This window comes from Salmo trutta, chromosome 16, assembly GCF_901001165.1.
Source record: "Salmo trutta chromosome 16, fSalTru1.1, whole genome shotgun sequence".
Classification (NCBI taxonomy): Eukaryota; Metazoa; Chordata; class Actinopteri; order Salmoniformes; family Salmonidae; genus Salmo; species Salmo trutta.
In genome coordinates, this window is record NC_042972.1 from 30,120,328 (window position 1) to 30,176,491 (window position 56,164).

A 56,164-nucleotide genomic window follows, 5' to 3' on the forward strand; every position below is an offset into this window, starting at 1 on the left:
TTTTGTTTATCACAACAATACTACACTGATGTCTAGATGTTAAACAGGTATCATAATGTCTGTGATGTTCGTCAGACATCTGAAGACCAGAGGTCGGAGACAAAGGTGTTGGGAATCATCTATATGCAAAAAGTAGAGTGTATATATAGAAGCAGAGCATAACCTATGGCAGAATGGAATGTTTTGGCCATTCATTTATTGAAAGTTTGGTGCCAACTTAGTTTCCTCTCATGCATTTTCCAGCAAGTGATCAATACATTTTAGACCATGCAAGTAAAACATTTTTTTTTTAAAGTATGCTTTCCCTCTCTAGTTTCCATTGCCATTAGCCAACACTGATGATAGACAACCTTGTATTTTCTTTGAAGAAAAATTGTAATTTATGCAATTGTGGATGTTGTATACACAACTGGCAACAGCTAGCAACAATTAGAAAGTGACTTTTGGGGATACACTGTCAAAATTAAAGAACAAACCCCTCTTGAGTTTCTCTGTCCCTGTCTTGAGCCCAGGGGATGTGCGTCTCTGAGTAGGAGTGCTGATATAGTGTCAGGTTCCCCTGTCCATGTCATTTTAATCATTGTGGTCTAAAATCATTAAAATAGTCCAAATAAAAGCTTTTAGATTGTGTTCTAAAAGAATTCGAATAAATCAGATTTGAATCAATCAGATATTTTATTTTGAAGTTTAGAACGGAAGTGATCGGATGCGTCCTCACTGCTGCTACGTTCACACACATTTTATTTTTCTAAATGATCAGCTTTCTCGAATGGTTTGCATTCTCTTCTACAGATTATAATTAGTAAGAGACTCAAGGTAAGATCTTACAGGTTTAAACGATGAGTATTCACCCAACCGTGTGGTTAAATATTTAGTTACTTATTCACATCTTTCTCTGTGTCAGGGAGATGATGGGTAAGCGTTAGCTAGCTGACGTTAGCTTGCTGTAATTGATGCTGAGGCTAGCCAGGTAGCTAATATTCAACCAGCAAGATGTACGTGCCATTGTTGTCTGTAAAGAAACTGCTGCAACAACGTCTCTGTCGTCTCGCAACAAAAGAGAAACAAGAATGTTATCATCTGCCAGTAGTATTAATGGGGACACAGGCCATTTTGAATAAAATGCCCAAATTAGGCTACAGCTGCTCTATCCCAGACAGCTGTCAAATCAGCACCCAACTGCTCTCCTCATCTCAGAGTGAGGAGTAATTACAATTGATCACTGAACAGGGCCTTCATGCTATTCTAGGTAATGGCATCGAAGCATGGTTAGAGCCCTTTTGATGAGAATGTTAATACAATATCTCACAATATTTGTAACTTTGTAGCTAAATTGACTTCATATTCTGTTGTTATTTTGCCTTTTTCTTCTTTCCAGGTATTGGACTCATCACGGGCTCAAAAAGGAGAAGGGCTACGTCCCCCTCTAGTAGTGTCAGTGGGAGGGACTTTGAGGATGGACAGCCGTCATCCTCAGCATCTTCAGTAGGTCGGAAAAGGAGAAGAACCACTAACATTCCCAATGTTGATCCAGTAAGTTAAGTTAAAAGCCTTTTTTTGTGTAGAAACTGTGGTAATGCCTTCGGATAATGTTCATAAACATTGTTGATGCCTGTATTGTTTTGTGTTTATCTACTATGTTTTGCCTCCAGATTGCAGTATGCCATGAACTGTACAACACTATCAGAGATAATAAGGATGACCAGGGAAGGATGTTATGTGAGCTGTTCATAAGAGCACCCAAGAGATGGTACAGAGGATGGTTAACATAGAATGGGTACCAATGAAATCTCCATTACTAAGAACATAAGCCTCATTAAATTCACTTATCTATTGTGTTTTCCTTGAAGGAATCAACCGGATTACTGCCACATTGTGACACATCCCATTGACATGATGAAGATCCAGCTGAAGATGGAGGAGTACGATGATGTGGACCAGATAACGTCCGACTTTCAGCTCTTATTCAACAATGCAAAGGCATACTACAAGGTTATATATAATGTAATAACAAACACATTCACTTACTGGACTCTTTAGGGGAGAGAAGTAATGTTTACAAGGCAATGTTTTGTATGAAGGAGTTTTCCTAATAAATGCCCTGTCTAGGGCTTAAAACCTGGAATTAACCAAATGAAAGGGAATGTGTTGCATGTCTGTAGCCAGACTCTCCAGAGTGCAGAGCAGCCTATAAGCTGTGGGACCTCTACCTGTGCACCAAGAATTAGTTTTTCCAGTGGGGGGGATTATGATGACGATGATGAGGACGGGGACGATGCACAAGATAATCCTGGAGGGTCCAATGAGGATGAGGTAACACCAGCACTTCCGATGTAGCATAAAAAGTATTTATTACATGTTGACTGCCCTGTCACACATGCATTACATGTAAACCGCCTCAAAACATAGCACAACAGGGCTAATAAATGGAAGGTATCTGTTCACTGTTGAATTGTACTGTGTTTGTCTTTGAATGACAGAATGCACCCAGTTGCCTGAAGGAGGTCCTTGAGCAGCTGTTGGATGCGGTGGTGAAATTCACAGAGCCCTCAGGGCATTTAGTCAGTGATCTGTTCCAGAAACTACCATCTAAAGTGGTAAGAGAACCATTCTCTCCAATCCTATGGTATGGCATTGGTTGAAGCACAATGTTAAATCTCCCTACCATCTTATCTAAGCCAATATTTATTATTCCTCTGAAGAGTTTGAATTCGGCTGTTTGAGAAGATTTGAATCCTAAGCAACCTGCATACACACTGTTTGAAGTACAATAGACTAGTCACGATACCAACATTTTACTAACGATACGATACCAGGCCAAGTATCACGATACTGAGTAGCATTGCGATACCACGGGAGAAAAATTCAGTGGCCTAGCGTCCTGTTCGCCCCGTCCCACTGACGCTTGTTCCCGTTTTCTAAATGTTATGCTCATGTACGTCACAAAAAACTTGTCACTGATATTCATACTTCTACTCAATACAACACATTCAATTTAACTTCACACCATTCACTGTATAATAGAATACTGAATAGAATGTCTACTTTGCTCATATTTGCAAAGGCCTACCTGTGATTTGGCTGGAGCAATGGGGGGGAAGGAATATACATGCATAATGATCTGCATGTCATTGTGGCAGTCAGGGGGAATCTGCGTGAAACATTGTTTACTCTTCAGTTAACACACAGACACACACTCCGCCTCCCTTCTTCCCTCACACACACTCTCTGTCTCATAAACACACACACCACTCTCTCTCTCACAAACACATACACACTGCTCCAAACTTTAAAAATGTTAGGCACCAAATGGAATGTAAGGAGCACCAGAAAGAGATAGATTTTTAATAGTTCAGGCTTACATTAGGCCTATATGAATCCAACCTTTTAAAGCACATCTCATGACTAGCAGAACCTTTTCCTTTCTTCCTGTGCCAATCAAATTAGCCAATACTTACTGTCAAGTTACCAGGATGTTGGCTAGTTAGGTAACGTGACTGAACAACGTTGTTTGTTATCAAATTAGTTTAAAACGGCCCTCGACATGGTTTGTGAAATGATGTCATAGGTGTGCGAAATCGCGCAGGAAGAAAAAAAGGCAGCTTGGGTAATATAAGTCCTATTTTTTTAACCGTTTGAGCTAGAGACAAGATGTTTTCTTTGCTGTAAAGCTGCAAGCATACCTGTTGCGAAGCTGTTTCTCCTCTCTGGCATTGATGCGTGACAGGGAAATTGCAAAGCCTACTCATGCTGCCCTGTGCTCTTATACCAAGGAGGAAATGAAACAATGTATCAAATGTACAAAATGTAACCGAAGACTGCTCAGGTTTGGCATCCCTGCTCATCCCTTATGGAGGAATAGATGAGGAAGGAGAGAAGCAGGTGAGTGATGGCTGGAAGGGGATGCGATTGGCGGATTACAGCTGCCACCCGTGAAGTGTGCATGAAAGTGAAGTGGACATTATTAGACCAGCACATACAAGAGATTAGTTGCAGTTGCTTACATTTTTTTACTGACTTCATAAACATTTTCATAAGAGGCGCCAGCTAGTTCTTGGAAATCAGTAGGGCCAAAACATTTGGTAGTAGCATATGAAATGGTACTACAGTATTCTCAGATTTGGGTATCATATGAAATGGTATTACAGTATTCTCAAATTTGGGTATCATAAGTATCATGGCGTTTTGGTACTGTGATATCACCGTGGTACCGGTATACCGTATAACACTACAATAGACCAGCAAAGCTACTGTTGTAGGTCAAAGCTATGTGTTGGAAAACCTTGGTTGAGCATGGGTGGACTAGGCATTGCGGAGCTCATGTGAATTTACTTAATTTTTAGACCAATGCCTACTTCTCACTTTAAACAGTTTCTTGTTTTAAAAATATAGCAGATTTTTTTTGGTGACCAACTTTTGATTTAGTTTTCTCTTTTCTTTCAGAGGGTTACAGTTACAAAAACAAAGAAATCCATAAAAAATAACCCAAACCCATTCCCCCTCTCAGTCCCCATCCACATCCAACGTCCCCATTTGGAAACCATGTTTCCCACCCCGCCTCCCCGAAGAAAGTGTCCCTCTCACCCAGCAACCGAGGTTGCTTTTCAGTCCCCATCCCACATCCCCCTCGCCCTCCCCCACAACAACCAGAGACACCATATTCTGTTCCAGTTAAACGGTTGTTCAGATTCAATTAGATCTGTGGACCATACTTTTTTAATGGCTAGCTCAGAATACAAGCTTTCCAAAAGTTGTTTATATATTAGAGCGATCAGTCCTTTCAGGAGCCCAGATAATTTATTTATAAATCCCATCATTGGATGGTTCGGTAGTTGGGTTTCCCAAGAGACTCCATGTTGTAAATATAGAAAAAAGGAGTTGTCTGGTAACGTGTATGTATCTTTCAAATCTTGGAATGTTCTCGAACCATTACTGTCCGTGGTATCGGTAAGGATACGAATTCCACATTTGGGGGCGGGGATTCAAAAGTCTGCCCTCCAGATTACAAGGCATTATTATGAAATATTAGAGTATGGGCATGCCATTTTGATTCCCAGTTACATTGTTTTTCGATTTTGTGCCAAATAGAAATTATGTGTAGAAACAGCTTTGATTGTTGATTTTTTTATTTTTTTTTTCTCCCTCAGCAATACCCAGACTATTATGCCATAGTAAAGGGCCCAATCGATCTGAAAATCATTGCCCAGAAGATACAGGTATGCTACCCAACCATCTGACTGAATGTACTGTAAGTGGTGTGCATACAATAAATCGCTGGTCAATTTTTTTCTTAGATGAGCCTCTACAGAAGTGTCAGCGCCATGGCAAAAGACATAGATCTCCTGGCCAAGAATGCCAAAACGTACAATGAGCCTGGGTCACAGGTTTTTAAGGTATGCTGTACTACAACTCAGATTTAAGTCAGAATTCTGATGGCAGTTTTGTTTGTTATAACGCTTTCTTTCTTATTTATTTAAGGATTCCAACACCATCAGAATTTTTTTTTCATAGAGAAAGACAGAAATTGAACATGCTGAGCCCATCAAATCCAGCATTCGCATCAAGTAAGCAATACCATAGACAGAACAGAAAGTAGAATTTATGAGCAAACAACATGCAATATTTACAAGGATTTTCCTGTGTGTGTGTGTGTGTGTGTGTGTGTGTGTGTGTGTGTGTGTGTGTGGAACAGAAAGTCAACCCAGGGAGACCAGCTCTCAGCTATTACCATGGCTCTTCAGTATGAGAGTGATGACGATGGCATTCTGGCTGGTACATCTCATTGCCCCGCACGGCCTCGTTAGCTGTTTTGGCTCTGCATTATCAACCTGGTAAAAAATAAGGAACATATAAGAACAGAAGGGACATTGCAGTGCTAAGTATACTAATATATGAGGGTTTGTCAGAAGACTTCAGACTTCATCTGTCTGATTCGATTGTCTCTCATTGCCCGGGGTCTGTCCACTATGACGAGGGGGAGTCAGAGGCAGAGAGCATCCACCACAGCATGGACATGAGTACCCCCATCTTCCAGCTGTACGAGGCCGTGCGGGGCGGAAGGAACAGCCAGGGACAGCTTATCTCCGAGCCTTTCCTCCAGCTGCCCTCCAGGAAGGACTACCCAGACTACTTCCAACAGATCAGCCAGCCCATCTCCCTCCAACAGATCAGGTAGGCCAAACAGTGGAAGGACAGTATCGATGCTCAATAAATGGCAGCTTTGAGAAGTTGTTCCACAAAAACGGGTTATTTGAAACAAATTCATGCAAGTGTGGTTTATGTCATCTGCGCTCTCTTCGATGGTCCATTTAATAGTCTATGTCAAGTTTTATTCAGGCCTAATCATTTTCCTAAATCAGCTGCTGTATCTTTTGTTGTCGCATAACATGGCATGAGCTGTACAGTGTATTTCTATCCCATCCCTTCCCAAATTCGAGAACCCTTAATTCCCCACACACAGGTACAAAATGAAGAACAACGAGTATGAGAGTGTTGAGCAGCTAGACGCAGACCTCACTCTGATGTTTGAGAATGCCAAGCGCTACAATGTGCCTCACTCCTCCATCTATAAGCGTGTGCTGAAACTCCAGCACATTCAGCAGGTCAGTGGGTGCATGAGCTGCCAATGCTGAAACTCAAGTTCAAACCCAAGCTCTGCTGTAGTTGTGTATCCATATCTGTATGACTGTAAAGTATCCTATGCTAATTATTTCATTTACAATGAGATGATACTGCTGCTTAGGTAATCTGGTCTCTGTGGTATTAAACATTGATTAGGTCTGCCTCACTGTCCTCTGTACCAGTAGGGTCTTGGGCAGTCTTCTCTATGTTCTGTACTCAGTTGCAATCAATTGTTTTGTGGATAGTTGTGTGTTCTACTTAGAAATAGAAAGAAGATGAAATGTTGGAGCTGCCAAACCATGATGACTTGTAGGTTTGGGAGGGCACTACTTTTGTGCAAGTGGAGAAATGTTGAAGAGAGAGATAATGAGATGGGGAGAGTAAGAGGTGCTAGTTTGTATTCATGAACGTGTGGGAGGAAGAGACGCTAGTTGATATTGATGTGTGTCTTTTCCTAGCTGAGGAGGGAGGACGACAGCATGGACAGGGACAGCATGCTCTCTTCTACAATGTCTGACACTGGCAGCACTAAGAGAAAGAGGTACGCAATTCTCATTTCACCTACTCCGCACACTACAGAAACAGCCGGCACACAATACCAGGATACTTCTGCAAAAAAGTTCCTGTACTTTTGGTTTATAAAATGCTTGTTTTGTGCATGATGAAATTATAAATGGCCAACATATTATGGCATTGTTTTATATTGATCCTTGAAGATAATGTTTCCTTCTTTTAACTAACCCACACCCCTGTGACCTCTAGCCATAAGAAGAACACAAAGAAGAACCAGATGAAGGCCCTGTACGCCACAGTGACGGAGGCCCGGGAGATGAGCACTGGCCGGAACTCTGTGAGCTCTTCATGGTCAAGCCTTCCAGGACTACCCGGACTACTACAAGATCATCCTAGAGCCCATGGACCTGAAGACCATCGATCACAACATCCGCTCTGAGAAGTACATGACGGAGGGCGCTCTGTTGGAGGACATGAAGCTCATGTTCCGCAATGCACGCCAGTACAACGAGGAGGGCTCACAGGTGATGGGCCAATCAGAGATAAGACTCAGGGCAGTGTGAAGTGTGCATACTAGATTATTTGGCAGTAATTTAGCAGAAATGTACTAATGTCTTTTGATCATGATTTATAAGATAGACACTACATTTCCATAATGTCAGCAGTATGTAGTGCAGCAATTACACTATGTATGTGGACACCCCTACAAATGAGTGGATTCGGCTATTTCAGCCACACCCGTTGCTGACAGTGTTATAAAATCCAGCACACAGCCATGCAATCTCCATGGAAACATTGTCAGTAGAATGGCCTTACTGAAGAGCTCAGTAACTTTCAACGTGGCACCGTCATAGGAGGCCACCTTTCCAACAAGTCAGTTCGTCAAATTTCTGCCCTGCTAAAGCTGCCCTGGCAACTTTAAGTGATGTTATTGTGAAGTGGAAACGTCTAGGAGCAACAACTACTCAGCCGTGAAGTGGTAGGCCACACAAGCTCACAGAACACAAAGTTGGACGCACAGAATTGCGCTTTACCATCTGGCAGTCCCAAATGCATAGTGCCAAGTGTAATGTTTGGAGGAGGAATAATGGTCTGGGGCTGTTTTTCATGGTTCGGGCTAGGCCCCTTAGTTCCAGTGAAGGGAAATCTTAACACTACAGCATACAATTAAATTCTAGATGATTCTGTGCGTCCAACTTTTGTTAACTGTTTCAGCTTGACAGTGGCTCCTTGCACAAAGCGAGGTCAATACAGAAATGGTTTGTCAAGATTGGTGTGGAAGAACTTGACTGGCCTGCACAGAGGCCTGACCTCAACCCCATTGAACACCTCTGCAAGCCAGGCCTAATCGCCCAACATCAGTGCCCGACCTCACTAATGCTCTTCTGGCTGAATGGAAGCAAGTCTCCGCAGCAATGTTCCAACATCTAGTGGAAACCCTACCCAGAAGAGTGGAGGCAGTTATAGCAGCAAAGGGGGGACCAACTCCATATTAATGTCCATGATTTTAGAATGAGATATATGACAAACAGGTGTCCACATACTTTTGGCCATGCTGTGTATGTATTTTGCTCTAAACGCCCCTCAGTTTCACCACTGACTACTTGATGTTGATCCAGGTCTATAACGATGCCAACATCCTGGAGAAAATCATGAAGGGCAAACAGAGGGATCTTGTCCCAACGACGATGACATGACGTCACCAAAGTTGAAAATTAGTATGTTGCTGACGATCCAATTTGTCTTAAATAATTCAGATCCAGTATATGGATGTCATTCTAGTCTAGTCGTTTCACATGATCACTTTATCCCCAAAATGCTGATACACACACACCCTCTGTAAATCCAGGGAAGAGTGGCATTACCCCTAAGTCCAAGTACCTGACCCCCCTGCAGCAGAAGCTGAACGAGCTGTACGAGGCGGTGAAGAACTTCGCAGACAAGTGTGGCCGCCTCCTCAGCACCATCTTCCTGTGGCTGCCATCGCGCGCCGAGCTGCCCAACTACTACATCGCCATCAAGAAGCCTGTGGACATGGAAAAGGTCAAGAGCCACATGCTGACCAACAAATACCAGGATGTAGACTCGCTGGTGGAGAACCTGGTGCTGATGTTCAACAACGCCTGCACCTATAAAAAGCCCGAGTCTCTGATCTACCGTGACGCCCTGGTGCTGCACCGTGTGCTGCTGGAGACCCGCCGGGACCTGGAGGGGGGTGAGGACGCCCATGTGCCCGACGTGGCCCGCCTCATCCAGGAGCTCGTCCACAGCCTCTTTGTCTCCGTGCTGGGCTATCAGGACGATGAGGGCCGTTGCTACAGCGACTCGCTGGCGGAGATACCTGCTACTGACCCCAGCAGCCCCAACAGACCGCCGCTCAACTTTGAGATCATCAGGACTAATGTAGACCGGGGACGCTACAAGAGACTGGACTTGTTCTAGGATCACATGTTTGAGTTGCTAGAGAAGGCCAGGTGCATGCACAGGTGGGGCACAATTAGGGAATAGTGTTTGCCATTTTCTCTTATTTTCTCTCTCTCTGCGATCTTTGGGTAATATCAACCATAGGTCTGATTTCTGTGCATTTAAGTTAGAAAGTCCTATGAAATTACCCTGGAATATGATCAACGTATATGTGATGTCACTCCAGGACGGACTCTGAGATCTTTGAGGATGCGGTAGAGCTGCAGCAGTTTTTTATCCGAATCCGAGATGAGCTGCGTAAGAATGGCGAAATCCTACTCACCCCCGCCCTCAGCTACATCTCCAAACACCTGTCCAACGATGTGGAGAAGCAGAAGAAGGAGAAACTGCCCAAGGAGATAAAGGAGGACAAGCTCAAGAGGGAGGAGGAGAAAAAAGGTTTGCACTCACTGACACGCTGAACCTAGCAACTTGTAGCAGGGCAGATAGATATACCTATTCCACCAATCAAAGCAGTGTCAACAATAGTTACCCAGTGGCACCAGTTATAGGGCTTTTAGTAATCATGTCACTTCATTGACTGATTAACCAAGTTGAGTTGTGAACCCACAGAAGCTGAGAAGAGTGAGGACCCAGCCGGAGGGGCGTGGCAGTCTGGTCTCCAGGGTACCTACAGCCAGGACTGCAGCTTCAAGGACAGCATGTACCATGTGGGAGACTATGTGTATGTGGAGCCTGCTGAGCCCAACCTGCAGCCGCACATCGTCTGCATTGAGCGCCTGTGGCAGGATGATGCAGGTTAGTGCCTTTGCACATCCACTACTGAAAAACCTTAGTTGCACGGTTCAAACAAGGTGCTTGAGGTGCTTAAAGTTCACAGGAGGTTGGTGGAACTTTAATTGGGGAGGACGGGCTCGTGATAATGGCTGGAACGTAATCAGTGGAATGGTATCAAATACATCAAACACAAGTGTTTGATGCCATTCCATTAACTCCGTTCCAGACATTATCATCAGTCGCCCTCCCCTCAGCAGCCTCCACTGTTAGTTCTTGAATTTGGCACTCTGAAATTCAAGTACTGGAATACCTTGAGTATCTGACATTTTCTCAAGTTGAAAAGTACTTGAATTAAAATGAGAGGAGAACAGAAAATGATCAAATATGTTAATATGAAAAATATTAGAGAAATGTATTGATTTTGCAACTTCATTTTCACGCAGATTGCCGAGTTTCATTTTCTCACGTGTTTCGTGCTCTGGTTGCCAGGCGAGCTCATTCATTCCAGCCACACTGCCACTAGGCCAGGCAGGTTCATTACTGACTGATTAGGCGCCACCAAACGCCACATCAATAGTTAAAATGCCAGGCAAATGTAGATTCAATCTTGCCTGGCAGGAAATTGATGTTTATGAATGGGTTTTGCCAGACCCAACCAGGGATGTAGTGGAGGGTAAACGCTGTTTACGCACCTTTTTATTTGTGAAATAGCGTTTACTCACCTTTTTATTTTTTATATTATCATTCATCCACTTATTATTGCGTTCCCAGCATTGATCAACTCTTAGGAGGCATCTTGATCTGACTTCTAATCGTGCCTACCTCTGTGAACGTGGAATCATGAATGATTCTTGTATGCTCTTTATGTTCGACTGCTCCCCCGGTAGCTCAAGGGCTCTGGCTATTAGCCAGGTACACTTCCGGTCAAAAGTTTTAGAACACCTACTCATTCCAAGGGTTTTTCTTTATTTTTACTATTTTCTACATTGTAGAATAATAGTGAAGATATTAAAATAATGAAATAACACATATGGAATCATTTAGTAACCAAAAAAGTATTAAACAAATCAAAATATATGCAAAGCTGTCATCAAGGCAAAGGGTGACTATTTGAAGAATCTCAAATATATTATGATTTGTTTAACACGTTTTTGGTTACTTCATGATTCCATATGTGTTATTTCATCGTTTTGATGTCTTCACTATTATTCTACAAAGTAGAAAATAGTAAAAATAAAGAAACCCTTAAATGAGTAGGTGTTCTAAAACTTTTGACCGGTAGTGTAGCTAGCAAAAACTAGCTGGCGAGAAGGATGACGTTAGAAGCTAACATTGAACAGAGCCTGACCTCAGCAGGAGCAGTTGACTGAAATTAAGCTCCCGAGGGGTGCAGTGGTCTACGGGACTGCATCTCAGTGCTAGAGGCGTCACTACAGACCCTGGTTCGATTCCAGGCTGTATCACATCCGGACGTGATTGGGAGTCCCATAGGGCGGCGCACAATTGGCCCGGCGTCGTCCGGGTTTGGCCGGGGTAGGCCGTCATTCTAAATGAGAATTTGTTCTTAACTGACTTGCCTAGTTAAATAAATAAAAAACCTAGCTATAATCAAAAGATGGGCTACTATAAGTTCTCATAATAAAATACCTCTTCTTTACAGAGAGTTGTGAGACAGACAGTGGTGAGTCAGGCTGCAATGAAGGAAGCAAAGGAGATAGACAGAGAGAGGAAGCATTGAAGCAAGCAGGGAGAGAGGTTACTAGTACAGTGGTTCCCAAACTTGGGGTTCGGGACCCACGTTGGGTCGCCTAAAATGTAAATAGGGTCCCCTGAGAGAGTGTTTAATCTTATCAAACACATTAATAACCTGTTTCTCTTCAAATGGGTATAGAATACAACATTTTTGAGTCAACTAAGGGCCTTTTACACTGTCATAATTCACTTTCATGTCATTATGTGTTGGGACAGCCTGTGTGATCAAACATTTTGCAAAATATAAGACAATTTAAATATAAAGACAATTTAATATTATTATGTACACTGAACAAAAGTATAAATGCAACAATTTCAAAGATTTTACTGCGTTACAGTTCATATAAGGAAATAAGTCAACATCATCAGTACTGACTTACCACTCTTATGTAGTAAATAAGTAGTGAAACACGTATTATTGAGTAGAACTGTTAAGGTAGTGATGAATAGTACGTTTATTTTTATGAGGTTGTGGCAATAAACTGCCATCTGTTGGTGACTAGAAACAATTGCATAATAGGAAATAGTACAAATTGATGGTCCTTGAAAATATATATTAGTGCTTGAGAAAGTACTAGAAAGTCCTTAAATTTCACTTACCACTGTTTGTACAAACCCTGAAGTAGTGATGCTGCATTATTTTAGCATTTTGTTGTGGAAATGGTCTGACATTCAATCATTTATTTTGCTGTATATGTGTTCACTTTGACTGCTTCAAAATCACGCACACATGAAGAATCAATTGGTCTGTCCTTTTTTAATAGTATTGCTCTGTGTTCTTCCCTTCGCATTCCAGGTGAGAAGTGACTGTATGGCTGCTGGTTCTACAGGCCAAATGAAACATTCCATCTTGCTACACGCAAGTTCCTGGAGAAGGAGGTCTTCAAGAATGACTACTTAAACAAGATTCCTGTCAGCATGATACTGGGAAAAGGTACTAAGCTATTTTCTATTTCCATGTTTCAGCTCTTTGTAATATGGTTGAAGCATGACACGTTTCGAGTGAATCATTGCACGATGTTATTGACCTTGGCTTTTGTTTTGTGACTGATTCCAGGACTACTTTAAGCTTCACCCAGAGGGCTTCAGGGCAGATGATGTGTATATCTGTGAGTCTCGCTACTCAGCTAAGACCAAGTCCTTCAAGAAGATCAAGATGTGGATCATGCCCCTGAGCTCCGTTAGGTTTGTCCCTCGGGACATACTGTTGCCTGTAATCCGTGTTGCATCCATGTTTGCTCCTAAGCAAGATGAAGAGAAGCCTGCCGAGATACAAGAAGAGGGCAAAGCCGTGTGCACTATTGTGGATAAGGTGAGTGGTTGGAAATCATGGCCAATAGGAATTTGATTAAATGTGATCCAACAGAGTGCAAGCAAAGACAACCTGACTGCGTGTGTATGTGTAGGAGAGGGAGGATGTAACCCTGGACATGACCAATGGGGAGCCAGGCTGCCAGTACTATGAGCAGCTCTACTACAACAACACCTGGCTAAAAGTGGGAGACTGCGTCTATATTCGCTCACATGGACTAGTCCGCCACCGAGTGGGCAGGTAGGGTAAATACAACTCTACAGACACATTTCCGAGAATGGGATATTTCTTGAAATATAATTATTATTTACTTAGTGCATTTAAAATAAAGTAGGTTTTATTTTTGTTTAACAGGATTGAGAAGATGTGGATGCGGGACAGAGCGGCCTACTTCTTTGGGCCCATCTTCATCCACGCAGATGAGATGGAACATGAGCCCACCAGGATGTTCTACAAGAAGGAAGTGTTCCTTAGCAACCTGGAGGAGACTTGCCCCATGACCTGTATCAGGTATTTTCTCTGCTCTTACATTGTGTCCCCTTTTGACAGACACTATTATAATGTTGATGCTATGCTGTGTTATTTTCAAATGTTGATAAGAGAAACATCGAAGTTTAAGTGCATGGGTTGATTGTATTTCACCGAACATGTGCCATGCTTATATCCCTCTCTGTTCACTTGTTCCATAGGGAAGTGTGCAGTGTCCTCCTTTAAGGAGTACCTTTTGTGCCGACCCACTGAGGTGCCTGAGGAGGACGTTCTGCTGTGTGAGAGTTGCTACATCGAGAGAGACAAACAGATGAAGAAGTTCAAGGTGGAGGCCGAAATCTATTACTTCAGGTGAGTGGTTTGACCTTCACATGCCTCAAGATACTGTGCATAATCAGCAAAAGTAAGAAAAACATTCCACAACACAATAAAGCAGTATTGAGTGGCCCTGGATGGGTGAATTATGAGTCAATCACAAACACTCCTTTTAGTTAAGGTACAACAGAACACAACACCCAGGTGTAACTGCACCCAGTCTATTCCACGTGTCTCGTACAGGAAGCTGATCGTGCCCCAGAAGGAGCCATCCCCTATGCTGGATGGGAAGATTGCGGTGCTGGAGGCCAAGTTTGCTGACATGACTGACGAAGAGTTGGAGGACCTGGGGGAGGATGATGGGGAGCTGGGGGACACCTCCATACCCCAGCTCCAGAGCCCTGTGGCAGGCAGCGACATGGACATGCCTTACACCCCTCCACAGGTCAGAGCACCAACATACACTGGGCAAATGTGTGGTTATGTAGTGAAGGTAACACTCTTTTACACTTCAAAAGTTCTTGGTAAGATCGTCGACCCCAATGGCCTCCCGTGTGGCGCAGTGGTCTAAGGCACCGCATCGCAGTGTTAGCTGTGCCACTAGAGATTCTGGGTTCGAGTCCAGGCTCTGTTGCAGCCGGCTGCGACCGGGAGACCCATGGGGTGGCGCACAATTGGCCCAGCTTCATCCGGGTTAGAAGAGGGTTTGGCCGGCAGGGATGTCCTTGTCCCATCGCGCACTAGCGACTCCTGTGGCCGTGGTCATTGACACGGTCACCAGGTGTACGGTGTTTCCACACAATGGTGTGGCTAGCTTCCGGGTTAAGTGGGCATTGTGTCAAGAAGCAGTGCAGCTTGGTTGGGTTGTGTTTCGGAGGACGCACAGCTCTCAACCTTCACCTCTCCCGAGTCCGTACGGGAGTTGCAGCGATGAGACAAGACTGTAACTACCAATTGGATACCACAAAATTGGGGAGAAAACGGGGTAAATAATTTTTTTGATGTATAAATAAAAAGATCGTCGACCCTGATTTAGACATGTCAACTGAATCGCATGCATCCTGATTGAAACAAAACGAGTCTCAAATGATTTGCATGTTCAGGGTGAGATTCAAGAAAAAGCACTCTTAGCCATCCAGTTGGAGGTGTGTATAGCAATGACAGTTGTCTAGAGATGACATGACACAGTCTCCCTTACTTGACTGCAGTCCACTCCCAAGTCCATAAAGGGGATGTCCAAGAAGGAGGGCTCCAAGAGGAAGATCAACATGAGTGGCTACATCCTGTTCACCAGTGAGATGCGAGCGGTCATCAAGGCCCAGCACCCAGACTTCTCCTTCGGGGAACTCAGCCGTCTGGTGGAAGCCGAGTGGAGGAACCTGGAGTCTCCCAAGAAAGCTGAGTATGAGGGTAAGAGATCTTACAAGTGCACTTAGAAGGGACTTAGAAGGAGCTGCAATGAGAAGCTGAACTGCTAGAATGATGAGCCCTTTTTAATTTCCTCATCACTCCACCCTTGGCTACTCTTTTATTGCAGTACTGTGCTATCCCCTCTTTTCAATTATACACTACTTCAACATTTATTAAGAAGCTTACAATTTCACTGGATCTTTCTGCAATCAGTCTGATTCAAGTAGTGCTTGTAATTTGTGAGTTAATTGCATGTGTATGAATGTCTGATTATGGAATATCAGCTATCCTAACTCTAGATTGATGTTTAGTCAGCTAGAGCATGACCTCTGCCAGATAGTTGTAGTTGCATGTACCACTGATTAGGGTTGAACATTTTGGGAAATATTCAGAGGTGGAAACTTTCTGTGGGAATTAACGGAAATATATGGGAATTAACAGAAATGTATGCAAATGAATATTAATACCATTTAAATGTAGATGTTTGTTGCATTGGATATATTTACCTTATCCTATGGAGACAGAAACATAAATCTTTTACCTTATCATAAGTGGACATAATTGCAAATTATTAAATCCATCCAATAGAAATAAATAAACAATTTAATTATGAATTGAACTTTAATTAAATGAGTTGACTCTTCACATGGGAGGATTTCACTGAACAACAAAAGAAAGGGAATATTGAATGATCCCCAGTGATCCATCGCATCTCCGAAAAACCTTTTCAACATACATCGGTAAAATGATAGTCTAGAAACTAAAGATTTGGTGGTCTTCCTCTCAGGCTTCCATGTCTTCTTCCTGGACCTCTTCAATGTCCACCTCTTGAACATCAGACTCTGAGGCCTCATCTTCACTGTCACTTTCCAACCTTGTTGAGGATAGCTTGTTGTCAGGCTCAAAAATACTCAAATTTGCCCGGATGGCAACCAATCTTTCAACCCTTGTATTGGTCAGCCTGTTGCGTGCTTTGGTGTGTGTGTGTTCCCAAACAAGGACCAGTTGCGCTCTGAGGCGGCTGATGTTGATGGGAGTTGGAGGATGATGGAGGCAACAGGGGAAAGAGCCTCAGATCCACAAAGTCCCTTCCACCAAGTGGCTGATGAGATATCTTGGCACAACTGCCATATTGCATCTCCATCCCAAAACCCTTACTTGGAAGTGTACTTCACCAGACTGCCAAGAACCTTTCCCTCATCCAGGCCAAGATGGCGAGACATGGTAGTGATGACACCATAGGCCTTGTTGATCTCTGCACCAGACAGGATGCTCTTGCCAGCATACTTGGGGTCCAACATGTACGCTTCAGCGTGTATGGGCTTCAGGCAGAAGTCTTCACGCTTTCTGATGTATTTCAGAACTGCAGTTTCCTCTGCTTGGAGTAACAGTGAAGTGGGCAGGGCAGTACGGATTCCTTCTCTTGCATCTGCAAGCAGAGTCTGAACATCAGACAGGATGGCATTGTCTCCCTCAATCCGTGCAATGGCTACTGCTATAGGTTTCAGGAGTTTCAGGCTGCTTACCACTCTCTCCCAAAATACTTCATCCAGGAGGATCGTCTTGATGGGGCTGTCCATATCGGCAGACTGTGATATGGCCATTTCTTGGGGAGACTCCTTTCCCTCCAGGAGACTGTCAAACATGATGACAACACAACTCCATCGGTGGTTGCTGGGCAGCTTCAATGTGGTGCTCTTATTCTTCTCACTTTGCTTTGTGAGGTAGATTGCTGCTATAACTTGATGACCCTTCACATACCTAACTATTTCCTTGGCTCGCTTGTAGAGTGTATCCATTGTTTTCAGTGCCATGATGTCCTTGAGGAGCAGATTCAATGAACGAGCAGCACAGCCAATGGGTGTGATGTGAGGGTAGGACTCCTCCACTTGAGACCAAGCAACCTTCAGGTTCGCAGCATTGTCTGTCACCAGTGCAAATATCTTCTGTGGTCCAAGGTAGTGACTGCCTTCAGCTCATCTGCGATGTAGAGACTGGTATGTCTGTTGTCCTTTGTGTCTGGGCTCTTGTAGAATACTGGTTGAGTGGTGGAGATGATGTAGTTAATTATTCCTTGCCCAAGGAACATTCGACCACCCATCAGAGATGATTGCAATACAGTCTGCTTTCTCTATGATTTGCTTGACCTTCACTTGAACTCTGTTGAACTCTGCATCCAGCAAATGAGTAGATAAAGCATGTCTGGTGGGAGGGGTGTATGCTGGGCGAAGAACATTCAGAAATCTCTTCCAATACACATTGGCTGTGAGCATCAGAGGTGAACCAGTTGCATATACAGCTCAAGCAAGACATTCATCAGCATCTCTCTGACTACGTGCCTCCATTGAGTCAAACAAACTTCTGATTCCAAGAGGACCATAAGCTGTTGCTATCGATAAGGTGTTTGATTCATAATTTTTTACCTCGAGTAGAAGTAGAGGGACTTTTGTCAGAGGTTGCTTGTTGTGAGCGCTGAGGGAACTTTATGCACTTGGCCAGATGATTCTGCATCTTTGTTGCATTCTTCACATATGATTTGGCACGGTATTTGCAAATGTACACAGCTTTTCCTTCTACATTAGCTGCAGTGAAATGTCTCCACACATCAGATAGTGCCCGTGGCATTTTCCTGTAAAGATTAGGAAAATAATTGTAAAAAAAAAAACCATGTACAAATAATTAGTTAAGCAGTTTGATTAAACAACTCCTTTGTAAGATAATTGTTTTAAAATGAAATATGTATGGAAACAGGTGAATTAACACTCAGTTAGCAGGCTCAAGCAAGCTAAAACCCACATGGTAGCAAAAACTAACTTGTAGAAATTATTTAAACACACTATGCTGTAGGTTACTATTTACTAGTTAACAAAAAATCATGTATGTCATATAAAATATATTCACCCCACCTAGTATTGTAATCAAAACTTACCAGAAAGCATGTAGTTCTTGGTTCAGACAGTGTAGTGGTGTGGGCTCAATATAATCTCATTAGTGTGCAATATCTTGAGAATCAGCTGTACATGTGATGGAAGAGTGCACTGTGCATGCAGAGAGTTCCAATTCCGTTGACTTGGGGATAGTTTAACCAAAATATGCCACAAGACCGAGAATTGCCATATGTGTATCCCACAAAAAAGGTTCACTGTTATAAGCTAAAAAAAGATGACTTTAAGCAAAATTCCCCAAATTCCAGGGCTTAACTTTACCGGAAAGTTTCTGACCCGTTGCAACCCTACCACTGATGCACGTATCTGTTGTGTTGCTATACCCTCCTCCTCCTCCCCAAAGGCATGATGGGTACATGATGCTGCAAGGCCCAGTTTACTGCATGTTTAGAATGACTGGCATGCCACCACATTACATGAGGTTGCCTTTCTTGCCCCATCATCGCCTGATGCCAGGTATCTCCAGGTTCCTTGGCATGCCATACCAGGGTAAGAGCACTTTCACAGCCAGCCACCCTCCCTGCCATGCCCCTGCAGTTGCTTTCTGCCTGCCATTCTAACTCACTGGAGGGGCTACCTGTAACATAAGCTGAGGTCCTGTAGTGACTAACCAGTCAACAGTCGATACTCAGTCGCTGAGGGATTCATCACCACCTCTCCAAAAACAAGTCTCTCACTGTTGCCGCCTGCTATAGACCCCCCTCGGCCCCTAGCTGTGCTCTGGACACCATATGTGAACTGATTGCCCCCCATCTATCTTCAGAGCTCGTGCTACTAGGCGACCTAAACTGGGAAATGCTTAACACCCCAGCCATTCTACAATCCAAGCTTGATGCCCTCAATCTCACACAAATTATTAATGAACCCACCAGGTACAACCCCAAAGCCGCAAACACTGGCACCCTCATAGATATCATCCTAACCAATGTGCCCTCTAATTACACCTCTGCTGTTTTCAACCAAGATCTCAGCGATCACTGCCTCATTGCCTGCACCCGTAATGGGTCAGCGGTCAAACGACCTCCACTCATCACTGTCAAACGCTCCCTGAAACATTTCAACGAGCAAGCCTTTCTAATCGACCTGGCCCTGGTATCCTGGAAGGATATTGACCTCATCCCGTCAGTAGAGGATGCCTGGTTATTTTTTTTAAATGCCTTCCTCTCCATCTTAAATAAGCATGCCCCTTTCAAGAAATTTAGAACCAGGAATAGATATAGCCCTTGGTTCTCCCCAGACCTGACTGCCCTTAACCAACACAAAAATATCCTGTGGCGTTCTGCATTAGCATCGAACTGCCCCCGCGATATGCAACTTTTTAGGGAAGTTAGAAACCAATACACACAGGCAGTTAGAAACGCCAAGGCTAGCTTTTTCAAACAGAAATTTGCTTCGTGCAACTCCAACTCTAAAAAGTTCTGGGACATTGTAAAGTCCATGGAGAATAAGAACACCTCCTCCCAACTGCCCACTGCACTGAGGATAGGAAACTCTGTCACCACCGATAAGCCCACTATAATTGAGAATTTCAATAAGCATTTTTCTACGGCTGGCCATGCTTTCCACCTAACTACCCCTACTGCATTCAACAGCACTGCACCCCCCACAGCTTCTCGCCCAAGCCTCCCCCATTTCTCCTTCTCCCAAATCCATTCAGCTGATGTTCTGAAAGAGCTGCAAAATCTGGACCCCTACAAATCAGCTGGGCTTGACAATCTGGACCCTTTCTTTCTAAAATTATCTGCCGAAATTATTGCAACCCCTATTACTAGCCTGTTCAACCTCTCTTTCGTGTCGTCTGAGATTTTTCATAGATTGGAAAGCAGCTGCTGTCATCCCCCTCTTCAAAGGAGGTGACACTCTTGACCCAAATTGCTACAGACCTATATCCATCCTACCCTGCCTTTCTAAGGTCTTCGAAAGCCAAGTCAACAAACAAATTACCGACTATTTCGAATCCCACCGCACCCTCTCCGCTATGCAATCTGGTTTCAGAGCTGGTCATGGGTGCACCTCAGCCACGCTCAAGGTCCTAAACGACATCGTAACCGCCATCGATAAGAAACAATACTGTGCTGCCGTATTCATTGACCTGGCCAAAGCTTTTGACTCTGTTAATCACCACATCCTCATCGGCAGACTTAGTAGCCTTGGTTTCTCAAACGATTGCGTCGCCTGGTTCACCAACTACTTCTCTGACAGAGTTCAGTGTGTCAAATCGGAGGGCCTACTGTCTGGACCTCTGGCAGTCTCTATGGGGGTACCACAGGGTTCAATTCTTGGGCCAACTCTTTTCTCTGTATACATAAATGATGTCGCTCTTGCTGCTGGTGAATCTCTGATCCACCTCTACGCAGACGACACCATTCTGTATACTTCTGGCCCTTCTTTGGACACTGTGTTAACAACCCTCCAGACGAGCTTCAATGCCATTCAACTCTCCTTCCGTGGTCTCCAACTGCTCCTAAACACAAGTAAAACTAAATGCATGCTCTTCAACCGATCGCTGCCTGCACCTGCCCGCCCATCCAGCATAACTTCTCTGGACGGTTCTAACTTAGAATTTGTGGACAACTACAAATACCTAGGTGTCTGGTTAGACTGTAAACTCTCCTTCCAGACTCACATCAATCATCTCCAATCCAAAGTGAAATCTAGAATTGGCTTCCTATTTCGCAACAAAGCATCCTTCACTCATGCTGCCAAACATACCCTCGTAAAACTGACCATCCTACCAATCCTCGACTTCGGCGATGTCATTTACAAAATAGCCTCCAATACCCTACTCAACAAGCTGGATGCAGTCTATCACAGTGCCATCCGTTTTGTCACCAAAGCCCCATATACAACCCACCACTGCGACCTGTATGCTCTCGTTGGCTGGCCTTCACTTCATAATCGTCGCCAAACACATTGGCTCCAGGTCATCTACAAGACCCTGCTAGGTAAAGTGCCCCCTTATCTCCGCTCACTGGTCACCATAGCAGCACCCACCTGTAGCACGCGCTCCAGCAGGTATATCTCTCTGGTCACCCCTAAAGCCAACTCCTCCTTTGGTCGTCTCTCCTTCCAGTTCTCAGCTGCCAATGACTGGAACGAACTACAAAAATCTCTAAAACTGGAAACACTTATCTCCCTCACTAGCTTTAAGCACCAGCTGTCAGAGCAGCTCACAGATCTCTGCACCTGTACATAGCCCATCTTTAATTTAGCCCAAACTACTACCTCTTCCCCTACTGTATTTATTTATTTATTTTATTTATTTTGCTCCTTTGCACCATATTATTTATATTTTAACCTTTAACTTTCTTCAAACTACAAATCTACCATTCCTGTGTTTTTCTTGCCATACTTTATTTACTTTGCCACCATGGCATTTTTTTTGCCTTTACCTCCCTTATCTCACATCATTTGCTCACATTGTATATAGTCTTATTTTTTTCTACTGCATCATTGATTGTATGTTGTTTTACTCCATGTGTAACTCTGTGTTTTTGTATGTTGTCGAACTGCTTTGCTTTATCTTGGCCAGGTCGCAATTGTAAATGAGAACTTGTTCTCAACTTGCCTACCTGGTTAAATAAAGGTGAAATAAAAATAAAAAAAATCAACAGGGTCATGCATTGCTAAATTATATTGTAACACTGGAAATACAATGTTTATGGAAACACAGTTCTCTGAAGTACCTGAACATTCGATGTAGATTGTTGCTGAGAGGCTGTAATGGCCCAAATTGGTCATTCTCTAAATTAAATGGGAAGTAGTAAAGTCCGTATTTGACAATACAATGGCCAGCTGGAGAAGCATCCAGCTGCAGATTGTGCGTGCTGACGCTGCGTGGTCTGTGAACCTCAAAGCTCATGCGTCTCAGATGGTATTTTTGCTTCTCAAATGGTATGTGCGCGCACAACATGTAGACGTTTTTTGGTCTTGTGTATAGCGTGAGCCAGTAGCTTTGTTCCAGGGCGTCATTGTGCTACACACATACTTTTGTATATACAGTTGTGGCCAAAGGTTTTGTGAGTGACACAAATATTAATTTTCACAAAGTATGCTGCCTCAGTTTGTATGATGGCAATTTGCATAAACTTCAGAATGTTATGAAGAGTGATCAGATGAATTGCAAAGTCCCTCTTTGCCATGCAAATGGACTGAATCCCCAAAAAACATTTCCACTGCATTTCAGCCCTGCCACAAAAGGACCAGTTGACATCATGTCAGTGATTCTCTCGTTAACACAGCTGTGAGTGTTGACGAGGACAAGGCTGGAGATCATTTTGTTATGCTGATTGAGTTCGAATAACAGACTGAAAGCTTCAAAAGGAGGGTGGTGCTTGGAATCATTGTTCTTCAACCATTTATAGGATCATCAAGAACTTCAAGGAGAGCGGTTCAATTGTTGTGAAGAAGGCTTCAGGGCGCCCAAGAAAGTCCAGCAAGCGCCAGGACCGTCTCCTAAAGTTGATTCAGCTGCGGGATCGGGGCACCACCAGTACAGAGCTTGCTCAGGAATGGCAGCAGGCAGGTGTGAGTGCATCTGCACGCACAGTGAGGCGAAGACTTTTGGATGATGGTCTGGTGTCAAGAAGGGCAGCAAAGAAGCCACTTCTCTCCAGGAAAAACATCAGGGACAGACTGATATTCTGCAAAGGGTACAAGGATTGGACTGCTGAGGACTGGGGAAAAGTCCATTTCTCGGATGAATCCCCTTTCCGATTGTTTGGGGCATCCAGAAAAAAGCTTGTCCTTGAGAATACAAGGTGAGCGCTACCATCAGTCAAACTCCAAGCATTGATTATGCAAGAATGGGCTGCCATCAGTCAGGATGTGGCCCAGAAGTTAATTGACAGCATGCCAGGGCGGATTGCAGAGGTCTTGAAAAAGAATGGTCAACACTGCAAATATTGACTCTTTGCATCAACTTCATGTAATTGTCAATAAAAGCCTTTGACACTTATGAAATGCTTGTAATTATACTTCAGTATTCCATATATACTTATACTTCAGTATTCCATGACAAAAATATCTAAAGACACTGAGGCAGCAGACTTTGTGAAAATTAATATTTGTGTCATTCTCAAAACTTTTGGCCACGACTGTATAGTGTATGTGGACACCCCTTCAAATTAGTGGATTCAGCTATTTCGGCCACACCTGTTGCTGACAGGTGTATAAATCGAGCACACAGTCATGCAAATGTCATAGACAAACATTGGCAGTGGATTGGCCTTACTGAAGAGCTCAGTGACTTTCAATGTGGCACCGTCATAGGATGCCACCTTTCCAAAAAGTCAGTTTGTCTCATTTCTGCCCTGCTAGAGCTGCCCCGGTCAACTGTAAGTGCTGTGATTGTGAAGTGGAAACATGTAGGAGCAACATTGGCTCAGCCGCGAAGTGGTAGGCCACATAAGCTCACAGAACAGGACTGCAGCCTCAGATCACCATGCTCAATGCCAAGCGTTGGCAGGAGTGGTGTAAAGCTCGCCGCCATTGGACTCTGGAGCAGCGGAAACGCATTCTCTGGAGTGATGAATCATGCCTCACCATCTGGCAGACGGATGCCAGGAGAACGCTAACTGCCTGAATGTACTGTGTCAACTGTAATGTTTGGTGGAGGTGGAATAATGTTTTTTTCATGGTTCTAACTAGGCCCCTTAGTTCCAGTGAAGGGAAATCTTAACACGACAGCATACAATGACATTCTAGACGATTCTGTGTTTTCAACTTTATGGGAACAGTTTGGGGAAGGCTCTTTCCTGTATCAGCATGACCGTGCCCACGTGTACAAAGTGAGGTCCATACAGAAATGGTTTGTCGAGATCTGTGTGGAAGAACTTGACTGGCCTGCACAGTGCCCTGACCTCAACCCCATCCAACACCTTTGGGATGACTTGGAACGCCGACTGCGAGCCAGACCTAATTGTCCAACATCAGTGCCCGACCTCACTAATGCTCTTGTGGCTGAATGGAAGCAAGTCCCTGCAGCAATGTTCCAACATTTAGTGGATAGCCTTCCCAGAAGAGTGGGGGCTGTTATAGCAGCAAAGGGGAAACCAACTCCATATTAATGCCCATGATTTTGGAATGAGGTGTCCAATTACTTTTGGTCATGTAGTGTACCATTCGGCGCACTAGCTCTGGTCCACAGTGTTATGTTAACCACCTGCTCGTGCAGCTAGCTAGTACACACTAGCTAGGATAGCTAGCTAGTGCACACTAGCTAACTAGTATCTATTTTATAATTCTTAATGTAATTTCACCACCCGTGCTGTTGGTTGCAGTTACCCACAATCCTCTCTGGCACCATTCAACATCCTGTCTTAGCTCGTATGTCTCACAGCGTCTGTGGCTTAAGGTGTCTGTTGCAGCCAGACCCTATTGGACAGCTGTGTCCTGGTACACTCTAACTGTTTATGTTAATACCTTCACTGCAGGTGTCAACACAGGTGCTCCTGGAGCCTACGGAATCCAGGTAATATACACTTCTATACAATTGTATATTAGAAAAGCACAGACTGTAAATGCTTGTTATTTTATTACTCACATCTGTATTTGAGAATGAGCAAAGAGGCCCTTGATGCTCTTTTTTATTTTTATGATTGGTCCCGGACAGCAGGCCCCACCACCCTACCCAAGACAGGGCCAGCCTGCCTTCCAGCAGCCCTCAACACCCTTATTTGTAGACCCTCCACCGAAGCCTAGGCGCCTGCTCCACTCAGAGGCATACCTGAAGTACATTGAGGGACTTAATGCAGAGTCCTCCATCATCAGCAAGTGGGACCAAACTCTCTCAGGTGAACTCCTATCACTGAAAGAGTGATTTACACCCCAACAAATCTACAAATCACTTTTAAAATATTTCAGTGATTGATGTATCAGTAAATTACCTTCTTGAATAACAGAAAAAATATATACAGACAGTAGTATAATTTGTCTTCACCTGCATAGTGTATCATGAATGTACAGTATGTGCTTTCTCTACCCTTAACCTTGTTCTGAACACCTCCAAAACAAAGGTCATGTGGTTTGGTAAGAAGAATGCCCCTCTTCCCACAGGTGTTATTACTACCTCTGATGGTTTAGAGCTTGAGGTAGTCACCGCATACAGGTACTTGGGAGTATGGCTAGACTGTGCACTGTCCTCTCAGCACATATCAAAGCTGCAGGCTAAAGTTAAATCTAGACTTGGTTTCCTCTATCGTAATCGCTCCTCTTTCACCCCAGCTGCCAAACTAACCCTGATTCAGATGACCATCCTACCCATGCTAGATTATGGAGACGTAATTTATAGGTCGGCAGGTAAGGGTGCTCTCGAGCGGCTAGATGTGCTTTACCATTCGGCCATCAGATTTGCCACCAATGCTCCTTATAGGACACATCACTGCACTCTATACTCCTCTGTAAACTGGTCATCTATGTATACCCGTCGCAAGGCCCACTGGTTGATGCTTATTTATAAAACCCTCTGCAACGAACACTCAAACTGGACAGTTTTATCTCAATCTCTTCATTCAAAGACTCAATCATGGACACTCTTACTGACAGTTGTGGCTGCTTTGTATGATGTACTGTTGTCTCTACCTTCTTGACCTTTGTGCTGTTGACTTTGCCCAATAATGTTTATAACATGTTGTGTTGCTACTATGTTGTTGTCATGTTGTGTTGACACCATGCTGTTTTGTCATGTGATGCTGCCGTATGTTGTTGTCTTAGGTCTCTCTTTATGTAGTGTTGTGTCTCTCTTGTTGTGATTTGTGTTTTGTCCTATATTGTATTTATTTTTTTAACCCAGGCCCTCGTCCCCGCAGGAGGCCTTTTGGTAGGCCGTCATTGTAAATAAGAATTTGTTCTTAACTGACTTGCCTAGTTAAAATAAAATATACTATTTCCTAATAACCTTGTGTATGTATGTGGGCATGTTTCAGCAGCTCGAAAGAAAGATGTGTGACTGACCAAGGAGCAGGAGAGCCGGCTGCCGTCCCATTGGCTGAAGAGCAAGGGAGCCCATTCCACAATGGCAGACACACTGTGGCGTCTGCGAGACCTGATGCTGCGTGACACACTGTACATCCGCCAGACGTACAACCTGTAGGATATCTGAGCCACTGATCCCTACACTGTCAGACAGGGAAGGGGTTTTAGGCGCATTAGAAAATGTGTAAATGTTGTTTTGTTACGTTAATGTGGGCATTTGTTTGTAGAATGGTTAAATTAGCTTGCTTACTCTGTTCAAACTGTTTTGTGCTTGCATTTTAATTGTTCTAACAAGTGCATTATTGTATTGAATGTTTCTCTGTGCTGGATAAACGTTTTCAGAAAAAAGGCAGAGATGGGACTTGTTCTTGACTGCTAATTTAGTGTCAGTGTGCTGCAATATAGAACATTCTAGTGGGCAGTGGGAACCGGCACCAGACAAGAAAAGAGAAGGGGAACCAACATACATTGTTTTTTCTTTAAGTTGTTCTATTAGGCTAGTTTAACCAATTCTGATATTTTTTCACTAATTGGTCTTTGAACCAATCAGATCAACGCTGAAAATATCTGATGTGACTGGCCAAAATAGAAATTAGTGAGAGAAGATCCGAATTCAGCTGCCTGTCTAAATGCAGCCTTGGTCTTCCATGACCTGACTATGAGGATCAAAACCGTAATGTATATTGGGTAAATTGTCACTGACCGACTGATCTACAAATGAGTAGGCTAGTTATTTATGATGGAAGGTGATTTGTAGAACAGGCGATCGAACAATCTCAATGACTAGGTGAACATACTTGATCAATCAAAAATTGTGATCAATTCATTAGTCAATATTTTATATACAATCTCTTCCGAACACTCGCCCATGCCAGGGGCTTCTCCAGCGTGGTTTTCCAAACTTGTTTGCGCACGCCCAGTGCACAGACCGCCCAGTGGCTTGAGATTTTTGAAAGCCATTTCGTCCGGCAGCAGCGAATAACAGCACAGACACCGGCTGAGACAACAAAAAGCAAGATAAGGTATGAGAGCTCTTTGTAATCTCATCGCTCTATCAAATGATGCATATGAATGTACATTGTTGGCTAGTTTGTAGAAAAATATAAAACTGCCGTAGACATTTTTAATTTGCCCATCGTGGATAATTTAGCTACGTAAAAAGTTAAGTAACTAGCATTAGCAAGCTAGGTAAATGGCTAGCTAGTTACTTGCAGAATATTCATTCACAGATGGTACTATACCATGCATTAGGGCTTAGTGCCACTGCGTTGCGAGGACACAACAGAATAAGCTTTTTTACAGAATTATTTCTGAACTAGCTAACGTTAGCTAATTCGCCCAAATGTAACACGCACATCAGATACTAACGCACAAGAAGACGTTCGAAGTTAGCCATGGCATGCCTGTCATTCAGGCTATTTTTGCTAGTACTGCTGGCCTACCAGACTGCCATGGCTAGTTTAGCCTGCTACTAGTTAGCTAAGTAACTTAGCTAGCTACCAAACTAGCTAACATGCTCAGTCATTCAGTAGCTACGCTTATATTCTCGAAACTAGTGTTGGATATTTTTTATCCGCCAGTTCTAAACTAGTGAAACGTAAGTATTTTGAATGAGCACCATGCCAGAGTACATTGCTAACATTGCTAGCTAGTGGCTAACTGCAGCCTCCAAGTCCCGCCCCAAGTTTACTGTGATTGGATAAAGTTTCTGATCTCTGGAAAATAACGAATTCCATTGGAGCACAAAGATGATGCAAGGCTAGCTTGCTTGACTTAGTCAAATTGATTGGCTGAATATAACTATCTTCAGGTGTCGTCATCATGCCGTGAAATATTAGTGGGTAGGCGTGAAGTTACTGCGCATGATTAGAAAGTGGGTAGCTGGAGACGCCACTGAATGACAAGCACCTCTATCGTTTTAAAAATGTCACGTTTCCTCATCGACTTGTAGCTAAGACAATCATTCACACCTGCACTGTTGGAGCTCGGCAGTTAAGTATTGCCCTGTCCCACTGCAACTACATCTGCGACCCTGTGAATGTGACTAGATACAACTTTTTATTTAATCAGCTAATAGTCAGCTAGTTGAGACCATCACTATGTCTAATGTAATGATTGACTTTCTTTCTAGGGTACCATGGAGCTGAATGATGGAAACCTTCAGACACTCACAGAATTTATGCGTAAAACTCTGGACCCGGATCCATCCGTCAGACGTCCAGGTATGGGAGCTCAGAGTAGAATGCATGTTCATTTAAAACACCCATGCACTGATCAGTCATGGTATGAACATGCATACTTTGGGCATTATGTACAATTTCCCATTGCTTGACTGGAATGTTCTTATTTCCCTAATTTCTTCCAGCTGAAAAGTTTCTTGAGTCAGTTGAAGGGAACCAGAACTATCCAATATTGCTGCTTACATTGTTGGAGAAATCTCAAGACAACGTGATCCGGGTGTGTGCAGCTGTCACCTTCAAAAACTACATCAAGAGAAACTGGCGCATAGTAAGTTAATGGTTGCCTGAATATTGGACGAAATCAGTGTTATGTGTTGTGCAAGTATTGTTGGCCCAACGTTGGCATGACAAGTCTTACTTTGTATCCTAATATCGCTTTCAGATTGAAGATGAACCAAACAAAATCTCAGATCCCGACCGAACCACTATCAAGGCCAACATTGTAAATTTGATGTTGAGCAGCCCTGAACAGATTCAGAAACAGGTATGTCTGCACAAGAGGCAAGACCTGTTACCTGCCTGTCTATTGTACATAAAGTCAGTGAGCTGGTGCTGGTTTGAATTACTTTAATCGGAGGTTCTTGGAATCCATCTGCATGAGTTCACAATCCTTCAGGATGATCCTTTTACACAATAAAAAGGGCCATTTCCATAGATGTATTAGTTTTACTCCAGTGTTTACTGTTCTTCTACAGTTGAGTGATGCCATCAGCATCATCGGCAGAGAGGACTTCCCTATGAAGTGGCCGGACCTCTTGACAGAGATGGTGACTCGCTTCCAGAGCGGAGACTTCCACATCATTAACGGAGTGCTCCGGACCGCACACTCACTTTTCAAGAGGTTAATCACCATGGGCATGACACGTGGTCCTCTAATGATAGGTGTCATAGTGAATTATGTCTTTGTGGTTAGTTTTTAAAGATGTTCACACTGATCTTCTGTTTTCCCAGGTATCGACACGAGTTTAAGTCGAATGAGCTGTGGCTGGAGATTAAACTGGTGTTGGACACGTTTGCGAGTCCGCTGACTGAACTCTTCAAGGTTATTGTTTACAGAGTTAATCAACCCTAACAATTGAAATATATTTAAAGTAAAAACAACAGTTCTTGAAATTGGTACTGCCCATCACTTGCTTTTAGTTTGTAGGACCTAAATTATTCAGACATCTAAAGTCATTGTCTACTATCCATGTATATTGTTTCTCAGGCCACCATTGAGCTGTGTCAGACCCATGCGACGGACATCAACGCTTTGAAGATCCTCTTCTCGTCCCTTACTCTGATTTCAAAGCTCTTCTACAGTCTCAACTTCCAGGTACGTCCCCCACCTGCATCTTATCTGCTTTATGACCACAAGGACATGCTGCATGTTGCTGAATTTTCATGTGCTGCTTATCACTGGAGTAAAAGTAATCTCATTCTTCCAACTTTCACTGCCTTCACAGGACCTTCCTGAGTTTTTTGAGGACAACATGGAGACCTGGATGTCTAATTTCCATAACTTGTTGACCTTGGATAATAAGCTACTACAAACAGATGTGAGTGGACTTTCACTTGTAAAATGTTTAAGTTACTGCATCAGTTGATTCAACCTTTGATAACCTTGTCTTTTCCACCCAACAGGATGAAGAGGAGGCAGGTCTTCTGGAGCTGCTCAAATCTCAGATCTGTGACAACGCTGCTCTTTACGCCCAGAAGTACGATGAAGAGTTCCAGCCTTACCTGCCTCGCTTTGTCACTGCTATCTGGAACCTGCTGGTCTCCGCTGGCCAGGAGGTCAAGTACGATCTGGTGAGGCTGCTGATGATACATTCATGTACCTTATCAATAGATCATGTGGACCGCCTGCTAACACATTTGCTCCTTTTTGTTTTGTGACATAGCTTGTGAGCAATGCTATTCAGTTCCTAGCATCTGTGTGTGAAAGGCCCCACTACAAGCATCTGTTTGAGGACCAGAACACACTCACCAGCATCTGTGAGAAGGTCATTGTGCCCAACATGGAGTTCAGAAGTGAGTTCAGACTGAAATAGTGTCTTGGGCATGAATGGGTACATGGGTATTTAATACATGCCATTGAACTTTAATGGCAGATATCTGCATAATGGTCTCTGGTACTGATTCATAGATTTCTTTGGTTCCAGGTGCTGATGAGGAGGCCTTTGAGGATAACTCTGAAGAATACATCCGAAGAGATCTTGAAGGATCAGGTAATAACACAAAAATGTAAACTCATCAATGAGACAAATTGAGCTGGATTATTGTTTAAGCATACGGTTGTTGACCCCTCTGTTCTGTCTCCTCCCTGCAGACATAGACACTCGGCGCAGGGCTGCCTGTGACTTAGTGAGAGGCCTGTGTAAGTTCTTTGAGGGCCCGGTCACAGCCATCTTCTCTGGCTATGTGAACTCCATGCTGGGGGAGTATGCCAAGAACCCAGTGGTGAACTGGAAGCACAAAGATGCTGCTATCTACCTGGTCACATCTCTGGCCTCTAAAGCCCAGACAGCGAAGGTATGGTTATAATTCCTTTTGTATTTGGGTGTGTTTGTGGAACATTGCTGGGTTATGAACATGATTGCAGTAGACATTGAGTAATGTAAAATGTGTATCTTTTTAAGCATGGTATCACGCAGGCTAACGAGTTGGTGAACCTCACAGAATTCTTTGTGAACCACATTCTCACAGACCTCAATTCCCAAAACGGTACATATAAAGTTGACCAGATGAGCAAATGATTTATGAATTCATTATCACAGCTGTGGATTGCTTTATCTGCACTTTTATCAAACATGCTTACTCTGTTCTATTCTAGTCAATGAGTTTCCAGTGTTGAAGGCTGACGCCATCAAATACGTCATGATCTTCAGGAGTCAGGTTTGATTTTGTTTTTATGGTATTTCTCCTCTGAAAATTCACTGTCATGAGTTCAGCCTACTTAAAGGTTGAAATCAACACTTTGAGGGGCCTGTGAATATCCAGTCCTCCTTTGTCCCCTCTTGTCTTCCAGTTGCCCAAAGAGCAGCTGCTGCAGGCTGTCCCTCTGCTGGTGGCCCACCTGCAGGCGGAGAGCACAGTGGAGCACACCTACGCTGCCCACGCCCTGGAGAGACTTTTTACCATGAGGGGCCCCAACAACTCCACACTGTGAGTAGTTACCCAGCTACTTTATGTCAATAGTTGATTATCTTAATCTTATCCAACACTACACAATGTGTTTCAGTATCACTCCTACAGAGATGGCCCCCTTCACGGAACAGCTGCTCAACAACCTGTTCAAAGCCCTGGCTCTGCCTGGCTCATCAGAGAACGAATATATCATGAAAGGTACGGGAGTTTGAGGGTTAACTGCTCTGCTAATAGCTTAAATAGATTTAATGATATGTCTAACTATCCTTTTGCGGCTAGGATAACTATCCTTTTGTGGTGACGAGGTTGCGGACGACATGTTACTTAAGTTTTTGTGGGCAATGTTATTTTTTATTTTTTTGGGGGTGTGTACGATCCTTGTTTTCTACCCTGACATCTCCTTCATTCTCTTCCAGCCATCATGCGCAGCTTTTCCCTCCTGCAGGAGACCATTGTTCCTTACATCCCCACACTGATTGGCCAGCTCACTCACAAGCTCCTCCTCGTTAGCAAGGTAGGTCACACCCTTGTCTGTGCTGTGGTAGATACATAGACACAATGTAAGTCAGCTCATGTGTGTAAGTAGCAGCTGTATATACCGGTATCATGTGTTTCTTTCAGAACCCCAGCAAGCCTCACTTTAACCACTACCTGTTTGAGTCCCTGTGCCTGTCTATCCGGATCACCTGCAAGGCCAACCCTACCACTGTGGGCAGCTTCGAGGAGGCCCTCTTCCCAGTCTTCACTGAGATTCTACAGAATGACGTACAGGGTATGTGGCTTTACCCTAGAAAGAAGCAGGTTCCAGCAGTCCATGTTAAGCATAAGATTGCTCATCTTAGTAGGACAGGCCTAGGAAAGCGAGTGGAAGGTGAATGATTTTTATTTATTGGGATCCCCATTAGCCGACGACAATGGGATAGCTAGTCTTATTGGGGTTCAACACATAACGAAAAAAAAAACTTTTTCAAAAATGTACATTTTAAGAACATTAACGTGTGTGCATCGATCAGTTACACATCTCAGTACATACACACAAGTAGGTCACACTTGGGAGAGGCGTTGTGCCTTGAGGTGTTGCTTTATTTGTTTTTCAATCCAGGTTTGGTAATTAGGTCTTTCTTTGCAGCACTTGACCATATGATTGGACAATAATCAAGATAAAACTAGAGCCTACAGGACTTGCTTTGTGGAGTGTTGTCAAAACAGCAGAGCATCTCTTTATTACAGACAGGCCTCTCCCCAACTTTACAACCATTGAATCTATATGTTTTGACCATGACAGTTTACAATCTAAGGTAACACCAAGTCATTTTGTCTCAACATTTTGTTCAACAGCCACACCATTCATTACCAGATACAGCTGAGGTCTAGAACTTAGGGAATTATTTGTACCAAATCCACTGCTCTTAGTTTTAGATGTTCAGGACCAGTTTATTACTGGCCACCCATTCGATAACACACTGCAACTCTTTAAGTGACTTCATTAGCTATGGTGGATTCATCAGAATACATGGACACATGCTTTTTTAATGCCAGTGGCAGGTCATTGGTAAAAATGGAAAAGAGTAGAGGGCCTAGAGAACTGCCCTACGGTACACCACACTTTACATGTTTGACATGAGAAGCTTCAATTAAATAAAACCCTCAGTTCTTTCGATAGATTGCTCTGAATCCACAATATGGCAGAGGTTGAAAAGCCATAACGCATACTTTTTCTCTACCGGTTATGGTCAGTAATATCGAAGGCTGCACTGAAATCTAACAGTACAGCTATCAATTTCTTTGAACCAGTCATTTGTGTCAGTGCAGTACATGTTGAGTGCCCTTCTTTATAAGCATGCTGAAAGTCAGTTGTTGTTTTGTTTGCAGAGAAATAGCATTGTATTTGGTCAAACTACATTTTTTTCCTACAGTTTGCTAAGAGCTGGCAGGTCTGCTGTTAGAACCAGGTAAGGCTGCTTTGCCGCTCTTGAGTAGCAAAATTACTTTGGCTTCCCTCCAGGCCTGAGGACAAATACTTTCCTCTAGGTTCAGATTAAAGATATGACTGACAGGAGTGGCTGTATAGTCAGCTACCATGCTCAGTAGCTTTTCATCCAAGTTGTCAATGCCAGGAGGTTTGTCATTATTGATCGATAACAATAATTTACCCACCTCTCCCACACTACATTAACAAAATTCGAACTTACAATGCTTTTCTTTCATTTTATTTTTTTTATGCATGAGTATGATGGCTCACTGTTCGTTGTTGGCCTTTCCCTGCCTAAGTTTGTCTACTTTGCCAATGAAATAATCCTTAAAATAATTGGCAACATCAAATGGTTTTGTGATGAATAAGCCATCTGATTCGATGAAAGATGGAGTTGAATTTGTATTTCTGCCCATAATTTAATGTGTTTTCCCCCCCCCCCCATTCTTTATATCATTGATCTTGGCTATATAAAGTTTATTTTTGTTGCTTTTAGTCACATAATTTCTAAATTTGCAGTCAGATGTGTAGCCAGAATTATTAGCCACTTTTGCCACATCTTTCAACCATTCAGTTTTTCAATTCCTCATCAATCCATGGAGCAGTCAGTTTCTGAACAAGTGCATCTTTATCAGTAATTGGAAGAAGCAATTTCATAAATTCATCAAGTGCAGCGTCCGGATAATCCTTATTAGACCAACGTAAATGTTTAACATCCAAGAGTCACAGCAAAATCTTTTTATATCTTCTCTTAGACTATTATAGGCCCACCTTTTGGAAATGTTGTTTTCCTTGATATGGCCACTATATTGTGATCACTGCATCCAATGGGTATGGATACAGCTTTTCGAACTAATTTCTACATTATTAGTAATCACATGATCAATACATGTGGATGATCTTGTTCCTGCAGTGTTTGTAAACACCCCGGTAGGTTGATATAATAACATGAACCAGATTACTGGCACTAGTTAGTGAGAAGCTTCCTCTTGAGTGGACAGCTTGATTAAATATTCAGGTCCCCAAGAAATGGAACTCTGTTTACATCACATACACTATCAAGCATTTCACTTGGTGGCCTATAGCAACACCACAAAAGGAAAATATTTTAGATGTGCCAGGTGAACCTGCAACCACAACACTGCAATAACACTTGACATAAGCTATTCTCTAAGCGTTACAGGGGTGTGTGTGTGTGTGTGTGTGTGTGTGCGCATTGGAAAGTATTTAGACCCCTTCCCATTTCCCACATTTTTTTACGTTGCAGCCTTAATCTAAAATTGAGGGGGGAAAATGCATTTAATCAATCTACACACTACATTTTTAAATGAAGAACAAATTCTTATTTACTGTAACGGCCTACCCCAGCCAAACCCGGACGACGCTGGGCCAACTGTGCGCCGCCCTATGGGACTCCCAATCATGGCCGGATGTGATATAGCCTGGAATTGAACCAGAGACATGTGCCACTCGGGAGCCCTACCCCATAATGACAAAGTGAAAACGGGTTATAAAATGAAACAGAATTACTTGATTTACATAGTCAAAAGTTTAGACGCACACCTACTCATTCCAGGGTTTTTCTTTATTTTTACAATTTTCTACATTGTAGAATAATAGTTTAGACATCAACTAGGAAATAACAGACATGAAATCATGTAGAATCCAGAAGTGTTAAACACATCAATTTATTCGAGATTCTTCAAAGTAGCCACGCTTTGCCTCGACAGCTTTGCACACTCTTGGGATTCTCTCAACCAGCTTCATGAGGTAGTCACATGGAATGCATTTCAATTAACAGGTGTGCCTTAAGTTCATTTGTGGAATTTCTTTCCTTAATGCGTTTGAGCCAGTCAGTTGTGTCGTGACAAGGTAGGGTTGGTATATAGAAGATAGCTCTATTTGGTAAAAGACCAAGTCCATATTATGGCAAGAACAGCTCAAATGAGCAAAGAGAAGCGACAGTCCATTACTTTAAGACCTGAAGGTCAGTCAATCCAAAAATGTCAACAACTTTGAATGTTTCTTCAAGTGCCGTTGCAGAAACCAAGCGCTATGATGAAACTGTCTCTCATGAGGACCTCTGCTGCAGAGGATGAGTTCATTAGTTACCAGCCTCAGAAATTGCAGCCCAAATAAATGCTTCAGAGTTCAATTAACATACGCATCTCAACATCAACTGTTCAGAGAAGACTGTGTGAATCGGGCCTTCATGGTTGAATTGTTGCAAAGAAACCACTACTAAAGGACACCAATATTAAGAGACTTGCTTGGGCCAAGAAACACAGGCATCCGAATTTGTGATTTTTGGTTCCTACCGCTGTGTCTTTGTGAGAAGCAAAGTAGGTGAATGGATCTCCACATGTGTTTCCCACCGTGAAGCATGGAGGTGTGATGGTGTGGGGGTGCTTTGCTGGTAAAACTGTCTGATTTATTTAGAATTCAAGGCACACTTAACCTGCATGGTTACCACAGCATTCTGCAGCGATATGCCATCCCATGTGGTTTGCGCTTAGTGGAACTATCATTTGCTTTCCAACAGAACAATGACCCAACAGACCTCCAGGTTGTGTAAGGGCTATTTGACCAAGATGGAATGGTGCATCAGATGACTTAGCCTCCACAATCACCCGACCTCAACCCAATTGAGATGGTTTGGGATGAGCTGGACCGCAGAGTGAAGGAAAGCAGCCAACAAGTGCTCAGCATATATGTGAACTATCAAGACTGGAAAAGCATTCCAGGTGATGCTGGTTGAGAGAGTGCAAAGCTCTCAAGAGAAAGGGTGGTTACTTTTTGAAGAATCTTAAATATATTTTGACTAGTTTAACACTTTTTTTCCTTTTTATTTTCTTCTTTTGATTACATGATTCCATGTGGTGTTATTCACTATTCTATGATGTGAAAAAATGTTTTAAAAAATAAAGAACCCTGGAATGAGTAGGTGTCAACTTTTGACCGGTAATGTGTGTCTGTCTGTGTACAATAGAAAATATACATTCAGTCCATTAATCAGTTGCTATGGTGAAGCTACGAACCCAAAGGCTTGGCGCTCTTGTCCCTTCTATTCTCCTGTTTTAAATTCATCGAACTGCTAACTGTTCTTCAGGACATGGACCTCTCTGGTCAGGTTGGCCATTCTTTTATTAGTTGACTCCATCAGTATTTGGACAAAACACTTGAAGCCATTTTCTTGTTGTAATAACTTCTTGTAGAACTATTTTTGTTTGTTTTAAGAGATTTCATCTGTGATAGACACCACTGTCCAACAATGGTCCCACCGGCTTTGGTCTTTGTCATAGTAGCGATGTAGGTTATGCTGTTACTCCTCACAGTTCCAGGGAGGGCAGTTTGCAGGGAAGCTTGAAAACAGCAACAAACAGCCATTCCGGGACAGTTCGCAGTCCCAGCCACAATGGCTAACCACGTCGCGGGCCGCGTTCAAGCCCTCAAGAAAACCCTTCTAGCTTGATAGGCAGCTAGGCTAGCTGCTACACCAAACAGCTCCTCAGACCCGTCCTTGGTCGGCAGGATCACTGGACACATAGTGGTCCCAGCTACTGATGCCAACTGTTTTGCAGGATCCAAACTAAAAAGGTAGCTAGCTAGTAACAACTTTTTCAATAGACTTTCCAAAACAACAAACCAAGCTCTCCCTTGTTCAACAGGAAGTGGGGTGCTTCCAGGTTAAAACGAGCATTGACATCACCCCTTCTGAAGGGGTTGTGGAGCCATCCTCTGAACTGCATGTATGCAAGCTTGACAAACTACACATTGCCCTTCTTACATCAACTTTCCCCCCTTCTGTTGTTGCAGAGTTTGTGCCCTACGTGTTCCAGGTGATGTCTCTGCTTCTGGAGATCCACACCAGCTCCATCCCCAACTCCTACATGGCCCTGTTCCCCCACCTGCTGCAGCCCGTGCTTTGGGAACGTGCTGGCAACATCCCTCCTCTGGTGCGCCTGCTTCAAGCCTACCTGGAGAAGGGGGCTGCCACCATAGCCAGCTCTGCTGCTGATAAAATAGTGAGTAACATCTGGGGCATGTTGGTGGTAAAAGGACTCTTACTGTACATAATATTCTGTAACCTACCAGTCTTAGTTTAACTGAGGTGTGCAATTGGTTAGTTGTCGTCATCTGCCGTTAAACTGCTCTCCCTGTACAGCCTGGTCTGCTAGGAGTCTTCCAGAAGCTCATAGCCTCCAAGGCCAATGACCACCAAGGTTTCTACCTGATGAACAGCATCATAGAGCACATGCCCACGTGAGTCGACCACCTGTCTATCTGATAACTAAATAAAGGACTTTGTATGTAATTGACATGGAGGCTGTATCATGAGTTGTCTTGCTCGCTCTCTCTCAGGGAGTCCATTGTTCAGTACAGGAAACAGATCTTCATTCTACTCTTCCAGAGACTGCAGAGCTCCAAAACAACTAAGTTCATCAAGAGTGAGTACAGCTTAAAACTAATGTTGACATTGTCTAGTTTTAAAACGTACTTAGTGTGGCTCTGATCTCTCAATGCTACACATTTTTAAAGTGTCCTCTTTTCCATAGGTTTCATGGTTTTTATCAATCTGTATGGTGTCAAGTATGGCGCCATTGCTCTGCAGGAGATTTTTGACAGCATACAGCCAAAGTAAGTCTCTTGTCAGATGAAATTAGACTGACATGTTTGTTTTCCATCATCATGGATATGTTCATTAGTGTAGCCTTAAAGCTAAGTGTGCAGATCTGCTCGCTGAACACAAGCCAGTCAGTTGTCCCTTTTGGTTTTAAAGGCCAACCATGTCATATGTGAAAGGATAAGCCTGGAAGTTTAATCATAGTCCTTAATTATTCTGATAGCAATGCGCTAAGATATTCTCAGTGCTGGGTCTTCTTTCTTATAGGATGTTTGGCATGGTGCTGGAGAAGATAGTCATTCCAGAGGTGCAGAAGGTGTCTGGCCCAGTGGAGAAGAAGATCTGTGCCGTGGGCATCACCAAGATCCTCACCGAGTGCCCGGCAATGATGGACACCGAGTACACCAAACTCTGGTGCGAAACGGTCCTGAAGTATTATCACACTTTTTAGTGGTTCTTGTAAATTAATGGTCTGCTAAATTATTTATTCTTTAGGACCCCCCTGCTCCAGGCCCTGATTGGTCTGTTTGAGCTGCCAGAGGATGACAGCATCCCTGACGACGAGCACTTTATTGACATTGAGGACACGGCCAGTTACCAGACGGCTTTCTCCCAGCTGGCCTTTGCTGGGAAGAAGGAGCACGACCCCATCGGTGACGCTGTCAGCAACCCCAAGATCCTGCTAGCTCAGTCCCTCCACAAGCTCTCCACTGCCTGTCCTGGACGGGTAAGTTTATATATTGAAATGCATGAATACTAGGCTATGTTTAGAGGCATTGGGGCTCTTGGCTAAATCACTCCTTATAGCAGGAACATTATACAGCAAGGCTACAAGAGAGGGCACATCCACCTTGCATTCCAATCTTCTACTTTCTTCATATGAGTCAGTCGGTCAGTTTTAAGCAGAGTTCAAAACAAAATGGTATAAAAGTTAAACACCAACTCCGTGGCCTTGTGGTTAGTGTCTGCTCTGGGATTGGAAGGTGTGAGGTTCGATACCCAGTCAAGTCATACCAAATACAAAAACAAATTAAGGATATGTTTTGGGGTTGAGGACCTGCGACACATTAGTGTTCTGTCAAAGGTGTGTACTTATACAACAAGCTGCCTCACGCTATAGATACAGGAGATGGGCTCCTGTCCTATGGTCCATTATGTCTCGGACAATGCTTACTTCTAAAAGTAAAGCCCCAGCCGACTGAGCCAGCCTCTCAGAGAGACTAAGGTGCTCTAGCGCAGCATAGATGGTGTGCGGCCCCAGGAAAAGCAGTGCGTGTACAACATTTTGGCTCCTAGATTGCCAATGACTGAATGTTCTATTTTTATATTTTTGTAACTATTTAGTATGTTTAGAGGTGAAGGGTAGACGCGAGAGTGCTGAAAGAGCAGTGGGTCGGATTCGAATCATGCTGGTAGCGGTACATTGTACATGCTTAGACTGAAAATAGTTGTTTATTTTGTGTAGTGTATGTAGATGCTTACATTTTAGTAGTTGACAGATGCGTGACTCTCTCCTGTTCTCCCCAATGGCAGGTCCTCTCTATGTTGAGCACCAGCCTGAATGCCGAGGCCCTCCGGTACCTGCAGGGTTACCTCCAGGCTGCATCTGTACAGCTGGTGTGAAGACACTGCAGCTTCCGCACTGGCGCGTAATGGAGACCATGACACTGCACTGTCTGTCGCCCATGGCAACACCAGGACTGGGACAGACTCGCCAGGACTGAGTGGACAGAAGATTGACTGATTGACTTTACTCATGGTGGATACTTGGACAATGGGTCAACATTTTCATCTATGAATTGGGATTTTTATGTTTTTTTAAGTGTTAAAAGAAAATAAATGTAATATGTTACCTTTAAAGAGCGCACCAGAATATATATATATATTGTCTCAGTCCCTAATTGGCTTGCTGTGCGGTTGGCAAGTTGAGCAAGGCTGGCATCACCAACACTCAGCTTTGTGAATATAATGCTTTGATATGTTTCTGCTTGATGTCGATTTGTCATTTATAACAAACGATTGGTCATTGCGAATTGACAGTATTCTAGAACAAGTATTGGCCCCAAAACATTATGCCTAAAGGGATACTTAGATTTTGGCAATGATTTTATCTATTTCCCCAGAGTTCGATTTAACTAGTGGATACCATTTTTAGGTCTCTGGTCTGTATGAAGGAATTTAGAGGTAGTTTTGCGAACCAGTGCTAACTAGCCTTAGTTACCCGTAGACTTACTCTGGGGAAGTAGAGCAAGGGCCTCATTTAAAAAATCCTGACGTATCCCGTTAATATTTTTCTGCATGTAGCTACTCACGGCATTGTCTTTTGATGTGAATAAAGAGGCACTTGTATAAAACCGGTGCTGATTAGAACTTTCAGTGACGACTCCTGTCGATGTGACTAAGTCAAAACTGAGTTATGAACTGTCTGCTTTAGAGGGATGACTGAAAAGCCTGAATGATTCCCAGTCAAACCGGTTAAATGATTTAAGCAAGCAATATGCTTAACTTAATCTTTATTAGAGGCTGCTCACCTACTGGACCTGCGCTGGTTCTGAGGCACTGTCCGAATCTATCACACTCCCAGTACCTGGCGTCACAGAAACATCCCCACTACTGTCACTCCCAGTACCTGGTGTCACAGAAACATCCCCACTACTGTCACTCCCAGTACCTGGTGTCACAGAAACATCCCCACTACTGTCACACTCCCAGTACCTGGTGTCACAGAAACATCCCCACTACTGTCACACTCCCAGTACCTGGTGTCACAGAAACATCCCCACTACTGTCACACTCCCAGTACCTGGTGTCACAGAAACATCCCCACTACTGTCACACTCCCAGTACCTGGTGTCACAGAAACATCCCCACTACTGTCACTCCCAGTACCTGGTGTCACAGAAACATCCCCACTACTGTCACTCCCAGTACCTGGTGTCACAGAAACATCCCCACTACTGTCACTCCCAGTACCTGGTGTCACAGAAACATCCCCACTACTGTCACTCCCAGTACCTGGTGTCACAGAAACATCCCCACTACTGTCACTCCCAGTACCTGGTGTCACAGAAACATCCCCACTACTGTCACTCCCAGTACCTGGTGTCACAGAAACATCCCCACTACTGTCACACTCCCAGTACCTGGTGTCACAGAAACATCCCCACTACTGTCACACTCCCAGTACCTGGTGTCACAGAAACATCCCCACTACTGTCACACTCCCAGTACCTGGTGTCACAGAAACATCCCCACTACTGTCACACTCCCAGTACCTGGTGTCACAGAAACATCCCCACTACTGTCACACTCCCAGTACCTGGTGTCACAGAAACATCCCCAGTTGTTCTCCTTTCTTTTTTCCTGTGTCCAGTGGCAGTATGCCACAAAGCCTTTTGAGCGTCCTCAAAAGGCTTTGTCTATTGCGCCAATACACAGCCCCATCTTCTGTCCTGACTGTATATGAATGAGGCGCAACCACCTCCAATACCGTAGCCTTTCTATCCCATGAATCCGGAACCCGAATTCAAACCACATCCAGAGTTTCCAATGGTGACAACACTAGCACTTTTGTCGTAGAGTTTTTGTCTTGCCTTCAATTGCAGGGCCCTATCCCGCATAGCTAATGAGCAGTCATTCAGGCAGAGAATAGGCAACCTGGAAGGCAACTTGCATCCCATTAGGATTTCTGTAGGTGACCGGCCACATTCCAAGGGCGCTGCTCTGTAAGACAAAGCCAAGTATGGATCAGTCCCACTATGTGCTACTTTTTTTTTGTTTTGTCACGATTTGCACACATTTTTAAGCCTTTGTTACTTTTAGGATATAGCAGACTTGAAGTTGACTGAACTAGCAACAACAAAAAATCTAATGCAAAATCGGTCTTTGCTGTAGTGCTGGACAAGAGTGCAATTTCAGGGTAATTTGACAAGTAGTCAAGTCAACAAATAGTCCTTACCATTGCAGTGAAACAAGTCGACTCCAACCTTCTCCCAGGCTGTGGTGGGTACCACTCTCATTGGCATGGGCTCCTTGGACTGTCTATAATGAAATGTGAGACGTGTCACAATTTCCCACCATTTGCTCAATGTCTGAATTTATATTTGGCCAATGAAGGGACTCTGGCCCTTATGTTTCTCAGCTCCCAATGTCCTTCATGCACTCTCTAGCATCTCCTGACGCATTTGAAATTCAGTACCAGTCAAAAGTTTGGAAAAACCCTTGCATGAGTAGGTGTCATTTATTTTTAAAATGTTCTACATTGTAGAATAATAGTGAAGACAAACTATAAAATTACACATGGAATCGTGTAGTAAACAAAAAAGTGTTAGAAGAATCTAAAATATATTTTGATTTATTTAAGTAGCCACCATTTGCCTTGACAGCTTTGTACACTCTCAACCAGCTTCACCTGGAATGCTTTTCCAAAAGTCTTGAAGGAGTTCCCACATATGCTAAGCAATTGTTGGCTGCTTTTCCTTCACTCTGTTGACCAACTCATCCCAGACCATCTCGATTGGGTTGAGGTCTGGTGATTGTGGGGGCCAGGTCATCTGATGCTCCTTGGTCAAATAGCCCTTACACAGCCTGGTGGTGTGTTTTGGGTCATTGTCCTGTTGAAAAACAAATAATCCCAGTAAGCGCAAATCAGATGGGATGGTGTGTCGCGGCAGAATGCTGTGGTAACCATGCTGGTTAAGTGTGCTTTGAATTCTAAAGTCACTGACAGTATCACCAGCAAAGCACCATAACACCACCTCCATGCTTCACGGTGGGAACCACCCATGCGGAGATCATCTGTTCACCTACTGTCTCACAAAGACATGGCAGTTGGAACCAATTTGGACTCATCAGACCAAAGGACAGATTTCCACTGGTCTAATGTCCATTGCTCATGTTTCTTGGCCCAAGCAAGTCTCTTCTTATTATTGGTGTCCTTTAGTAGTGGTTTCTTTGCAGCAATTCATCCATGAAGGCCTGATTCACGCAGTCTCCTCTGAACAGTTGCTTTTGAGATGTCTGTTACTTGAATTCTGAGAAGCATTTTTTTGGGGGCTGCACTTTCTGAGGCTGGTAACTAATGAACTTATCCTCTGCAGCAGAGGTAACTCTGTCTTCCTTTCCAGTGGAGGTCCTCACGAGAGCCAGTTTCATCATAGCGCATGATGATTTTTGCAACTGCACTTGAAATGTTCAAAGTTCTTGACATTTTTCTGATTGATTGAACTTCATGTCTTGAAGTTATGATGAACTATCGTTTCTCTTTGCTTATTTGAGCTGTTCCTGCCTTAATATGGACGGTCTTTTACCAAATAGGGCTATCTTCTATATACCACACCTACCTTGTTACAACACAACTGATTGGCTCAAACTCATTAAGAAGGAAAGAAATTCCACAAATTAACTTTGAACAAGGCACACCTGTTAATTGAAATGCACTTCAGGTGACTACCTCATGAAGCTGGTTGAGAGAATGCCAAGAGTGTTCAAAGCTGTCAAGGTAAAGGGTGGCTACTTTGAAGAATCACAAATATAATCTTTTGGGATTTTGTCATTTAGATTTTTTTTGGTTTCTACATAATTTCATAATCCTCACTATTGTTCTACAATGTAGAAAATAGTAAACAAAGAAAAACGCTTGAATGAGTAGTTCTAAAACTTTTGACTGACTGAGGCAGGCAGTGCGGCAGAAACGTGAGTTTCCTGGAGGAGGAAGTGTGTGATGTCAGCAGGGTCCCAGAGGATGGTGACTCGTGTGGGTCTGATAGCCAGGCAGATGCCAGAGCAGTGATGTGGGAGGTATTCCCGTGGGGACTGAATCATTTTATGTCTGTGTGTGTTTGTAAGGTGGACATGTGGGGCAGTGGTGAAAGAATCACAGGGTTGATTGCATCTCTGGTGTCTGTCTTATGGAAATTAGATGGGAGATCTCCATGTCCTCACTGTCAGTCATTAGGAGTGAATGATGAGGTAACAGATCCTGGTGATCCACTGCCATCCACTAATACGGCTATTCCCAAACTGAGGTACACCAAATAAAAATGTGATTCACATTTTCAAACAGTCATTTAGATTTTCCAACGGGGCTATACATTTGGGTGATGTTTTTTTCTTGCCTGAGGTGCCTCGTTTCACTGCCAAAAATAAAATTAAACCATCTAGTGTTCAGCGAAATAACACAATGTCAAATACAAGTAGCCTAGTCAAACAATTAACATCCAATCACATTAACAGTTACTTTCTCGCCGGAAACCTTCACTCTTGCGCAAACATTTTGAAATTAAACATTCCAATTTGAAAAATAAGCCACGGAATTAAGACTACTTTCGAGTAGTAAGACATGTATAAAAGAAACAGATACCATTAATAAGAAGGGGCTAGAAGCATCTTATATGGTGAGCTACCGAGTGGCTAGGACAGGCAAGCCCCATACTATTGTAGAGGACTTAATTCTTCCTGCTGCCGTGGATATGGCTGGGACAATACTGGGGGGGAAAGGCCAAAGAAACTAGACAGACAATGCCTTCATTAAACAACACTGTTTCACGACGCATAAGTGACATGGCAGGGCCTGGCACAGCTCTTGGTATATGTCGGTTACATTTATGGGTTGTCAATTAAGAAAGACATCCTCTTCTGCAAACCACTGGAAACCAGGACAACAGGAGAGGATATTTTTCTGATCTGAATCCAGGATTACAGGGACTCTCCTTAGCTATATTTAATGTGTGGGACAAAATTGAGGCTATGATTAAGAAGTTGGAGTTCTTCTCTGTCTGCATTAACAAGGACAACACACAGGTCTTTCCATCATTGTATATTTTTTTGTGCAAATGAACTCAAGCTTACGGACAATTTGAGGAGAGTCCCTGTAATCCTAGATTCAGATCATTCAGGGAAGAAAAAACCACCCAGATAAGGGGGACAGTCGTGTGAGAAACTCGTCATCATGCAAGCGGTCAGACAAGTGAAAATGATGGTCAGTAAAGAAAACTTTAAGCTTGTCTCTCAATTAAAAAAAAACATGTCAGTACTTTCCCCCCAGGTGGTAAGGGTAGGTAATAACACATCTGCCACTCTGATCCTCAACACGGGGGCCCCTCAGGGGTGCGTGCTCAGTCCCCTCCTGTACTCCCTGTTTACTCATGACTGCACAACACCAACACCATCATTAGGTTTGCTGATGACACAACAATGGTAGGCCTGATCACCGACAATGACGAGACAGCCTATAGGGAGGAGGTCAGAGACCTGACCGTGTGGTGCAAGGATAACAACCTCTCCCTCAGCGTGATCAAGACAAAGGAGATGATTGTGGACTACATGAAAAGGAGGACCGAGCACACCCCATTCTTATCGACGGGGCTGTAGTGGAGCTGGTTGAGAGCTTCAAGTTCCTTGGTGTCCACATCACCAACACATGATCATGGTCCAAACACACCAAGACAGTCGTGAAGAGGGCACGACAACGCCTATTCCCCCTCAGGAGACTGAAAAGATTTGGCATGGATTCTCAGATCCTCAAAAACTTCTACAGCTGCACCATCGAGAGCATCTTGACCGGTTGTATCCCTGCCTGGTATGGCAACTGCTCGGCCTCCGACTGCAAGGCACTACAGAGGGCAGTGTGTACAGCCCAGTACATCACTGTGGCCTAGCTTCCTGCCATCCAGGACCTCAATACCAGGCCGTGTCAGAGGAAGGCCCTAAAAATTGTCAAAGACTCCAGTCACCCTGGTCATAGACTGTTCTCTCTGTTACCGCATGGCAAGCGGTACCCGGAACGCCAAATCTAGATCCAAAAGGCTTCTTAACAGCTTCTACCCCCAAGCAATAAGACTCTTGAACAACTAATGAAATGGCTATCCAGGCTATTTGCATTGTCGTCCCCCCACCCCAATGATCACACAATTTGTCATGTAGTCTATGTTTTTGAAGAAAGAAACTCCTTCGGCTGCTCCACACCATAGAACAGTGATCACCAACCGGACGATCGTGATAACTGGTCGATCATCAAGGCATTCCTCGTTGATCACCAAACATTTCTGTAGAAAAGCCAAAGATAAAGGCTGTGATAAAGGCCTGCGCTCCTTTTTTTATATTTGTGTTGCGCTGTTCCAGGTAGGTGCACTTGATTCAGAAGCCCCGCACACCGGGGAGGCTGAGTGTTGTCTGAAAAGACAAACTCTGCCTACCTGGCAGAGCATCAGAAAGCTCCTGTCTGGGTTATTGCAGCTCGCTGTTGGCTGGGCTCCCCGCTTTTGCCATTTAAAAAAAAAATCTAGTCCAGGGGATGGTCATGTAATTTGTAGTATGAACTCACGGAATGAGTTCATGCAACTTTTAATGTGATTTGTTAAGCACATTTTTGCTACTGAACTTACTTGGGCTTGCCGTAACAAAGGGGTTGAATACTTATTCACTCGACATTTTAGCTTTCAATTTTTTTATAAATTAAAAAAATGTTCTGCAAACAAAATGTTTCATTGACATTATGGAGTATTGTGTGTAGATCAGTGACACAAAATGTAATTTTAATAAATGTTTAATTCAGGCTGTAACGCAACAAAATGTGGAAAAAGTAAGTGTTCTGATGCATACTGCCAACAAGCAGGCCGGTAACATGTTAATATCCTGTTAACAAATCGTTAACAAGTTGTTTTTTTCACTCCCAGTCCCAGGAGTTGTGTTGTTAGAAAGAGCTATTTGTTCATTCATGTCAATTAGCTAATGACCTGAGCCATGTCCAACTCCATTGGCAAAACTGTGTTGAGATAAGGAGGTACATTTTTTGTCATTGTCATGTCATTCAGTTCACTAGAGAACTTCTGTGAATATGTTTAGAGTAGTAATTCGTATGAATAGTTAGGTTAGAATACTCGATTCACAGGCATGACTGAAACTCAGAGATTCCCCGGACAGGGGCTTTGCTTCATAAAATTATGAAAAAAAAGAGTGAAGTCTGTAGAATTCCCTCATTGTTTTATGAGAGCGAGAGAGAGATTTGCTATCTAATGCAAATATCCTTCAGCTTTTAGATGTTCCTCACATTTGTAGCATAACTGGGCACTGTTTGAAATGCTTTGATAGATTTATGCACACACACAAGAACAGACAGAGGTTGCTATTTAATTATTGTCTTTTATTTAGTTTTCAGTCACTAAAGGGAGAACATTGCTTCAGAAAGAACATGTACATTTTGTTTTTGCTATTTACAAGAAATGTACAGGTTCTGTGTGTCACAGCTTGGTAGTGCTAGATGCACCAATGAACAGAACACCACAGAGACAAGAGCTGAGAAAGTCTGCTGATACAAACAAAGTATGAAACTTTACAAAACAAACAACCCCAGAGACGAAGGACAGCATAGAGGGCTGTGTGAGAGAGCGGAGGAGAGGATGAATTCCCTGAAAAAGGGGAATAATTCTGTTGAGCTTGTGGAGCATTAGCAGTTGGCTGCATCTGTTTGTATGGCAGTTTATGATAAAAGACAATGATGAATGTTAAATTGTGTTGTTACATATCTGCAACCTTGAGTAAAAATGCAATTAAAGAGTCTGTCTGGAGACAGTGTGTTTTGCTTTGGCCTCATAGAAGAGGCCTCATTTCAAATAGATATGTCTCATAGTACAATATAGTGCATTTATAGAGTGCCTTCAGAAAGTTTTCATACCCCTTGACTTATTCCACTTTTTGTTGTGTTACAGCCTGATTTCAAAATTGATGAAAAATATTTGATTTCACCCATCTACACACAATACCTCATGTTGACAAAGTGAAAACATGTTTTCAGAAATGTTTGCAAATGTATTGAAAATGAAATACAGAAATATCTCATAGACATAAGTATGCACGCCCCTGAGTCAATACTTTGTAGAGCCACCTTTGGAATTGATTACAGCTCTGAGTCTTTCTGGGTTAGTCTCTAAGAGCTTTCCACACCTGGATTGTGCAATATTTGCCTATTATTCTTCTTAAAAATTCTTCCAGCTCTGTCAAATTGGTTGTTGATCATTGCTAAACAACAATTTCCAGGTTGTGCCATAGATTTTCAAGGAAATTTAAATGAAAACAAGTGTAACTCGTCAGCAACTCAGAAACTTTCACTGTCTTCTTGGTAAGCAACTCCAGTGTAGATTTGGCCTTGTGTTTTAGGTTATTATCCTGCTGGAATGTGAATTCATCTCCCAGTGTCTTGTGAAAAGCAGACTGAACCAGGTTTTCCTCTAGGACTTTTTCTATGCTTAGCTCCATTCCGTAGATTTTTTATCGTTATAAACTCCCCAGTCCTTAACAATTACACGCATACCCATGACATGATGCAGCCACCACTATGCTTGAAAATATGAAGAGTGGTACTCAGTAATGTGTTGTATTGGATTTTCCAAAACATAACACTTTGTATCCAGGACAAAAAGTTAATTCCAGTATTACTTTAGTGCCTTGTTGCAAACAGGATGCATGTTTTCTTGAACATTTTTAATATGTACAGGTTTCCTTCTTTTCACCCCTGCCATTTAGGTTAGTATTGTAGGGTAACTACAATGTTTTTTATCCATCCACAATGTTTTCTCCTATCACAGCCATTAAACTCAGTAAATGTTTTAGTTACCATTGGCCTCATGGTGAAATTCCTGAGCGGTTTCCTTCCTGTCTGGCAACTGAGTTAGGAAGGACGCCTGTATCTTTGTAGTGACTGGGTGTATTGATACAACATCCAAAGTGTTATTAATAACATCACCATCCTCAAAGGGATATTAAATGTCTGATAATTGTATGTGTGGGTTACAGAGATGAGGTAGTCATTCAAAAATTGTTAAACATTAATTATTTTAAACATTAATTATTACAAACAGAGTAAGTCCATGCAACTTATGCGACTTATTAAGCACATGTTTAATCCTGAATTTATTTAGGCTTGCCATAGCAAAGGGGTTGAATACTTATTGACTCAAGACATTTCAACTTTTAATTTTGAATTCATTTGTTGAAAAGATAATTGAACAACATAATTCCACTTTGAAATTATGGTGTATTGTGTGTAGGCCAGTAACAAAAACATCTCAATTTAATCCATTTTAAATTCAGGCTGTAACACAACAAAATGTGGAAAAAGTCAAGGGGTGTGAATACTTTCTGAAGGCACTCTAAGAAAAAAATAAGCTTGGAAACAAAAACAAATATGAGCCACTTATTTGTGAGAGACCCAGGAATCATGATCACTGTTATGTGTGGTTTGGAATCTGTGTTCAATTTGACTGTACCACGTGTGAATGAGCTCTGCTGTAGTATTGTACATGGAAATCCTTACTTTCAAGGACATTCAAAGTCTTGTTCCAAAGCCACTCCTGCATTGTCTTGGCTGTGTGCTTAGGGTTGTTGTCCTGTTGGAAGGTGGACCTTTGCCCCAGTTTGAGGTCCTGAGCGTTCTGCAGCAGGTTTTCATCAAGGATCTCTGTACTTTGCTCCGTTCATCTTTCCCTCGATCCTGACTAGTCTCCCAGTCCCTGCCACTGAAAACATACCCACAGCATGATGCTGCCACCACAATGCTTCACCGTAGGGATGGTGCCAGGTTTCCTCCAGACCTGGCGCTTGTCATTCAGGCCAAAGAGTTCAATCTTGGTTTCATCAGACAAGAGAATCTTGTTTCTCATAGTCTGAGAGTCCTTTAGGTGACTTTTGGCAAAGTCCAAGTGGGTTGTCATGTGCCTTTTACTGAGGAGTGGCTTCCATCTGGCCACTCTACCATAAAGGCCTGATTGGTGGAGTGCTGCAGAGATGGTTGTCCTTCTGGAAGGTTATTCCATCTCCACAGAGGAACTCTGGAGTTCTGTCAGAGTAACCATCGGGTTCTTGGTCACCTCCCTGACAAAGGTCCTTCTCACCCGATGACCCAGTTTGGCCAGGCGGCCAGCTATAGGAAGAGTCTTGGTAGTTCCAAACTTCTTTAATTTAAGAATGATAGAGGCCACTGTGTTCTTGGGGACCTTCAATGCTGCATAAATGCTTTGGTACCCTTCCCCAGGTCTGTGCCTCAACACAATCCTGTCTCGAAGCTCTACGGACAATTCCTTTGACCTCATGGCTTGGTTTTTGCTCTGACATGCAATGCGAACTGTGGGACCTTATATAGACAGGTGTGTGACTCTCCAAATCATGTCCAATCAATTGAATTTAGCCCAGGTGGTCTCCAATCAAGTACAAACATCTCAAGAATGATAAATGGAAACAGGATGCACCTGTAAATAAGGTATTTCTGTTTTTAATTTTTAATACATTTGCATAAAAAATACAACTGATTTCGCTTTGTCATTATGGGTTGTTGTGTGTAGATTGATGAGGATTACTTTTTCATTTTTAATCCATTTTAGAATAAGGCTGTAATGTAACAAAATGTGGAAAAAGTCAAGGGTTCTGAATACTTTCCGAATGCACTGGATATCCTCCCATTATCTCCAACTTTGTTACAACGTGTTTATGCATTGTTATACATCAATATCCATATCCTAGACCTAGAAGACTACTGAGACAGGAAAACTAATAATTCATCCTAATAGATGTTTGAAGAATAAGGTTCATGAAATTACAAAGTTTGCAATGTTCAATGGACAAGATATAATGACAAAAAATGCGATAAGAGAAAAATGTAGGCCTACCCTCTTTCCCCTGCCTCTAAAATGCTACTGTTCCACGGAGGTGTGGTTCCTACAATGGAACACTCTCATACCTAAACCTGGCCTGTTGTTTTCTTGTTAATGCCAATTCCTTCCCCACCTTTCCTTGACACATTAATCTTTAAAAAGTTTTGTTAAAAAAAACTCTGACTCAAGCTGCCAAAACCACAGGTGTAACTGAGCCTCGCTATTGGTGGCCTGATCTTTCCTCTGCCCTGCCCAGAATGGTGTTCATAAGAACCAGAGAAATGGACACATCCAAAAACCCTCCTCAAACCAACCAGCATTTGCACATTGTCATTCTACACAGAAAAGCTAAAGAGGTCAACCCTTTCAGTAGAAATACTTAAAAGGTATACACAAACACTGTTGTGTTTATTGTAGAACAGAAGAAAGGAATACACTCAAAATATCCCAGACAGGCATTAGCCCCTGACTCAGCATAGTAATCCTATTAACTAAATAGGCACCATATTTCCTTGAAAATGAAAGAATGAGCATCATAGTTGATAAACTATATTCAATATAAGTCCTTATGGAAGTAATGCTGCTCCGGAGAGTCAGGGGGTAATGGTGTCTCTACCGGGTGTGGGTTCAGGAGTCAGGTGTCCTACAATGCTCTGTACTGCTTATTCAATTAGTTCACCTACAGACAAAATGGCTCAATGTTCCATTGTTAGGGATCAAATCATCTGAGACAAGTTCTGGGTATATGTAAATGTACATGGCGAATAAAGGTGATTATGATAGTAGACTGGTCATGGATATAGAGGGGGGCTGGACTATGGCCTCAGGTCCACAGGGATAGCCTACCACTCATTTCTATTCCATTGACACCACAGATACACCCCACTAACCCCACCAAGGTGACAATACACACTGCAACATCACTTTAGTGTGGGGTGTCACGCCCATGCATGGCATTCTTTACTGTGCCATACAGAGTTTATTTTACAGTGTATTTCTTTAGCAGACTATGCCCTCATGTGATCGTGTTTGGCTCTGGTTATTCAAAAGCAGTAGTGTTTGTTTGTATTTTAGTTACTGGGTCAACATACTACGGCTGTGTGTGTGCTTAGTTGAGCCTGACTAGCTGTGAGTGTTTGTTGGGGATACGTTGGCCTACATGCCTTTATGTGACACTTTTAGTATTTAAGATTCCTCTCCCCTCATATAGGGCCGTTTGCCATGTCTGTGTAAGCCATTTTGTACTGGACTGCTTATCACCATGGAAACTGTGTTGTCGATTGCAGTGAGTTGGAGTACCCATGTGTGCGCGTGTGCGCGATCCAGTTCTATGTGTTTATTTGCTGTCCACTTTATTCAATTGTCATGTGAGCTCTGTTAAACTGAGGCTACAGTGACAGGCTTTCCAGAGTGGATATGGGGAGGGAAACAAGTTTCTTAGCTACCAGCTAAAGCACAGAAATATATAGGCCTATCTTTTCATGTAGAATGGCAAGCTAGATTCTTATTGTGTTGCTTTTTATTATTACTTTTTATTTTAGCCTACTTGGTGAATATTTTATTCTTGAATTGCACTGTTGGTTAAGGGCTTGTAAGTAAGCATTTCACGATAAAGTCTACACTTGTATTCAGCGCATGTGGCAAATAAAGTTTGATTTGAAATGTTGTCTGTATCAGATGCTACCTCTGAGATGTACTGGGATAGATTAAGTTTAGGTTGAACCCACATAACACATGGTACATGTGCCTATGAGAATGTGGTGTGGACTGCATGGGTATGAGCATGTGAGTGGCTCAGTGTTTGTCCTGTCTGTGTACTGCTGGCTTGCTTCTGAAGCTAAGCAGGATTGATCCTGGTATGTCCCTGGATGGGAGACCAGATGCTGCTGGAAATGGTGTTGGAGGTCCAGTAGGATGCATCCCTTTCCTCTGGTCTAAAATAATAAATATATATATATATCCCAATGCCCCAGGGGACACTGCCCTGTGTAGGGTACCGTCTTTCGGGTGGGACGGTAAACGGGTGTCCTGTCTCTCTGTGGTCACTAAAGATCCCATGGCACTTATCATAAGAGTAGGGGTGTTAACCCCGGTGTCCTGGCTAAATTCCCATTCTGTCCCTCATATCATCACGATCACCTAATCATTCCCAGCTTACAATTGGCTCATTCGTCTTCCCTCCCCTGTAACTATTCCCCAGGTCGTTACTGTAAATGAGAATGTGTTCTCAGTCAACTTACCTGGTAAAATAAGGGTTAAATAAATACAAATGTAGCCAAATGATGCTTGTTGTGAAGTCTGTAAAATAAAACTTCCTTCTCCCTGTCCTTTCTTCTTATGTGCTATCTCACTGTTTTCTCACCCCTTCAGCATTCAACTCCTCCCTTCATATCTGCTGTGTTTCAGTTTGTCCTGGCTGAAAAATCACTGATATTCTGTTGTTTTTAAACCTTTGTTGTTTAAATTAATTCATAACATTGTCTGGGTCCATTATATGATTAATGATGCCCTGGCTTTAACAGGGCATTACATATTAGTGGTCTGTTTATAGCTCAGTCTCCCTTGTCTTTCTCCTGCCATCAGAAAGAAAAACTCTGTCTCCTGTACAAAGGTTTGAAGGACAAACATTTACACCAACTTGGAGACAGTAGCAACAACACAAATTAATTATCTTGCAATATTCTCTGGTAAATACAACCCCTCTAAAATCAAACTATGCATACAAATGCAAAACTATGAGAATAGCATAATTCATTTTTCTAATATTCCATTATTTAGAAAATATCTTAAAAATATAAATTTACATATTCATTTTCATTTACCTTGTACAATAACTGTTATTTTTTCATGTTCTACTTGAATTATATGCTCTTGCATTATTCACCATCATAAAAAATGCGGAACTTAAAAATGGAAAATCAAAGTGGATGCTGCCAACAGCATATCATGGGAAAATGTCATCGTGGCACGTTTTTGCAAAAAGGTTCAATGTCACAGTAGCTAGATTGTAGTCAATGAGAACAGGGTTGACGTTTTTGTCAATACATTGCAGTCAATGGGATAAGATGAGTGTCACAGGGTTGAAGTTTTTTACAACACATTGCAGTCAATGGGAAAATATGAGAGTCACAAGGTTGACGTTTTTCTCAATACATTGCAGTCAATGGGAAAAGATGACTGTCACAGGGCTAACATTTTTCTTGTTAATCTTATGTCTGTCTCTCTCTCACTTTCTACCTCCTCTTTATCCCCCCATTCTGTTCTCTCTCCCTCCCCCTTCTTTCACCCCCTCCACCATCTCCCCTCTCTCTCCACTTTCTTCCTCACTCTCCCCCTTCTCTCTCTCCCGCCTTCTTTCCCTCCCTCCACCTCCTCTCATTTCTCTCCCTCTCCCTCTTCTCTCTCCCCCTGTCCCTTCTTTCCCCTCTCCTTCCCTCCCCTTCCCTCACACTCCCCCTTCTCTCTCTCCCTCTCTCCTCCCTCCTCCCCCCTCCATTCTCTCTTCTCTCTCCCACCTGTCTGTTGACTCTCTCTCCCCCTCTCGTCCTCCTCTTCTCCTCTCCCTCCTCCCTTCCTCTTTCACTTTCTCCCTCTCTCTCTCCCCCTCCCTTAGATTTAGCTGTGACTCTTATGTGGATGATGTTCAAAATATTTGTTGGTCTGATGTGATTAATAAGGAGCATCCAGATACTGTACTTGATGAATTTATGAAATTGCTTCTTCCAATTATTGATAAACATGCACCTGTTAAGAAACTGACAGCTTCATGGATTGACAAGGAATTGAAAACCTGTATAGTTGAAAAAGATGGAGCAAAAGGAGTGGCTAATAAGTCTGGCTTCACATATGACTAGTTGACTTACTGCAAAATGAGAAATTATGTGACTAAACTCAACGAAAATAAGAAGAAACTGTATTATGATGCCATGATCAATTATATAAATAATGATGGAAAAAAACTTTGGAGTACATTCAATTATATTATGGGCAGAAAGACAAATTCAACTCACCGAATCAGATGAATTATTCATCACAAAACCATTTGTTGGCAATTATTGAAATTATTACTTCATCGACAAAGTGGACTAACTTGGGCAGGGAATGCCAACAACGAACAGTGAGCCATTTTGTTCATGCTTAAAAATGTTAAAGAAGAGAAAAAAATGCATTGTATGTTTGAATTTTGCTAAGTTAGTTTGGGAGAGGTGGAAACATTATTGTTATTGCTCAATAATGACAAACCTCCTGGCATTAACAACAGATGAAAATCTACTGAGCATGGTAGCTGACTATGGCCACTCCTATCTGTCATATTTTTAATCTGAACCTAGAAGAACGTGTTTGTCCTCAGGCCTGGAAGGAACCCAAATAAATTCCGCTACTCAAGAGAGGTAAAGAGGACCTATCAGCTTGCTGTCAGCTCTTAGCAAACTGTTGGAAAAAATGGTGTTTGAGGAAATACAATGCAATTTCTCTGCAAACAAAATAACAACAGACTTTCAGCATGCTTATAGAGAAGGGCACTCAACATGTACTGCACTGACACTGATGATTGGTTGAAAGAAATTGATAAAAGAAGATTGTGGGAGTTTTATTGTTAGATTTCAGTGCAGCCTTTGATATTACTGACCATAACCTGTTGTTTAGAAAACAAATGTGTTATTGCTTTTCAACCTCTGCCATATTGGGGATTCAGAGCAATCTATTGAAAGAACTCAGAGGGTTTTATTTAATTGAAGCTTCTCTTATGTCAAACATGTAAAGTGTGGTGTACCGTAGGGCAGTTCTCTAGGCCCTCTACTCTTTTCTATTTTTAACAATGACCTGCCACTGGCATTAAAGAAGGCATGTGTGTCCATGTATGCTGATGATTCAACCATATCCGCATCAGCAACCACAGCTAATGACGTCACTGAAACCCTTAAATGTCACGACTTCCGCTGAAGTCAGTTCCTCTCCTTGTTCGGGCGGCGCTCGGCGGTCGGCGGCGCTCGGCAGTCGGCGTCGCTAATGCATGGGGAGC

The 56,164-nt window shown here is 42.9% G+C and overlaps 1 protein-coding gene and 1 pseudogene across 1 annotated transcript; both read left to right on the top strand.

Annotated features, from left to right (window-relative positions):
• The first annotated feature begins 1,378 nt into the window (after window positions 1–1,378).
• Window positions 1,379–26,659, top strand: LOC115150519 (protein polybromo-1-like; annotated as a pseudogene).
• Window positions 26,660–27,410: 751 nt separating this feature from the next.
• LOC115150520 (exportin-2-like) lies at window positions 27,411–40,873 on the top strand. The gene is made up of 25 exons (XM_029693921.1): window positions 27,411–27,554; window positions 28,664–28,754; window positions 28,898–29,040; window positions 29,155–29,256; window positions 29,468–29,613; window positions 29,724–29,814; window positions 29,980–30,087; window positions 30,218–30,310; window positions 30,396–30,563; window positions 30,656–30,785; window positions 30,917–30,982; window positions 31,084–31,286; window positions 31,394–31,478; window positions 31,588–31,649; window positions 31,783–31,919; window positions 31,996–32,099; window positions 32,318–32,415; window positions 32,523–32,673; window positions 37,690–37,898; window positions 38,039–38,136; window positions 38,236–38,321; window positions 38,430–38,511; window positions 38,765–38,911; window positions 38,993–39,224; window positions 40,031–40,873. The coding sequence occupies exons 2-25, from the start codon at window positions 28,670–28,672 to the stop codon at window positions 40,118–40,120; spliced, it is 2,916 nt and encodes a 971-aa protein (XP_029549781.1). The 5' UTR covers window positions 27,411–27,554; window positions 28,664–28,669; the 3' UTR covers window positions 40,121–40,873.
• Window positions 40,874–56,164: the final 15,291 nt, after the last annotated feature.

Excerpts from the sequence above, each read along its gene's own strand:
- LOC115150520 (XM_029693921.1), top strand. The coding sequence starts at position 28,670 with ATGGAGCTGAATGATGGAAACCTTCAGACACTCACAGAATTTATGCGT. Across the intron at positions 29,041-29,154 it reads TCAAGAGAAACTGGCGCATA|ATTGAAGATGAACCAAACAA; the intron begins GTAAGTTAATGG and ends TATCGCTTTCAG. Across the intron at positions 38,912-38,992 it reads ACCGAGTACACCAAACTCTG|GACCCCCCTGCTCCAGGCCC; the intron begins GTGCGAAACGGT and ends TTTATTCTTTAG.